We start from the raw sequence: 72,089 nt of genomic DNA on the forward strand, positions 1-72,089 counted from the left end.
TCCTAAATTGACCATAAAATAAGGTTCGACCAACTAACATTAAAGATGCACATGTTTTATTTTATTTTAGAATTATCAAATATATTCAATCGTGTTAATTTAAAGATTCATGTAATTTATGTACTATTGATGTAATTTCAACGATTTTACAAATCATTGTGAAACACTTGGAAATTTCTCAAGTAGCCTAGTTAAGCCCATGGGTGTAGGCATGTTAGATGAATCTCAACCTTTAAACGTCAGGGTTATGTCTTCAAACTTTAGGCTTAAGTGTGCACAATGCAAGATTTTGTGATGTGAGTGTAGAGGGAGACAAATTTTTTCTAACAAGTCCAAAGACCCACTATGGGTGAGCATATGCTTATCCTAGAGTCTCAACACTAGAGGAGCATTTCCCCCTTATATTGCAGTCTCATTTTGTGTCTTAGGGATTTTGTGCACCACATTGTGTGATACTTATATTGGAGTCTCAACCAAGAGGATCACATGCTTGCTTCTTTGATTTTTGTTGACACCTAATCCTCTAAGATTGGACAAATATCTTGTAAATATGTAAATAGAATACGTAGAATATGGAAAGACCCTAGAATATGAATCCTGAGGGTTGCCATTCTAAGTGTATTTAGTGACAACTATCTTAATGAAGAATTCAATTTGGAGTTACCATATACCTGGCCTGACAAGGTATAAGAGTGCAGGTCCACAGGTCTCAACTTGGCATTTCTCTGCCCTTGTAACTCCTCTGCCTGTCTAAAGACTATCGCTCTATCATCCACTCTTTGTTTTCCCTTTGTAACTCCTCTGCATTCTGTCTCTTTTGTTTTTGTACGCTCATCTGCTACATTGTTGTAGTTATTGTAACATATATTGCCATTGCACCGTCGTTTGTGTGACTGGATTGCCCTTGTAACTCCACTAGTATTTTCTATGACCATTAATGCATAAGTCCATGACCTATAACACAAAGTATATCCTCCATGACCTCTGCACATACTGTTATCTCTGTGTCCTTTGGAATTCTTTCACTCTCTAAGTATATAAGTGCATTTTTAAAGGGAGAACTTGCTAAGCTAACATCTTTGACCTAGTGAATTTTATACAATGTATTACGGTTGTTGCATATCACAATCTCCAACAAAGATTTGAAGAGTCAGTGCATTCATTTTGCTTTGTGGGTGGTAAGATTATGGGCTTGTGAGCCTGCTTAGCAATTTCATGTCCAAAAAGGCTTTACATAATCAACATAGTTACCGATCAAACTAGAAAATTACCGATTACCCGTTTTTTGAGGTAGCAAAAAAATCACTTGATTTTGAAAAGTGGTTATTCAGAATACACCTTTTTTTTAGCATATTTTTAACACTTTAAGTATCAAGTATGAACATTTTTTTTAAATGTTAGTGATTTTCATGCTGATTTTGAAAAGTGTTGATGCAACATCAACCCATTTTTTTAGAGGGTTTATTTTTGACACTAAAATTTCTTATGTATCGAGTATGAAAATTTTCTTTAAAATGTTCATGATTTTCATGCTGATTTTGAAAAGAGCTGATGCAACATCAACCTTTTTTGTTTAGTGGGCTCATTTTTTACACTTTAAATTTTCTAATGTATTAAGTGTGGATATTTTTTTTTAAATGTTGATGATTTTCATGTTGGCAATAAAAAATAATAAATAAATAAATAACATGATAAAAAAATCAAATATAAAGAAGAAAAAAAGAAGCATAAAAAGGTCAAAAAAAAAAAAACTTGTAAAAACTAAAATTTAAACGAAAAGAAAAAGAAAAAGAAAAAAAGATATAAAAAATAAATAAGTAAATAAAAAAAGTATTTTAAAAAGCATATAATTTAAGAATTTTTTTAAAAATTAGATTAACAAAAAAACATAATTTTTTATTTTATTTTATTTTTTTATTTTTTAAGTTGAAACACACACACAATTAAAAATAAAAAAATAAAGAAATTGTGCCCCAAGAATCGACTTGCTGCCCAAGGTTGCAAGGCCTCGGGCCTGGGTGGGGCAACACTGCACAATGTCGCCCCGCCTAGGCTCGAGGCCTCATGGCCCTTGGTGGCAGGCTGATTCCCATAATCGACCTGGACGCCTAGGGCCATGGGCGACCATGTTGATTTCGAGAATAGACCTAAGCTGCCCAGGACACAAATTTTAATTTTTAATTTTTTTTTTTTTTTTTTAATCTTGTCCTAACGATGAACCACACTTGATGGTTTGAAACTCCGATGATGTGATTTTTACCTAAAATTTTCTTGCTTTGTCATAATATGGATCATAGAAGCCTAAATTCAATAATTATTTTATAATTTTTTTTTGAATTTTTTAAATATTTTATTATTATTATTATTTTTTAAATAATTTTTTTAAGTGTGGTTTGTTTTTTGTTTTTTTGTTTTTTTAACTTAAAAAAATTGTTTTTGTTGTTGTTAATTTTTAATTTTTTTTTCATAAATTGTGTGCTCTTTGATATATATATATATATTTTAAGTTTTTACAAATTAATAATAATAATATATATATTTAATTTAATTAATTAATTAATTAATTATTATTATTATTATTTTTTTTTCATTTCAGGGTTTGTGTCAATGCTTGACTAGCAACCCGGTCCCATTATGTGATAGTTGATTTTAAAGTTTTCGTTATAATGAATTGAGTCTTCCCCCACAATGTATCAATTTCATGGTTGGTCTTTAATGTTTCATTATAATGGGTCGAGTTCACTTACACTGCGTGTCAATTTGATGGTTGATTTTTAAATTTTTGTTTCAATGTCTCAAGTTGTCTTAGGCTAAGATTTTAAAATCGCTATACATTTAGCATTTAAAAAAGAAATTACTCTTGGCATAATGACTTTCATTCACGTGTTTGTTTTTAAAGTTTTTCTTGTCATAATTTTTTTCCATAATGTTATGCTTAAAATATTTTGAAACTTTAAGGTTTTTTTGTAGCGATAATTTTTGGTTTTAATTCCATGATTGAAAATTTGCCAAGATTTTAATGTTTTTCTAAGTCATGATATTTTATTTTTAATGCTATGGTTGAAAAAAATTATAATTATTTTTTCTTTAGCACCATAACTGAAAATTGTTGGAATTTTATGGTGTTTTAAAGACGTGATATTTTATATTTAATGTCATGCATACAAATCGTTGGAATTTTAACAAAGACATGATATTTTATCTTTTATGCCATGCTTGAAAATCATTGGAACTTTAAAGTTTTTTGGAGTCATGATATTTTATCTTTAACGTCATTATTAAAAAATGTTGAAAATTTACCCCGAAAAAAATGTTATTCCACCATCACCACTTTTCGTTTTCAGCCTGTTTTTTCATTTTGTTTGGAGTTTTCTGGCTAGAGTTCTCGTTTGATTGGTAACTTTGTTACTCAACATAGTTTAAGAAAATAATATAACGTTAAAAATATAAGTAATCTCATATATATATATATATATATATATATATATATCTATATATATATTTGTGAATGGAAGAACACATTGTTTTATATTCGAATACCGTGGGAAATAATGGAAAAGGAGAAGCCTCAACAAAGTATTGAATCTTCATCTTTAGAGGCCACAATAGACAAAAATATTTCCCATTGGTCATAGTTATTTTGAGGATACATATTTTCTGATGGTAATTATTATTATGGTGTTAGCCCATTTATATCTGCATTGAATACTCTTGGTGTATCCTCCCTCCAATTCAGTTGATTTATTTTATATGTGAGTTGGTTTACTTCAAAGTGGTTGTTTGAGATTGAAAGCCTACATCATTTTTGGGGTTATTTTGATTAATATTTTATGAGAATTGAAGACAAAATTGTATGATGGGTCTCTCTTGTTTATAAAGATATTTTTTTCTATCTTATTGTTGCAAGTATTTTGACTATTCAGGGCCCATCTCAAAATTTTATTTAATAATGCATTCTCTCATCTCAATAGTTGGGGTAGTTGTCACTCGCAAAGAGAACTACCATGAGTGGTTCAGAAAGATAAAGCATACCCTCATTTTCAATGAACTATGGAAAAGTGCATGTGAAGGAGAAGGTGAAAATCTGCCTGTAAATCCCACATCAGACAAATAGCTCACATATGGGAGAACAAGAACAACAAAAACTATGCATTGATAACTATGCCTTGATTGTTGCATTAGTAAATGAAGAGGTGAGTCGTCATGTTGCACCATTTACCAATTATTTTAATGCTTTAAAGAAGTTGAAAGACTTATATGACTCTCACTTAGAGTTTGAGGTAGTCTAGCTAATGATCAAAGTCTTCAATCTAGGATTGAAAGATGATGATCCCCTTGCCCTGACTTGCGAAATCATAGCTATTATGCATGATGTAGAAGCCACCAGAGTTAAAATGGATGTTCCTCTCACAACTTTCATAAAGGCACTATATGCCACATATTCTCACTATCTTGAATCATTACAAGCTAGTGCCCAACTTAAGGATATTACTTTTGACATTCTTGTGGAGAAGTTTGCAAAAATAGAGAAAGCTTTTAGGAATATGAAGACATATGCCTATTCTTATGAAGAATTTGTATGCCTTGCACAAAAAGAGAAGAACCAAACACAAGATTGTTCTAGAGGAAGAGATGGCAGAAGAGGACATGGAAAGAAGAATAATAGAGGAAGTGGAGCGGGGGAACATTACCAAGGAGGAAGACATGATCTTCATTGTATACATTGCAATACAAATGGACATGATGCATCCACATGCAAGCTCTCTTGGGATAGAATGAAGCAAGAAAGAAATGAAGAGAAAGGTAAAACACTAGATCCAGGGATAATTACTCTTGGTATAATGACTATTTCATTCAGGTGTTCGTTTTTAAAGTTTTTTAGTCATAATTTTTTTTTTCCATAATGTCATGCTTGAAATATTTTGAAAACTTAAGGTTTTTTTGTACTGATAATCTTTGGTTTTAATTCCATGGTTGAAAAATTGTCAAGATTTTAATGTTTTTCTAAGTCATGATATTTAATATTTAATGTTATGGTTGAAAACAATTATAAATATTTTTTCTTTAGCACCATCACTTAAAATTGTTGGAATTTTATGGTTTTTTAAAGACGTAATATTTTATATTTAATGTCATGCCTAAAAATTGTTGGAATTTTAAGGCTTCTCAAAGACGTGATATTTTATCTTTAGTGCCATGCTTGAAAATAGTTGGAACTTTAAAGTTTTTCAGAGTCATTGATCCGTAAACTGCCGTAGATATTCCACTGGATAGTTCGTCACAACAGATATGATAATATTATATTAAAAATCTAAGATTCTACACTATTACAGTTTTATTTAATTTCTAGATGTGTAAAATTAGTTGTAATTAGTGCATGCATGTAAAAGTAAATCAAGCAGAAAAGTAGAGAATGAAAAAATAAGCTCACACACACATAATACACAAGATATGTTCTCTGGGAAACCCTTTTGGGGAGAAAACCCAACTGGAAAGTGAGGCCGCTTCACTCTCTTTCTCTATTTGGAAATATGGCTGCAGATACAAAGAAGTAATGTCTGTGGCCCATGGGCTGCTACAGTGCATAGATCCTCTCTGTGTGCTCTACCTCCTATCTCTCTTGACTATCTTTTCTCAACTGTGGAACAAAATTCTCTCGAAAGAATGGAATGCCTCTTCCCCTTATTTCCTAGTTATAACACAACCTGATAGCCTACTAGTGGTTAATTTTGACTACATCAACTCTTAACTAGTGTTACAAAATAGTCTCTTCTAGAGTCTTTTACATCATAAGCATGTGGCTAGTCCATTTTCCATGAATAATGGGGGCTGACATAGCATGCTCCCGAACTATAGGTGTGAAAACAAGAAGGTCGACTTCTGAGTGGCATAATTTTTGTATACGGACTCCGATTGACGCATTTCTTGCGCCATTAGAAAGCTCTCTGTGTGTAAAATAACATGAAAAATTTTTACCCCCAAAAAACATCATTTTATGCCTCAAAATGATCCCATAAGGTTTCAGACCCCGTTTTTCCAAACAAGGTCCCACAAGTAAAAACGGTCCCATGAGTTGATTCCTCCACGTTTCCCACTCCAAATGCATCGAGATGGATGACAAACAATATAATGATCCAATTCATATCAGTCATGATATTTTATCTTTAACGTCATTATTAAAAGACGTTGAAAATTTACCTCGAAAAAAACGTTATTCATGCATCAACACTTTTCTTTTCAGGGTGCCTTTTGCACAAAAAAAATTGGTTTTTACTGTCATTTTTAAAAAATGTTGAAATTTTAGCCCAAAAAAAAGTTATTCCAACATCAACACTTTTCGTTTTCAGCATGTTTTTTGCGTTTTTTTGGAGTTTTTTGGCTAGAGTTCTCGTTTTGAGGTAATAGTTCTTGTTTGATCAGTAACTTTGTTAATCAACATAGTTTGAGAAAATAATATAACATTGAAAATATAAGTAATCTGAATATTATTATTCTTTTTATTTTTATTTTTATTTTTTGTGAATGGAAGAACACATTGTTTTATATTTGAATACCGTGGGCAATAATGGAGAAGGAGAAGCCTCAACAAAGTATTGAATATTCATCTTTAGAGGCCACAAGAGACAAAAATATTTCCCATTGGTCATAACTATTTTAAGGATATATATTTTTTGATGGTAATTATTATTATGGTGTTGGTCCATTTATATTTGCGTTGAATACCCTTGGTGTATTCTCCCTCTAGTTTAGTTGATTTATTTTATATGTGAGTTGGTTTACATTAAAGTGGTTGTTTGAGATTGAAAGCCTACATCATTTTTGGGGGTTATTTTGATTAATATTTTATGAGAATTGAAGACAAAATTGTATGATGGGTCTCTGTTGTTTATAAAGATATTTTTTTCTATATTATTGTTTCAAGTATTTTGACTATTCAAGGCTCATCTCATAATTTTATTTAATAATGAATTCTCTCATCTCAATAGTTGGGGTAGTTCTCACCGAAAAAGAGAACTATCATGAGTGGTCCAGAAAGATAAAGCATACCCTCATTTTCAATGAACTATGGAACGATGTATGTGAAGGAGAAGGTGGCAATTTGCCTGCAAATCCCACATCAGACAAAGAGCTCACCATATGGGAGAACAAGAACAACAAAAACTATGCCTTGATTGTTGCATTAGTAAATGAAGAGGCGAGTTGTCACATTGCACCAATTACCAATGCTTTTAATGCTTTTAAGAAGCTGAAAGACTTATATGACTCTCACTTAGAGTTTGAGGTAGTCTAGCTAATGATCAAACTCTTCAATCTAGAATTGAAAGATGATGATCCCCTTTCCCTCGCTTGTGAAATCATAGCTATTATGCATGATGTAGAAGCCACCAAAGTTAAAATGGATGTTATTCTCACAAATTTTGTCAAGGCACTATATGCCACATATTCTCACTATCTTGAATCATTACAAGCTAGTGCCCAACTTAAAGATATTACTTTTGACACTCTTATGGAGAAGTTTGCAAAAATAGAGAAAGATTTTGGGAAAATGAAGACATATGCTTGTGCTTTTGAAGAATCTGTATGCCTTGCACAAAAAGAGAAGAATCAGACATAAGATTCTTCTAGAGGAAGAGATGGCAGAAGAGGACATGGAAATAAGATAATAGAAGAAAGAGGGTGGGGGAACATTACCAAGGAGGAAGAGATGATCTTCATTGTATATGTTGCAATAGAAATGGACATGATGCATCCACATGCAATCTCTCTTGGGACAAAATGAAGCAAGCAAGAAATGAATAGAAAGGTAAACCACTAGATCCAGGGATAAGTACTCTTGGTATAATGACTATTTCATTTAGGGGTTCATTTTTAAAGTTTTTTTAGTCATAAAATCTTTCCATAATGTCATGTTTGAAATATTTTGAAAACTTAAGGTTTTTTTGTACTAATAATCTTTGGTTTTAATTCCATGGTTGAAAAATTGTCAAGATTTTAATGTTTTTCTAAGTTATAATATTTTATCTTTAGTGCTATGGTCGAAAAGAATTGTAAGTATTTTTTCTTTGGCATCATGACTAAAAATTGTTGGAATTTTATGGTTTTTAAAAGACGTGATATTTTATATTTAATGTCATACCTAAAACTTTTTGGAATTTGAAGGTTTTTCAAAGACGTGATATGTTAAATTTAAAGCTATGCTTGAAAATCGTTGGAACTTTAAAGTTTTTCGGAGTCATGGTATTTTATTTTTAACGTCATTTTTAAAAAATGTTGAAAATTTACCCCAAAAAAAATGTAATTCCAACATCAACGATTTTCGTTTTCAGCTTGTTTTTCATGTTTTTTTTAGAGTTTTTTGGCTAGAGTTCTCGTTTTGAGGTAATAGTTCTTATTTGATCGGCAATTTTTTTAATCAACATAGTTTAGGAAAATAATATAACGTTGAAAATATAAGTAATATGAATGTTTTTTTTTATTTATTTTTATTTGTGAATGGAAGAACACATTGTTTTATATTCGAATACTGTTGGAAATAATAGAGAAAGAGAAGCCTCAACAAAGTATTGAATCTTCATCTTTAGAGGTCACAAGAGACAAAAATATTTCCCATTGGTCATAGCTATTTTGAGGATATATGTTTTATGATGGTAATTATTACTATGGTGTTGGTCCATTTATATCTGCGTTGAATACTCTTGGTGTATCCTCCCTCCAGTCTAGTTGATTTATTTTATATGTGAGTTGGTTTACATCAAAGTGGTTGTTTGAGATCGAAAGCCTATATCATTTTGGGGGGTTATTTTGATTAATATTTTATGAGAATTAAAGACAAAATTGTATGATGGGTCTCTGTTGTTTATAAAGATATTTTTTTCTATCTTATTGCTGCAAGAATTTTGACTATTTAGGGCCCATCTTAGAATTTTAGTTAATAATGCATTCTATAATCTCAATAGTTGGGGTAGTTCTCACCGGCAAAGAGAACTACCATGAGTGGTCTAGAAAGATAAAGCATACCATAATTTTCAATGAACTATGGAAAGGTGTATGTGAAGGAGAAGGTGACAATCTGGCTGCAAATCCCACATCAGACAAAGATCTCACCATATGGGAGAACAAGAACAACTAAAACTATGCCTTGATTGTTGCATTAGTAAATGAAGAGGTGAGTCGTCACATTGCACCAATTACTAATGCTTTTAATGCTTTAAAGAAGCTGAAAGACTTATATGACTCTCACTTAGAGCTTCATGTAGTCTAGCTAATGATGAAACTCATCAATCTAGAATTGAAATATAATGATCCCCTTTCCCTGGATTGTGAAATCATAGCTATTATGCATGATGTAGAAGCCATTAGAGTTAAAATGGATGTTCCTCTCACAACTTTCTTCAAGGCACTATATGCCACATATTCTCACTATCTTGAATCATTACAAGCTAGTGCCCAACTTAAAGATATTACTTTTGACATTTGTGTGGAGAAGTTTGCAAAAATAGAGAAATATTTTGGGAAAATGAAGACATATGCTTATTCTTCTAAAGAATCTGTATGCCTTGCACAAAAAGAGAAGAATAAGACACAAGATTCTTCTAGAGGAAGAGATGGCAGAAGAGGACATGGAAAGAAGAATAATAAAGGAAGGGGGGTGGGGAAACATTACCAAGGAGGAAGACATGATCTTCATTGTATACATTGCAATAGAAATGGACATGATGCATCCAAACACAAGCTCTCTTGGGACAAAATGAAGCAAGAAAGAAATGAAGAGAAAGGTAAAACACCAGATCCAGGGAAAGGTAAAGCACCTGAATATGCTCATTATATTGTGACACATTTCAATATTTGAGTTACTGAAGACTTGTTTAATACTTCATTTGCTTCATGGAAAGATACATGGTTGCTTGATACAAGTGCAACCTACCACATTACCTTTCAGAAAAATTTCTTTGAAGAATTCAATGACAATGTAGATGGAGTAGTCTACTTTGCAAACAAGTCAAGGCTCAAGCCATCCAGACTTGGCACCATCAAGCTCAAACTACCTGGACTCCCTAACTTTCTTCCGCATGATGTTCTCTACCTCCTATAGTTGTGGATAAAATTGTTGTCCTTGATTCACATCCGCTAGCAAGGACACTCCATTCATATGTTTGATGAAAAAGTTGAAGTGAGATAAGCATATGAAAACTCACTTTTCATGACAGGAATAGAAGAAGAAAGACTCTTGAAGCTGCAAGGAACATCTGCTCGTGCACATAACTATGCATACAATTCTTAGTATAATGAAGGTACATTACCATCTAGTCTTTTATGGCATGCAATATTTGACATCTAAACTATGACAATCTTTGTTTATTAAAGAGAAATGGTGTTACTGGTTTTCCAACCATTCTTAGGAAATTGAAGCAATGTGATTCTTGTATCTTAGATAAACATAACAAACAACTATTTCATGATTATGTTTCTAGAGCATGTAGAAAGATTGAACTGATTCACTCTTACTTGTGTGGCCCTATGCCTATTTCTTCTACAAATGGAAATAAATATATGATGACTTTGATTCATGACTATACTAGAATTTGTTGGGTATATTTGCTGAAGAATAAATTTGAAGCTTTTGAAACTTTCGAAAACTTTCATACAAGGATTGAAAATGATACACAATCTCATATTAGCCCTATTCGTACTGATAATGGAAAATAATATATTTCAAATGAATTTGAAAACTATCTTTGCCAGCATGGGATTCAAAATCAAACAACAATGCCTTATAATCCTAAAAAAAATGGTGTAGCTAAAAGAATGAACAAGACAATTTTAAATATGGTTCATTCAATGATGCTTTTCAAAAATGTTGAGCTGGTGTTCCGCGTTGATGATGTTCTATGTGCAATATATATTAAAAATAGATGTCCATCTCATTCTCTTAGAAACAAGACTTCTTATGAAATGTGGTATTTCCATATTCCTTCGATAATACATCTCAAAATTTTTGGTTCCACCTGTTATGCCATGATTCTTAAGGACCAAAGAAATAAACTTGGTCCAAGGAGTCAAAAGTGTATCTTCTTGGGGTACTCGAATACCTCCAAAGCATATCGTCTCTATGATAAAGTAAATAAGAAGTTTATATTGTATAAAGATGTGATTTTTCTTGAATCTTCCAAGACTGACAATGTTGTTGAGCGACAACTTGATCACTTACACAGATTCAAGAATGCAAAATATTCTTAGGAATTTGATAATAAGATTCCACATCTTGACGGGGGGATCCCTATCCTGGATCAATTTTTCAAATATCCTTCTGAAGCACTCTTTCCACCTCATGAAGCTCCAACCACTTATTTAGATCAAGAAGACACTTTGAGTGATGTGATTGAGAGAATTGGAAGGATAAATATTGATTCAGCTCCATCCCAGTCATGACAGAACATCTTGGACCATCTCAGAAATGTCCTCCAAAATGGCTCACTAAGAAACTTGAAAGAGTTAATCTTGAGGAGGTTGGAAAGACAAGAACGTGAAGTTCCAAAAAAAATGGAGGTGATGTAGATGATTCTAATTCAACTGCTGATATGGATGTTTCTTATAATGATTGTGAATTAAATTTGTCTACTAATTTCAAACCAAATTCCTTTAAATGAGTTGCTTCTCATGATGAATGGAAAGAAGCAATGCATAAAGAGTATGATGCTCTTATAAAGAATGGAACCTAGAAGCTAATGAACCCTCCATTTCCAACCAAACTGATTAGATGCAAGTGGGTCTGCAAGAACACGTATAAATTAGATGGCTCACTTGATAAGCACAAAGCAAGGCTCATGGAAAAATGATTTGCACAAAAAGAAGTGGTTAATTATGAGGAGACTTTTTGCCCCGAAAAAAAGTGGGCTACCATATGGACTATCTTTGCTTTGGAAACTCATAATGGATGGAAAGTCCATTACATGGATATAAAAACTGCTTTCTTGAATGGAGATATGAAAGAAAATATTTTTATATCTCAACAAGAAGGTTTTGTTGTGAAGGGACAAGAGCATAAAGTATGAAAAGTTCTCAAATCCTTGAATGGCCTCAAACAAGCACCGCGACGCTGGTATGAAAAATTGATCGAGCATCTTCTAAAACTAAATTTCAAACACTTTGATCTTTATGATGTAACTATATTTGTCAAGAAAGTTAGCAAAACTGTTGTCTATCTTGTGGTGTATGAAGATGATCTAATGATAATAGGAAACAACGAAAATTATGTTGCATCTATAAAGAAAGAATTTAGGAAAGTATTTGAGATAATAAATCTGGGATATGTTCCCTACTATTTGGGTATTGAAGTAACTCAACATAAAAAATTTATATTCCTCTATCAAAAGAAGTACATTGGAGATTCGTTGAACAAATTTAGCATGGATGAATGCAATCCTTTGTCCACTCCAATGGAACAAAACTTAAAGCTCACATCCAAATAAGGAAATGAATTTAAGGATGGAACTAAGTACAAACAAATCATAGGAAGTCTTAACTACCTCGCTACTACTAGACTAGTCATTTCATTTGTTGTTGGAATCCTCTCTAGGTTTATGCAAAAGCCTTGTGAGGGTAATTGGTTTGCTACAAAATGAGTTCTATGATACTTGAAGGGAACTCAAGACTTTGGACTCAAATATACGCAGGTGGATGACTTCATCTTGATTAGATACTTTGATTCAGACTTTGATGGAGATAAGGAAAATGGAGTATCTATTTCAGGTTATATTATAAGTCTTGGATTAGGAGTTGTCTCTTGGAGGTCACACAAATAATTAGTTCCAACGTATTCCACAACATAGGAAAGATATGTGGCAACTACAAAAGCAACCAAGGAGATTGTGTGGCTCAAGAAAATTCTTGAATATTTGCAGGAGAAACAAGTGCACTCTACTCCTATTTTAATTGAAAATACTTTTGCAATAAAATTGGACAAGAACCCAAAGTTCCATGATCGATCCAAGCATATCAATACAAAGTATCATTTGATTCAACATCATGTTGAGGCCAAGACTATTCACCTATGCCATTGTTCCACAAATGCGCAGATTGCAAACATCATCACCGAAGTGCTTGGAAGAGAAAAAATTGAAAGATTAAAACTGATGCTTGGACTCACAAGCACCCCTTCAGATTAAGGGGGGTAATGTTGACACCTAATCCTCTGAGATTGGACAAATGTATCATAAATATGTAAATAGAATATGTAGAATATGGAAAAACCCTAGAATATGAATCCCAAGGTTCACCATTCTAAATGTATTTAACAACAACTATCTTGATGAAGAATTCAATTTTGGAGTTACCATATACTTGGCTTGACAAATTTTTGCAATCTTATTTGGAATTGCTTATAAGATGTTACACACATGCACGTGCGCGTGCGCGCGCGCACACACACACACATGTATATACATGCACACACACACACACATACATATATGAGTAAATTTTGAATTTACCCATCAAATTGATGGTTCTAAATATTAATTGAATGTCATCAATGGCGTACAAATTTTAAAATGGTCAGTATTTAACACTTAAATAAGCAAAATACAAGTAAATACCCATCAAATTTAACCCCTGGTCCTAAAGATTCTTTGGGGCTTTGAGTTCATTTATGCATTCAAAAATAAACTTTAAATAACAAAAAATCACAATCCGACTGAAAATTGTATCACCAAAAATAAAAAAAATAAAAAATAAAAATTAGACTACACCATTTTTATTATGTATATACTTTTCTTATATATCTAAAAATTAATTTAACCATTTATGTAAATTTTAAAATAAGATTCCAATGGAACATCTCATATACTTTTTAAAAAGAATGTTTTAAGTAGAAATCTAGCACAAAGTGGCTGCATTTTTTTCCATTAAACTTAAAAATGACCAATTAATAAATAGAATTTCAACTGCTCAAGAAATTTTAATCTAAATCAAGAGAGACAATTCTACTCTAATGTTCTCTGAATATTAATTCACAATTTAGAACAACAATCTCAAACACACAATAAGAATAAAACACATGTACAATATTTTTCTAGGTGAAAGCAACTGCTAAAAGCCCCTTAAGTTTGTTTTCATTAATCATATGAATAGAGAATGTATTACAATTACTAGCTTGCTCTGAGCTTAACCTGCAAGTGAATAACTTATCTCTCTGCTCAATGAGAAGCTTTGACTAGACTTAGTCAATTTTTGCCTCTTCTCTAGCCCCTATTTCCTTGCACAAATCTTGAGGAATTAGGCCCCTATTATTTAGGAATTTTCCTCCAATTGATTGCACAATTCCCAAGGTTGATCATCTGACTGCATGCAACACCTGTACACTCAAACTAGTTTACAATTGCTTGTTACGCTGCCTTCGAATATCCACCACAATTGGGGAACTCAAATTCTATGCATGCACTAGCTATTTTTGGTTGATTGATCAGTTAACTAGATGATCATGGGGTTAGACTTCTGTCCCACTGCACAATTCACCTTCCACTAGTTCTATCAACAATTATAACTAGTTCAACTGAATACAACTACAAATAACTAACCTTGATTGCTACAAATTAGCAATCACACATGCTTAACTGAACTCCAAGCCCCTTAACTTGAATTTACTGAGCTAACTGAGTGACAAGAGCCATGTCACACAAGTTAACTACCTCCAAGTTGTCTAATGATGTGGAAATTTGAATTTTCTCAATTTGACTAAGGTAAAATCAAATTGAGACTTTCTTGCTACACTTCTAAACTCTCCCTCTTAACAAGAAAGGGATTATCAACGACCCCTATCCTGCATGATCTGTAATTAGTGCCTTAGCTACGAATTCATATTTCAATTCAAATCATCTCTCAATTCTCCACTAAAACATAATGGAAAATTGGATTACAATAGTCATTCTCATCATTTCTTAAAGACATACAAACAAAAAATATGAAAACTATAATAAGCAATCAAGATATAGACATGCCACAGACAATTTGATAACGGAGTTCACCAGAACCTCCCTGGCTACCTCTTCGGGTTCATGAATCCCATGAACCTACTTTATTGATTCTTGAAGGAAAAAGGGAAAAATAAGTAGACCTACCATCTACTTCTCCTTTACAAAATCCATGAATCAATAGGCCTTGAAGAATCTCTCCACAATCTCTCTTCTCCTCTTCTTGATTCCCAAGAAGGGTTTTTAAAGGCTCTCCATCTAAACAAGCTAAATAATTTTATGGAGACAATATCTCTCAATATCCCCTTTGATTAGGACCTTGGCATATCTCAAGGGAATTGGTTGGAACAAATCTCTCAGCCATCCTTAAGGATGTCAAATTCCTCCACAAGACTCTCCTTGAGACTAGGGATTGCAAGCCCACATGGATTTGCTCTAATAATTCCTTTTCAATTAATAAAAAAAATACATTATTATGAGAATATTATCTCATATGTTAATCATTTTACATGGCCATTTTTCCCAAATACCAACAAGAATATTTTCCAAACCTATGAAGACATGTGAACTTCATTCCCTTTGCATTAGAAAAAATCCATGTGAGTTCTTTGTTGGCTGGAGTGTTTTGGCTGTGTCTGAGGCCGACCAGAACATGTCGACATTCAAGGATCCTCCTGGATCATACCTCCCCATGGAGAAAACTTTTGGTCTCCAAAAGTATCAAATCATCAATCAACTATATGCAATGTCTTTGAAACATCTCCTTTTTCTCCTTCACCTTTGTTCTTTGGAGCTTGAATGATGAAGCCATTAATTGCATATGTAGCTGACATTATCAAGTTTACAATGAAGCAATTTACTTGCCAAGGGTTTATAAAATACTCTTTGGACAAGTTACATGGAATTGCCAAGATGGTTTAGGCAAATTGCTTCTTTCAAATCGATTACGTAATGATGATTACAAAACCCATTACAAAAACTTAGGCATAATGCCTCTCTCTCTCTCAGCACCTCAGAGTGGCTACAAATCCCCTTGATGGCCATTTAAAACAATTTATGTTTTATTGTTTCTTGCCATCATATTATCATGTACAAATGATGGGGTTAGTGCCCTAAGTACCATAAAGCACTAAAAACTTTAATTAAGGTTCTTACTGCAGACTCTCATAATTCAACAGATCTACTTGACTTAGGTTTGGAATCATGTAGGAGATGGATGAAGATACCACTACGCGTTTCACCTTTGCTGCAGTTGATGCCTTCAACACGTTCAAAGCGCCTTCAACTGCTGGATCGATGAGTGTTGCCTTCGGATCATCAACTTTATCAATGATATTTGGACATGCCAAGTGAAACACTCCCTTGCAACCATTAATGGCCACTGCCAAACTCTCATGATATCTTCTGGAAATATGACACTCATTTCTTTTGAGGTCTATGTAAGATCTGTTCATCGTAATGTGACTCTTGTTGCAAAAAGAGAAAGAGTTCCTCACTTATTTCAACATTTCCCGCACGATGGCCAAATTATTGCACTGCAAGTTCATGCACACATTCTTGTTATACAATATGGAGCCTACTTGTAAGATGCGTTGGCCTTCGCTCATTTTATGTCTACTTTGAGGAGCGTGCTCTTTGCGGACTGCCTTCTAAGAGGAGCATTTCCAACAATGCTTCTAGCTTGCAACTCTACCAAGGAACCTGTAGTTGGGAAAATAAATACATCTCGAATATCTTCATGAGGTAAGATTGATATTTCCGTGCAATCGATGAAGGACATGCCTACATATCTGCCTAGTGGGACAAGGAAAACTAAGCACGATCATTGACCTTCACACCATTAGGTTTTGCACCTGTAATATTTTCTTCCCGCTTTGGATTATAGACTTGTGGATTGATATGGAAATCTCGATCATCCCAGATCCGACATTTTCCACCATCAGATGATGATAAAATATGGTGCTCATAACCTGGTCGAGAACAGAAAGTAATGGCAGTTACAACTCTAGTATGACCTCGCAACAAAGATATCGGAAGTCCTTCTGGAAAACACTAAACTCGGATGATGCAATCATTTGAAGCTGATGCCACTAAGGCATTGTTTGCACTCATTGCCAAATCTGTAATGTCACCCTCATGTCCATGACAACTAGACCAACAAAATCTAGTTTTCGTGGACCATATTTTGACAAGGTGATCATCAGAACCAGTGATTCCATACTAAGTACAACTATCATATTGGAAAGCAGGATTTGACGACTGGGAGGCACAATATGCTTGTGAAATCCCTCTGCGTGGATAACCTCCCAGCTCGACGTTTTGATCCAGCCAACTCGACGTGCTTTGAAATATTAAAAAATGTAACGAAACCGCCGCCTTCCATTTTTCTTGTCGATGCTATGATCTCTCTTTATAAACACTTAGTTAGGCATCAATATGAACAAAGCAAAGGAAATCACCATCTTCACATTTTATGGAAATTTTCCCGGCATAATACCCCTAGCTATGGTAATAGGATTGCAAACAAATAAAAGCGTATCAGATTCAACATCTCGCAAGAATTTTAGCATCCAACCACAGTTTCTCTGTCACATTCATCACCACCAAGAGAAACGTTTGTCCTTCCGAAACTACACACGTCTAGGGGATCACCTCTTTAGGTTTCGACATTCACGTGGTTGAGCTCGAAATTCGATCCGAAACAAGAAATGAATCCTAAGATCCAATTTTTCGTTGTCCGATGAAAAACCAACAACACCGAGAAATAAATCTATTGTTAACAGGATTGATATCAGATTTCCTGCAACATATCCAAAGTGCACATGAATAGACACAAGAAGATCAGATCTGATAAAACGTATCCAAAAGCCTTGCAATTATGGAAACCCTTAGCTCCAATGCAGCACAAACTAGAACAACACGTCCACCTCAGGTCCACGATTGACAATGGCTCTAAAAAATGAGCCCCTTATGTGATGCGTCAACATAAATACACAAAAAAATCCCTGTTCTTTGTTAATTCGACATTGCTGAATAATGACATATCACAAATTTGACATCCCAATTTGTTTTTAGATAAAAACCATAGCGAAATTAAGCAGTCAGGACATGATTTGAGTCTGCAGTATTCACCATCGACATCACGTCAACGACGCTCCTGGATGCAGGGGTAGGCCGACACTTAACAACGACTTGAAACTACTAAAAAACTCAACACCCGTTGAATTAAGTTGCCTAGAAAGGCTTCACAAACGTAGAAATCGACTAATTTGAGTCTGTGATCCTCGACGCTATGAAATTTTTGGGCAGTATGTATTCTAGTAATGTTTTTCAATGGCTGCCTGTTCAGCCCCTCCTTGACCATGGGCTCTAAATGCGATACAAAATTGACATAGGCAAGCTTTACTCTCGTGCTTGCAGCTTCATCCAGGACCCATCGAGATTTCACTGTAAAAGAACCCGACACAACAGTGGCAGCAAAATCAAACAATAAAAATGTGAAGCCATAGAACATCAATATTTTCATCACCATTGAACTTCGAGGTCGAACCAACTAATCGCGCCTCAAAGGTTTGTTACGTCGAAAATTTTTCACTGAATCTCCATACGTTAGTTTAACTTTCCAACCATTTTAACAAAGCCTCTTTCTGCAACTGCATTTCTTCAGCAAAACTTCATAGGCAGGATTCGATCCTCAGTTACCCTCAGATCTGTCGGCAAATTAACCATGCTACTCAGATCCAACCTCGATCTTCCATATCGACCAAACAGAATTCCTATGCAGGAGGATAGACACCCATTTCGACAATTCTTGCCACAGATCTTTTGTTGGTGCATCTCCAGGGGAATAAGCCTGATCTGCATTCGCAAAACCCACTTATCGAATTGAGCGATACCTCTCTTGCATCGAAGGGCGAGCCATATAACATCTTTTGAGCACAATAGATTGCAGATCTAGGAAGATCATTGATTGGAGCCACCCAAAATACGATCTTGATGTGATTTCGGCCACCCAAAATAGAATCTTGAATGGATCAGATCACCACAATATATGTTATATGATCATTGCTTCAAACGATTTGAAGGAGGATATATCAGCAGCCTCCATGCAACACGCAGTTCTAGAAGTACACAACACGTAGTTCATCGCTTCCATGCAGCACGCAGTTCACGACGATACATCAAGCCACCCTTGATCACCAGATGAAATTTGTGATACCGACATTCTTCCACGCAACGTGTAGACCACGAAGATAGACTAGGCACCACATGTAGATCTTTTTTTGATTGAAGCAATTCCACAATTCCACAGAAACACTACTAGCTACCATGCAATCTCTGCCAACGATCCAACAAGACCACGTAGATCCACCAATCTCGGTCCACCTCACCACTTCAAACCTTTTCCTATGGTTGTGCTTTAACAATCCACATAAACAACCTCTGATCTTGAGGCTCTGATACCACTTGATCTGGAATTAGTGCCTTAGGTACTAATTCAAATTTCAATTCAATTCATCTCCAAATTATCCACTAAAACATAATGGAAAATTGGCTTACAATATTCATTCTCATCATTGCTTAAAGACATACAAACAAAACATATGCAAACTATAATAAGTAATCAAGATAGAGACATGACACAGACAATTCGATAACGAAGTTCACTAGAACCTCCCTGGCTACCTCTTCGAGTTCATGAATCCCATGAACCTTCTTTATTGATCCTTGAAGGAAAAAGGGAAAAATAATTAGACCTACAATCTACTTCTCCTTTAAAAAATCCCTAAATCAATAAGCCTTGAAGAAGCTCTCCACAAGCTCTCTTCTCCTCTTCTTGATTCCCAAGAAGGGTTTTTAAAGGCTCTCCATCTAAACAACCTAAATATTTTTATGGAGACAATATCTCTCAAGATCCCTTTTGATTAGGACCTTAGCATATCTCAAGGGAATTGGTTGTAAAAAATCTCTCAACCATCCTTAAGGATCTCAACTTCCTCCACAGGACTCTCCTTGAGACTAGGGATTGCAAGCCCACATGGCTTTGCTCCAATAATTCCTTTTTAATTAATAAAAAAATACATTATTATGAGAATCTTATCTCATATGTTAATCATTTTACATGGCCATTTTTCCCAAATACCAACAAGAATATTTTCCAAGCCTATGAAGACATATGAACTTCATTCCCTTTGCATTAGAAAAACTCCATGCGAGTTCTTTGTTGGCTGGACTGTGTTGGCTGTATCTGAGGCCGACCGGAACATGTCGACATTCGAGGATCCTCTTGGATCACTTCACCTTTGGAATTATAACTTCCCTCTTAATAAAGCCTTTGTCAAGATGTCAACATCTTGTTACTCTATTAGAGTGTATTGTAGCAACATTATCCACCTTTTCACACAATCCCATAAATGATGATATCATATATCTATATGCTTGGATCGATCATGAAATACTAGATTCTCAGAGAGCTTAATGAAACTTTGATTATCACAATAGATCACAATTGGATCCATCATCTAACCAAACAATCCCACAAGTATATTTCTCATCTACATCGCCTCACATGCTGCTCGACTTCAACCATGTACTCTGCTTCTATTGAGATGAGTGCCCCCGATCTTTACTTCTTGCTATACTAGGAAACTGCTACATACCCAATACTGAAAATTCCACCCGATGTACTCTTTTAGTTGGATGCACTCCTTGCCCAATCTGCATCCGTGAAGCCACACAACTTCACTCCATTTTTCCGTCCATAACATAATACATACTGGATAATGCCTTTGAGGTACCACAAAATATGCTTCGCTGCCTTTTAATACAATTTGGCCAGCTTAATGATAGCTTGGCTCAATTAGTTGACTACATAGCATATATTTGGCCGTGTGTTCACAAGATACATTAGTGATCCCACTAGATGTCGATAAATGGTAGAATCCACCTCTTCACCTGAGGTGGTATCCTCCTTCCTCCAGTTGGTCGCTAGCGGTGTCTTCATGGGTTTAAAACTCTCTAAGAAAAATATTTGTAGTATCTCGTTGGCATACTTTCCTTGAGACACACACAATTACCCATTGCCTTCCATACTTCCAACCCGAAGAAGTAGTGCATGAGACCCATATCCTTCATTTCAAATTCCCTTGCAAGGTACTCCTTGTAAGATCTGATTAGCTGCTCATCACCTGTTAATATTAAATCATCAAAATATAAAACAATGATGAGAAATTTACCTTCTACCAAGATATGATAGAGGTTCGCGTCCGCTTCACTTTTGGTGAATCCCAAACCTGTGAGATAACTGTCAATGCTGGTGTACCAAGCACGAGGTGCTTGTTTGAGACCATACAACACTCACTTGAGTATGCACACATGAGACTCTCGATCAAATGTCTCAAAACCTTTTGGTTTCTCGATGTACACCTCCTCCTCAATAACACCATTGAGAAATGTTGTTTTTACATCCACTTGGTGGATCTTCCACCCCATCTGTGTAGCTAGTGTAAGAATTGATCTAATGGATTAATAACTTGCTACAGGAGCAAAGGTTTCCTCATAGTCAATTCCCTCAACTTGAGAGAATTCTTTGGCCACAAATCTGGCCTTATTTATTCTTCCATCTACTGCATGCTTAACCTTGAAGATCCATCTCGAACCCACAACTGATTTTTTTGATGGTCTTGGGACCACTTCCCAAACACAGTTCTTTACAATGGATTCATATTCTTCCACCATTGAATCAACCCATACAAGTTTCTCTAATGCTTCCTCGAAAGAGGATGGCTCAATCTTTACAAGATCAGTCATTAGAGCCATGTTTCCAGTGTACCTCTTAGGTGACCTCCTTTTCCTGCGCAAATTTTAAGGAGCTCCCACATTCTCCCTCGCATCCTGCACAAGTCTATAAACTTCCCCGGTTCTTTTCCTACCTTCTCCGGATGGTTATTCTTGAGCGGATGTCTCCACTTTTCCTCCTCTACTCCTCAATTTTTAGCTGCTCCACAACTTCTCGAGGCTCCTGCTTTGGAGCTAAAAGCTCCTCTTTTGGTGGGATCCGAATCTCCCTCTCAAGATAGCACCGCATCGCTTTCTCCTCGTCAAAATTTACATCCCTTTGCATAAATGTCATTTTTAGGGAAGGTAAGTACACATGGTAATTATGTGGAGTTTCAGTGTAACCCACAAAAACTCCCAACTCTACTGTTGGCTCAAGCTTCTTGCTCAAATCTTTGGGGACATGGCAGTAAACAGAGGCTCCAAAAATCCTGAAGTGAGATAGATATGAATTTCTCCACGAGAAAGCCTCCACTGGTGTAATCATACCAAGAATCCGATGAGGACTCTGGTTCTACAAGTATACTTTTGTGTTACATGCCTCTGCCCAAAATTCAGTGGAAGGCCTTGGTCATGTAGCATAGCTCTCACAACTCCAACAATGCTATGATTCTTTATCTCAGCTACCCCATTCTGTTGTGGGTGGTGGGGTGCTGTCAGCTCTCTTCAAATTCCTTCTTTTGCACATAATTCCTTGAAGTCATTTGAAACATACTCAACTCCATTGTCGCTCCTGAGAACCTTCACCTTCTTGTCGGTCTCTTTCTCAACTAGTGCCTTGAATTCTACAAACTTGGAGAATGTCTCATCCTTCTTCCATATTAAGAATATCCATCACTTCCTTGAGAAATCATCAATATAAATAAAAAAATATTTGTGTCTAGCGGTGGAGGATATCAAGAAGGGTCCACAAACATCAGAGCAGGCTCTTTCCAAAACTACATGTGCTTTTCTGTCTCGATCATCGAATGTGGATTTTACATACTTCCCTGAGGTACAACCTTTGCAGACATCCCATTGCTCAAGTAATCCTTTAGAGAAGACAATGGTTATTTGATGCATAATCTTTAAGGTGCCATGATGAAAATGACCCAATCTCCTGTCCCAAAGTTCACTGACATCGCGACTCTACACGTTCTTTTCCTTACTTCTTAATGCAACACAATCTTCCACATCAAGTTTATACAGGATCTTCACACAAACGCCGATATGCTTCACCTGTCCAATGTCTATGTGTCTCGGGAATGTTTTCCCTTTGCTTAAAATCACATCATAACCACGGTCTTCCAGAACTTCTACAAAGATGAGATTCTTCTTTAGTCCTAGCACAAACATGACATCTTTAGGCAAAGAAGGGATCCCGAATCCCTTTGAAATGTTGAGAGCAGATCATTGTTTAGAGGGAGCATCAAGCTTTGTTCCATGGAAAGGGAGGATCACAATTGTGTTGGAAGATAATGGGGTGGGAGAGTACATCAAGCAGGGGATAGCACACATACAAGAAGAGATCAAGAGAGGAACCATAGAAGGGAGATAACTTATGACAAAGGACAAGGTGAATTGTGCCCTGGCAAGCAAGAGTAGCAAGGCCAAGGGCAAGAAGGGCCAAGGAAAGGTCGAGTCCAATCAGAAGGGCAAGAAAAATGATTTAAGCAAGATCAAGTGCTTTCACTGCCATGAGTTTGGACACTATGCTTCTACGTGTCCTGGTAAGAAGAAGGGGGCCAGGAAGGATCATCTTGTTGCATCAGCGGAGGTAGATGACTTTTCGGCCCAGTTCGAGAAAGAATTCTCATTGATTGCTTGCATATCAAGCTCAGCAGATAGAAGTATATGGTATATCGATTTAGAAGCATCCTTCCCCATGATCGAGAACAAGAAGAGTTTCAACCACCTGAAGGAGAAGGACATGCAATTTCAAACCAAGCTAGAGGAGTTGGTACTATTCCTTCTTGTACCAATCTTGGTAGCATTGTACCTTACGTCGTCCCCCAACTCAATATGCATTTAGAGATATTTCTCCTCCAGGTCACTGAATAACTCTCTACACCCTGTCATGTGGAACAAGGCACTAGAGTCCAAGTACCACACGCTCCCCATCACTGTGTTGGCCATGCATGCGATAAGGGTGAAGTCAAGCTCGAATTATGAAGCCAAAGCTTCACCTGCTTCTCCTCCTGAGTTCTTCTTGCTAGAATTTTTGTGTGGAAACTTTGTAGAATAGTGCCTGAATTCATGAAAATTGAAGCATTTGAAGTTTTTCTTCTTGCTCCCTTGGCTAGATTCTGTTTTGGTTTGAGATTTATTCCCTTTTCCCTTCTTTTCCTTTCCAACCAATGTGAAATTTTCTTCATCCTTTGCCTTGGATGAAGTTCCATCCTGGTTATTTATCCTGAACTTTTCTTGAACCAAATCGGACCACAACCTTTCCCACTTTAGTAAATTTCCCTTCCATTCATCGAGTCCTGGTAGTTATGCCAACCTTTGGGAATGCCTAGAAGAGCTAGGCTCACCAGGTCATATTCTGAAACGTTCACATCAACCCCTCCAAGCTCATCCTAAACTTGTGTAAATCTGGTGAGATACTGCAGAATAATGTCATTCTTCTACATCTTGATATTTCAAAGTTTGTCTTTGAGGGCCAGTTTCCTATGGTCACTGATATTCTTGAACAACTCTTTTAGTGCCTTCCGCATTGTGAAAGGAGTTTCTTTCCCATGGAGATTTTAGACAATGTGGTATCGCACTCCCTCCAAGATTATTCTCCTTGCCTTATCTACATCTTTCTTCCATTGAACTAGGTTACGGGCATCAACTGATCCTGGTTTTGCAATGTCTATCTTGACATATTCTAGAAATACAGTGTCATCAAGCACTGCCTCCATGTGATCCTTCCATGCAATGAAATTAATCTACCTTCCAAGGCATACTCTAATATAAGCCCGTTGAAGGTCATTTTCCCAACTCTTAAGAGATCCTACTACACTGAAGCTACAAATTCGAACCTCTTGAGGAAAGACTTTGAAATTCCCGTTCTAATATGAATCCAACTCTGGTACCATGTAGAAATATTGTGTATAATTGCAACTTCTCAAGAAATTTTAATCTAAATCAAGAGACACAATTCTACTCTACTGCTCTGTAGAAATTAATTCAAAATTTAGAACAAAAATCTCAGACATGCAATAAGAAATAACACACATGCACAATATTTTTCTAGGGGAAATAAACTGCTAAAAACCCCTTAAGCATGCTTGCATTAATTAGATGAATAGAGAATGTATTACAATTGCTAGCTTGCTCTAATCTCAACTTGTTTGTGAATAACCTCTCTCTCTTCTCAATGAGAAGCTTTGACCCAAACTTAGTCAAATTTTACCTCTGCTTGAGCCCTTATTTCCTTGTGCAAATCCCGAGGAATTAGATCCATATTATTTAGGAATTTTCCTCCAACTGATTTCACAATTCTCAAGGTTGATCATCTGACTACATGCAACACATGTACACTCAAACTAGTTTACAATTGATTATTACACTGCCTTGGAATCTCCATCACATCCGGGGAACTCGAATTCTCTGCATGCACTCTCTATTTTTGTTTGATTGATTAGTTAACTAGATGATCAATGAGTTAGACTGCTACCCCACTACACAACTAACCTTCCACTAGTTCTATCAACAATTAGAACTAGTTTAAATGAATACAACTGGAAATAACTGATCTTGATTTCTACAAATTAGCAATCATACATCCTTAATTGAACTCCTAGCCCTCTAACTTGAATTTAATGAACTAACAGAGTGACAAGAGCCATGCCACACAAGTTAATTGCCTCCAAGTCGTCTGTTGATGTGGAAATTCAAATTTTCTCAATTTGACTAAGGCAAAATCAAATTGAAACTTTCTTGCTACACTTCTCAACATCTATATCTTCAAAACAATTTCCTGAGCCCCCTTATCTAGTCAAACTAAATTTTTTTCCAGAGGGACTCCAAATTGGAGAACAAAAAACAAAGTTTTGTAGGTATACACCTTACAAAATTGACCCACTAAGAAACAAAATTTACATGCCATACTATAATTGAATGATAATACAATCCATAATAATTGTGTAATGCCAATACATTTATCTCTAATGAATAAGAGAAGGCATGATTCAAGCTTTGATTTTTAAATCTCCCAATCTTAATTTACATCCTTCATTAGCACACAAGTCCACATCTTTATTGAGATCACAAAGAACATGCAAATATGTTATTAAAGATAATTATTCCTCTACTTCCCTAATTCTTTTCACAATGAATTCTAACGTTTTGTCCCTCAGAGAGGATCCCTTCACCAAATGCTGAATAAGAAGTAGGGAGTCTCCCAAAACAGTGAGAGAAATTACCTATTTTTCTTTGGCTAACTAAACCACCCTGTAGAGGGCATAAGCTTTAGCTTAGTTGTTTGTCATGCATCCTAAGCCTAATGAATACTTTGTAACTTTAACTTCCTCAAGGCCATAGAGCACCCCTACCCCTTTTTCCACCCCTAACAATAATACATTAATAAATATCTAATAGAAATATTTGTTAATACGTTTACTTATATTACAACCATCGCATTTTTATTGTTTTTTCAAAAATATAAAGTAATGTAAGCATTAAAAGATATGAATAATATTTATCAATATGCTTACTTATATTGCCTATCATCATTTTTTACTTTGATTGAAAATATAAAATAATATAAGCATTCACACATATATATGAACAATTAGTATCTAGTTTCCAAAACTATTTTAGAATATGATTGGCTTGGTTGATTAATTATATACTTGTAATATATGCAATTTTTTTTAAAAGTGAGAAATTTATTTATAAATATTTATAATTTTATAGAAAGAAAAATTCTAAATTCTAAATTTTAAATTTCTTTTTTCCTAGGAAAAAACCGTAATTTCATTTATAGATTAAACAAAATTCCATTTTGTATATACACAACCAAGCATGTATTCATGAAAGATTTTCCCAGTTCCTTTCAATGGCTACCAAAGAAACTAAACTGTCTAGCAAGATGGATCATATATACATTCATTCAACCACATGGGTCTACAATTAGTCTAGTAAAAGAGAGGTAAAAAAACCATATATAATCAATCAAAAGTATCATAATTTTCAGCATATGAGGCTTCTATCACAATGCCATAAATAAAATGACACCATCTTATGAGATAAAAAGTAAAACAATAAAAAAATAGGGAATATATTCAATTAAAATGTTCATCCATGTATGGATGATGGAAGAAATAGAAATGTTCATTTTTCAAATCTTCCTCAATGGACCATAACCCCGATCAAACTAAAGCCTTTCTTAGAAAGTATATCTACTTCCCTCTTATGCTCCTTGTAAATGTGAATGCAAGAGAAAGATACATAATTAAGCTTGATCCTTTGCAAATCCTCCAAAATGTGAGAAAGGTGTAAAATGTGAGATTGTTGAATCACATTAACCTAATTAATAACCAACAAACGATCACTAAAAGCTTGTAGTTGATCACATTCTTTTCTTTAGTAAAAGCCAAAAAAGAACGACAAGATAACAATTCATCTAGGATGTTTTCTCCCCTCCCAATACCCATGCTGACTTTGTAAAAATGTTGTTTAGATAAATATAATATGAAGCCACCACCGCTCGTGAGATATTCCCCCTACTAAACCCCATCAAAGTAACCCCCCAAGCACGATTTGTTAGGTTCCTCTAGGATCACAAATCTATTCCGGGGTGTTATGCACCTAGATAATAATAGTGCAAAAACATAGAAAAAGATAGATCAATGATTTAGTAATAAGCCAATTTGAGGGGGCAACCTACTTTTCCATCACATAAATGAACAATTCTTGGATAATTCAAATGACAAGACCTCCTTGGTATATATAAGATTCTAAAGGATCAAAATATAAGTAGGGCCTACATGATAATAATAATGTAAGGGCACAAAAATAAAATTAATGGGCATCTATAGGGCACAATAATAACAATATAGGGGTTAAACTAGTATTATAGGGACCTAACATGCCCATCTCCTTCAAAAAAGCATTGTCCTCAAAACTTGAGTAGTTATGGATACTTCATTTTTAAATGCTCATCCTCCCATGTGGAATCTTTAGCAGGTAAGTTCTTTCACTTAATGAGATACTTTGAAATTGATCGATTTCTTAGTTGTCATATTCTTGTTTTCGTGATTGCTTCAGGCTCAAATATGATTTTTCCTTACTCATCAAGTTCTGGAAATATAGTTTGAACTGGGAGCTTGTCACCTTTAGCCTTCTTTAAGCATGAAACATGGAAAACTAGGTGTACTCGTGAAGATGCATGTAACTCCAATTTGTATGCCATAGTACCAATCTTTTTCAACCCCTTATAAGCTCCATAGTACTTGGGTGATAATTTATTATCCTTCTTAGCTTTCTTGAGGGACATTTGTTTGTATGGTTGTAGCCGTAAAATACCTAATTGCCTGCGTCAAAACTTCTTTCACTGCGATGTTAATATGCTTGTTGTTCATGCGATTCTGCACCAAAGTCAAGTTATCTTTTGAGAGTTGTTCGAATTGTTGTTGATGCTTGATGTGATCTTCCATTGCTTGAACCTTAGAATTGTGTCTTAGAGACGATGTGATGGATGGTGGATGATATCCATAAAGCACCATAAATGGGGTCATTTTTTGCTGGAGTATGGAAGGAAGTGTTATACCACCATTTTGCCAGAGGTAACCACTTGAACCATTGTGTTTGTTTATCATATACATAGAAATGAAGATATACGTGTGTTAACTATATTAGTTCGCCCATTAGATTGAGGATGATAAAATGAGTTATGAGCCAATTGAGTACTAAAACAAGAAAATAACTCTGTCTAAAAAATTTCCAATGAAAATGGGAACTCTATCACTTACAATAATCTTTGGGATCCATGTAGATTTTGAACTATTTCCACAAATGCAATAGCGACTTTACTAGATTTGAAAGGATGAGATAGTGCACAAAAGTGTGCACACTTGGTAAGCATATCAACTACCACCATGATGCAACTCTTTCCTTCGGACTTGGGTAGACCTGTAATAAAATCCATTGAGACCTTCTCCCAACATTGACTTGGAATGGATAATGGTTGTAAAAGGCTCAGGTTCTTAATTTTCTCGACTTTAATTTGTTGGCAAACCAAACATTCTGCCACAAACTTATGAATATCAGATTTAAGGCCATCCCAAAAAAATACTTCTCGACCTTGTGGAAAGTTTTTAAAAATCCCGAGTGCCCTTGAGAGGTATGCAATTCCAAAATAACCTTTTGTTTGATTTGGGAGTTCTTACATAGATATAACTGATCTTTGTACCACAGTGAATCATTTTTCCAGATAAATATATTAGATGCACTGAGATCTTGCCACAACTTTTGAATGAGTGTCTACACCTCTTCGTCATTCTTCCATTTATCCCTTGCTTTAGTTATACAATTATTTTGGATAATAGAAATGACATGGAGCAATGCCTCCACATCCTCATCCTTTCTTGAGAGTGCATCTGCAACAAATTTTTTCTCCCTTTTGTGTAGATGATTTCAAAGTCATAACCCAACATCTTTGTGACCCATTTTTTGTTGCTCCTCTAAAGATAATCTTTGTTCCAAGAAGTATTTAAGGCCACCATTGCTTCAGGGAGTGTAGTACTGCCAACATTTCCTTCTCATAAATAGGTTTGTGTAAATTCTTTGTATATTTTTCTTGTAGTTCCAAAATTCTTATGTAATTTTCTAAAACAAAAGACTTGAATCTACTCTACTCATCAGTGGAAACAATTAATCGATTGAGAAATCACAACATAAACATGAGATAAGATTCAATCACATATGCTCAGAGATTTATCTAAGGGGAAAACAACTGCTCAAAACCCCTTCCTATCTATATTGCATTAGTCAGAAAATAGAGAAGAAATACAATGCTTGTTCAAGCCTGAACAATCTCTGCACAAGTATAATCTATCTCACTGCCTCACAAGCTGAATCTGGCCAATACTTAGCCAATTTTTTTGCCTTCCAAGATCCTATCTCCTTGCGATGTTTTTCAAGGAATTAACCCCCTATTAATTAGGGAATTCCTCATCCAGAATTACGTAATCCCTGTAGGCCCTTCTCTGACTACGTGCACCACCTGTACAACTTGGATAATTATACAACTGATAGTACACTGCCCTTGAACTCCAATCTCAACTGGGTAACTCAAATTTCATGCATGCATGAGTTAATTATGGCTGATTTATCAGTTAATTGGTTGAACACATGAAGTTTCACCCCACTGCTAGACCTCCTTCTAGTTCCCCCAAAAGTTGGAACTAGTTTAACTGACATTAACTCAGTTTAACTAGATTAAACTATTACAACTCAAATTAAAATCAACTTAGGCTCCTAAAATTTAGGAACCACTCTACGTGGCTCAAGTTAGGCCTGCACCTTGAATTAACTGAGCCAAATAAGTGAAATTAACTTAGTTAACTCATTCTTGTTGTATTGTAATGTGGAATTACAATTTTCTCCTAGTTTAATTCAAGGGGAATTAAATCAGGGTTTTCTTGTTTCCATTTTCAACACTCCCTCTCAACAAGAAAGGGATTCACATCTACCTTGATTCAACACCTTTGGAATGTACTGCATGCAACACTTCGCTCTACTGCTCCTGCTACTGCAACATCTGCAATTGCGAATAAAAAATAAATAAAAATAATCACTGAATCAATCTGCAACTGCTTACTGGGAAAACTGTGCTGCTTATGACTATGCTACTGAGCCTCCTGCTTTGCTATCAACTCTGCTCTTCACTCCTCGGTATCTGACTAACATTGATCCTTGTGCTACTGAATACTATGGGCCCCCGTAGCAAGGTAATGATCCATGAGACAAAAGACACCTCAATGGACCCTGCCCAAATTTCTGCAACTCTTGGGATTGTTGCTTCACATTGCCCCACCTCACACTTGGAGGTATGGCTGCATGTTATCCCTCTGCCCACTTAGATCGAACTCTCCTCCTACTGTAGGTCTCTAACTAGTCCTCTTCATCATCATCCTCCTGGTCATCCCAACTGCCAACTGGTTAAGGCTTCCTCTTGAGAGCTAAATCATGCTCCCTCTCAACCACAACATCTCTAATCCCTACCTTGCTCCTTAAGATTGTGCATGCATATTCCTCTAATGTGTAGAGGATCTTGATCTCGACACCAAATTTCTTGATTTGACATGAAGCAAGATGCTTTAGGTAGGCCTTCCCATCTCTAAAGACTACCTCATACCCTTTGTCTTCAATCCTCAATTTCTTCATTAGTTCAAGTTTCTTGGCTTCATTACTATTTCTGAATAGCTCATTGAGAGTCTTCCACATAGCAAAGGGAGTCTCTTTTCCATGTAGTTTCAAGACTATGTGGTCTCTCACACCCTCTAGGAAGATCCTCTTGGCTCTAGCTACACACTTCTTCCAATCTACTAGATTCTGAGCATTAGTTTCTGCCGGTTTCTAGATGTCATTATCAATGAATTCCTCCAACCCATTATCTTCCAGCACTGCCTCCATTTGGTCCTTCCAAGCAACATAATTCAAACTTCCCTCAAGGGCATACTCGAATCTTAGTTTATAAAAATCCATCTAGTTAGCTCTAAAGAAATGATCTTGAAAGTTCGATCCTTGTGCAATAACAAGTTCATAATCTCTTCTCTATAGTGATTCCAACTTTGATACCATGTAGAAATTAATATGTAGATTTGAATTGCTTCTGTAATTTGCTAAAACAAAATACTTGAATCTACTTTACTCATCAGCGGAAACAATTAATCGATCAAGGAATCACAACATAAACATGAGACAAGATTCAATCACATATGCTCAAAGATTTATCTAAGGGGAAATCAATTGCTTGAAACCCCTTCCTATTTGTGTTGCATTAGTCAGAAAATAGAGAAGAAATACAATACCTGTTCAAGCCTAAACGATATCTACACAAGTATAATCTATCTCACTGCCTTATAAGATGGCTCTAGCCAATACTTAACCAATTCTGCTGCCTGCCAAGCTCCTATTTCCTTGCGTTGTTTCTCAAGGAATGATCCCCCTATTAATTAGGGAATTACTCATCCAGAATTGTGCAATCCCTATAGGCCCTTCTCTGAATGCATGCACCACTTGTACAACTTGGATAATTATACAACTAATAGTACACTTCCCTTGAACTCAAATCTCAACTGGGTAACTCAAATTTCATGTACAAATGAGTTAATTATGGCTGATTTATCAGTTAACTGGTTGAAAACATGAAGCTGCACCCCACTGCTAGACCTCCTACTAGTTCCTCCAACAGTTGGAACTAATTTAACTGACATTAACTTAGTTTAATTGAATTAAACTATTACAACTCAAATATAACTCAACCTAGGCTCCTAAAATTTAGGAACCACTCTACATGACTCAAGTTAGGCCCTCAAATCGAATTAACTATTCCAACTAAGTGAAATTAACTTAACTTATTGTTGTTGTCTTGTGATGTGGAATTGCAATTTTCTCCTAATTTAATTTAAGGGAAAATTAAATCAATATTTTCTTGTTGCCATTTTCAACATTCTTTCCCTTGATTGGATGAATTTCAAAAGCAATGGGTCTTCCTGCTTGTATTAAAACAATGCCAATACCATTTCCAGAGGCACCACATTCCACAATAAAGGTTTTTGTGAAGTCTGGTGTAGCTAAGACTAGAGCTTGACACATTTCCTCTTTAAGATGTTCAAAGACCTTGGTTTCTTACAGAATCTAAGAAAATTCACATTTCTTCAATAATGTTGTTAGATGTGTTGGTATTTTCCCATAATTCTTAACAAACTTGTGATAATACCTTGTCAAACCTAGAAATCCTCGAAGATGCCTTATAGTTATGGGTATTTTCCATTCATTGATGGCTTTAACTTTGTTAGGGTCTACCTTAACGCCCTTATGAGATACAATATGACCCAAATATTACACCTCATAAACCCCAATGAAACATTTGGAGGGTTATGCATACAATTGTTTCTCCTCCAATAGTTTGGGCACCTTGTCAACATGTTGAACATTATCTATCCAGGACTTATTGTAGATTAATATATCATCAAAAAATACTAACACAAATTTTCTAAGGAACGGGTTGAAAATGGAATTCATCAAACCTTGAAATGTGGAAGGTGCATTAGTAAGGTCAAAAGGCATCACCAAAAATTCATAGTCACCTTCATGAGTTCTATATGTTTTTTTTCATAATGTCTTTTGTCTTCATTATATTTTGATGATATCTTGAATGAAGATCTAGCTTGGCGAAGTAAATTTCTCCATGTAATTAATCCAACAATTCATCAATGACATGAATGGGAAATTTATCTTTAATAGTGAGCTTATTGATATTTCTATAATCTAGATACATATGCCATGATCCATCCTTCTTGTGCACTAATACTACTAGAGAAGAAAAAGAACTTTGGCTAAGTTGAATTATACCTGCCTCTAGCATTTTTGCAACCAGACGTTCAATTTCACTCTTCTGACATAGGGATATACGTAAGGTCTGATGTTTGGAGGAACACTTCTTGGAATTGAGTGAATAATACGATCATGATTGTGAATAGGTTGGAGACCTTTGGGAGTCTCAAATACCTTTGAATGATTGTCAAGGAATCTTTTGAGATCTAGAGAAATGGATGATTTAGATGTTTGAACATCTAGTGAGCATAATTGCGTGATTATTTTCCCAAGTTTCCTTGCGATACCCCTTAATTCAATTTACTTTCCTTTCTAGAAAAATTTCAATAAAAGTTCTTGAAAATTAAAAGATATTATCCACAAAGATTGTAACCATTGGACTCCTAATACAACATCAACACCACCAATTAGAATGACAAGCATTATACTATTTGGTACATATTCCCCCATGATTAGATTGATATTATGGCACTTTCCTTAGTAATTTATAGTTCCTCCATTTGCAACCATCACATGACACTCTGGTGCTAGATATAGAAAGCAATTCAAATCATTGGTTATCTCACAATGAATCAAATTATGTGTACTACCCAAATCAATTAGCACTATTGCCTTTTCCTTCTTGATACATCCTTCTATCTTTAGAGTTTGTAGAGTGGTAATTCCTGCCATTGCATTACAAGATATGGTTGGATCTATTTCTTCTTTTTAAACCACTTGGGTTGGTTCTTAGTGTATATATTTTTCTTTTGATGTTTCTTGTTCCTTTTATTCCTCCTATTCACAATTAATGTAAATAATTTCTTCTTAGCACACTTATGATTTTTAGTGTATTTACTATCACAACTATAAAAAATCTCTTTTGCTCTTTTTTCCTACGATTGTTGTGGTGTCAACCTTGTAGGTTGTGTGAGGCTAGATGCAACAACACTACCATCTTTATAGTTATGAGTATTATACCTAATTGTTTCCATAATATTTCTTTCAACATTTATTGCCACCCTGAACACATTCTCCAATGACTTAGGTTACCAAAGGCGAACCTCATGTTGGATGTTATCCCTTAAAGTCCATATGAATACAATTGTCATATGCTCCTCTAGAATAACAATTAATACCTTGATGTTAATTCATTTGAAGTTCTCAATGTGCTCCGCAACTGAACCCTTTTGTTTGAGATTTATCAATTGACTAAAGAAGGTATTGCCCTTTGTATCCTCATAATGTGTTGTCAATTCCTCTATAAAAATTATCCATGTGACCACTGATTTATGAGAACAAAGCCCGTGATACTACACAAATTGATTGGGTTCTAAATATAAAGATTCAATGTGTACCTTTTATGTGTGTTGCACATTGTGTAGATCAAAAAAATGCTCCATTTATAGTATCTATGTTACCAAATCCTTTCCATCAAAGTTCCTCATATTGATGTTTGGAATGTGGTTGGTCCTGAAGCTAAAGTTGGAGTCTCTAAAATCATGATTCACATTCCTTTTCTCATCATGAGTTTCATGAAATACCTTGTCACTAATATGAAGCATTTCTTGTAGCAACTTTGTCAAACCTTCGTGCAAACCTTCCATGTCCCCTTTTAAACCATTCTTCAAACCTTCCATATCGCCTTTTATTTATGTGTTTAAACTATCCATATTAACATTTGTCATTACTTCCAATTCATTTTTGCTTTCTCTTTGTGAGAAAAAAAGTTGCACTTGGTCCCGTAATTTTGATATATCCTGTTGCATTTCTTCCTCTTTTTCATATGTCATAATAGAACTTTCTTGGGGCTTAATGGGTGTATCATTTTTTTGTTTTCTAGTCATTTTGGAACCAAATAATGTTATATATGCTTCAATACACCCTTTCATGAATCACTTCAAACTGAATTTTCAAACAAAAAATATGCGATTTTAAAAATACAAACATTTTTTTGTTTTTAAGAGCTTGATTTTGAGCTTATTGATCTAGCCAACCTTGAAACTATTGTATCTTTGTGATTTTAGCTTCCCAAGGTCTAAATTTAATTAATTAATTAATTAATTAATTTATTTTTTTCTCTGAGGTATCTCTTTGTGTCTTCTTTCCAACCCCCCAAGTTAGACCAAGATTAAGTTCTTCAAGATAAAGTTATGCCATATCTCCCACGATGACCTGATTATGGACTGGTTCAATATACTAGAACTCGTACGGTATGCCACTATCACTGTTTTAATGTTTGACCCTGAAAATCATATTGAAAAAACTAAAGTTTGTGCACTTTCAGTGATTTTTTGTGAAATTCAAATCCGTTGCTCGAAGACAAAGTATGTTGATTTTCCCCGGGACACTTGTTTGAGATTGAATTATAGAGCATATAAAAACCTTAACTTCCTTGGACCATATCTCCAAAAATATAGTGAACCGAGGTTTGAAATTTTAACCAGATGTTCATCAAAATTTTGTCTCCACGTGGTAAAAGAATCGTGGTCTTAAGATTCACAAAACAAAATAGCAAAAATCCCATGATGACTAGTTTGAAGTAGCAAAACCCTAGGATCAAGAGTTTTGATACCGAATGTTATGTACCCATATCAAAATAACATAGAAACATGAAAAATACAGATCAATGAGTAGATAATAAGCCACTTCGAAGGGACAATCTCCTTTTACATGACATAAATGAACAATTTTAGGATAATTCAAATGACAATACCTCCTTGGTATATAAAACAAAAATATACAACAAAAATAAACTTTATAAGAACCAATAGTATTCAATATGATGATGTCAACAATGAAGAATGATTCACCATTTTTGGAGTAAAAATGTAAAATGATAAAAAATAAAAAAAATGAAAAACAACTACTTTTTCAACTCATATTTTCAACTTATCTCCCTATAAATTTACTCAAATTTTGAGCGGGAGCACTCATTGGATGCATAGTTAATTTTACATCTAAAGAGTACACATGCTGCATACTTTTGATGGACCCTACTGTTATCACTTAGAATTTTCTCCAGGTTAAAGAAAGAAATTTCCGAGGTAACCGCAAACCAATCTTTTAGGCTTAGGTTCTAGCCAACCTAAGTCCAGAGAGGTCTCTCTCTTTATAATTTAACTTTTTTTTTTATCAGATTTTAGGCTAGTTCTTAGTGCTCATGATGATTTGTTTTGATTGGGTGGTGGAATTAAGAAAACAGATGGACAGAAAAAGCATTTAGGCCATTGGGCTATGGAGTCAATCAAAGAGTGGCTTAACTGGATCAGATCAATTACCAAAGTAAGAGTTCACAGGGCAGGCTAGCACAACAAAAAACAAATCTGTAGGTTCGAATGGATGAGATAGTCCGAACCAGGGCAAAGGGCAATGGAGAAACCTTAACCAGGATTAAGATGAAGAAAGGAAGGATGATCAGTAGCAAAGGGAAATGAAGAATCCTTTACTATGGACCAAAGGGGGGGTAAACTATGGAAGTAAGGGAGCAATCAAGAATTCCCAGACCAAGATAGTTTAGTAGAAAACATATAGAAAACAAACAATTAAAATAGAGAGCATTTAAACTAATTCTGATGATATCATTCCTTGTTTACTTTTAGATTTCCTAAGAGGCACTTATGAATATTCATAACATGAAGAGAAGACAATATTTGAACATGAAGGGTTTAATACTTATTTGTTCCAGCTGTGCACAAGAATCCAGTGAAATGTCCTTAGCTTTATTTCATTTCCATCAAAACCAGTCCAGTCTTGAGTACAATAGCTCCTTGGCTCAAAATAAAATGTTTACAGAAATGTATTTTAATCCACACCAAATACTTCAAATGAAGAAGTATTTATACAAATTCTAAACTGAAATATCTTGAAAAAATATCAAGATTGGTTTTACAAATATCTCAAACTGTTTTACACTAATAGAACTTAAATAAAGGACATTAAAAACTAATGAATCTACTTGGCACTATTTTTATGGATTTATGGTGACAAAGAAGAGAAAGTCGAATTTGATAGCAACTCTTAATTGATGATGAGGCATCCCAGTCACTAACTGCATCCTTTCTTTGTGCATTCTGCCCTAGAAATTCTGCAAAATTAGGGTCCAATGATACGCTTATATATCTCAATCGTAAAAAGTGAAAGAGGTTATTGTAGATAAGTATGTTATTGAGATAAACCTCTCTCAGTTTCCCAAAATTTAGCTCCAGCTATTCACAATATTCTCTGCAAAAAGATGTCAAAAACAGGACTTTGCACAAACTGAAAAATAGGCTGTGAAGACATGCACTTATCTCACTTTTGGTAATACCTATGTAAAAAGTGAGATAGGTTTTTTTAGATTGGCCTGTTAGGAACACAAACCTCCTCTAGTTTCTCAAAATACTTCTTGGATTGGCCACAATAGTTTCTGCAAAGCTATGACTTAAACAAGAAATTTATGAAGAATGTACCATTTCTGCTTTGATTTCATCTTTTAACCTCAAATTTCTTTTAACTGTTTTTCACTTTTACTTTGGATAAACTTCATTGTTTCTGGTGAAAGTGTTTTCATCTCTGTTTAATCCTTACTGCATCCAAGTTTACTTTTACTGTTTTGTTTTTTCATCTGTCTTCACTTTGACATGAGTTTGTATGCTATGTTTTGTAACTATCTTCCCTGCTGTTTATTTTCATGCTAACTGATTTACTTGACTTGGTCTTCAATATGATACTCTTTAACCCTGATACACTTTGACTGTTATTTACTATGTCCTTTTACCTTCACTGTATATTTTAGGTTTTTACTGTCTTGTAACTGTATTCTCTGTCTAGTTGCTCTGCTTTGACTGTCAATGCTCTGTGTAGTTGTATTCTTCTTTGTTTCCTTGTATAATTGTGTTCATCCTTTGAGCACAAGTTCTGAATGAGTTTTTGTGTTGATTCATGGAATAAACCAGTTCTGTGACTAGTATCAGAACTGTTTATCCAAGATCTGATCTTAGTTTGATAACCTGAAAAAATTCAATATTTTTAAAGAAAACACAGGTCTTCATGAAGGGTGCTTGATGGCTCTCTGGCATAGGGATGACTGGGAAAGGGGTTGCAATAGAGTTTTGGAGGGAAAACCGATGGCGAAATCGTGTTGCAAAGGTTTAGGGAGGCGCTGGAGGGTTTCATAGGTTTTCACAGTTGAACGGGCGAAAACCATGAAAACACAGGTTTTCACGTTATAAGGTTTAACGCGCAGAATTTCGAAATATGGCGCGAAAGTCAATTAAATGAACGAACGGGTGGTTTATCGAAATCGTTGGGAAGCAGTATTGAAGGGCCATCCCACTGCTTATGAGGCGTGGGCGGTTTTGAGGGAAGGCCGCTCGATTCCACTCATCGGGCGCCACGTAGCAGGGGGGTGGAAAGTGAAACCACTCATATCGAGCGGGTAAAGGTTGGCTTTCGGAGGCCGCCCAATATGAGCATCGACCGTTGGATCTGAAGGGGTCAGATCGCACAGTGATCGCGGCGATGATTTGATGTGAGGTTTAATGGAGGGGCCTGACGGGGTTTTAATGCGCGGAGGGGCTAATTAACTGCGGATTAGGTAGGTTTAATGACATCAGGAGGTATTTCAATGGCAGGGATAGATTATTAATTAATCACTGATTGATTAAATAATTTCTTCATTCGGTGGTGGGTCATGGTTATTAATTAGTCACTGATTGACTTAATTAATCCCATTAATCGATTTATTAATAAGTTTATGTTTCAAACTTTGGGGCGGGATATTAACATATGAGTTTTTAATAAAACATACGGGAAAAATGGTTTTATAGGGATTTAGATAATAAAGTTAATAAATTAATATGAAATGGGCGGAAAGGATTTTTACCATAAGTTTAATGTATAACACATGATTGGCGCACTTTATTTATATACACAAAATACTTTGGGTAAGATGGTTTTTAGGAGTTGTTTGAGTGGAAAGGGGTTTATATGGGGGAATTCACTTTTTTTTAGAAAAATGGTGTTTTTTCTTAGGAAAAGGGATTTGTTTGAGAAAATGAGTGATTTGAAGGGGGTGACTGTTTATGAGGGGATTTTTAGTACTTAAAGTGTATAAGTCATTAGGCCGAGGGTCCGGTCCCTCCAGAAGTCAGAGAAATGCTCTGAGCCCCTTTAACTTAAGCTTTTAGGTACTTTAAGACTTTCCTTGGAAATTAGTTAAGTGAAAAATGTAATGAAATGAGGGAGGTTAATCAATTGACTTTGTGAATTTTGTTGCATGCTTGATTTTCACCCATACTTGGAACTTTGATGATGAAAGTGAATCTTATGCTCTTATCTGACAATCGTCATAATTCTACAACCATTCTTCTACTTACCCACCTACTCATCCTACCATTTTTACTTCTCTTTATTAGGGTGCACTTAAACTGGAAAACCCTTATCAAAACCTTTTCTTTTCTTTTACAATAGTAATCTATCTAAGTCTATCTTTATTACATCCAAGGGCTTAGATTAAACAGTTGAGCTCCTTTTATTCACTCTACCTAATCTAATTATCTGCCAAGGTTAAACAGTTTGGTCAGATTTTCATTCTCTATCTATAAACATGAAATAACCAAGATTAAACTGTTTGATTACCATGGATTGTGGCATGAATAACAAGTTGCACACAATCATTATTATACATAAAAAGTAAATAGTAGTGGCATTTGGACTTGCACACTTTCATGGTCTTTTCTTTCTTTGGGGTTCATATTTTTCATCTTTTTTGACCTTTTTATTCTTTTTGTCCTTTGATTTTTCTTTTAGGCCATACCCTCTTTACATTTTTTAATTTTTATAATATGAAAAACATTTGCAGAAAGCAAAGGTATGTACATATTATATGTTTAACCTCAATCATTCAAACGAAAAATGTGAAATAAATGAAAAACGTGATTTCAATCATGTTTTTTCATGTATTTCATTTTTTCTATGTAGTAGGGTCCATAAAAAACATGCAACACAGGTACTGCTTGGCTGCTAAATTAAATTCTACATCCAACGAGTGCTCTCGCTCAAAATTTGAGTAAAATCATAAGGAGATAAGTTGAAAATACAACTTGAAAAAACAGTTTTTATTTTCTCTATCCAAAGCTTCATGTGGTAAACTAATCTTATTTTATTATTTCCATTATTATTTTATAATTTTCCTTAGGAAGCCCATTTTAGACCTCAAAATTTTTGTAATGGGACCTAGATAACAATAATAATATAAGGGCACAACAATAACATCAATGAGCTTCTATGGGGCACAATAATAACAATATAGGGGCTACGCTAGTATTATAGAGACCTAACATGGGGTGAAGCAAAGGGTTGAGGAAAATGTGAAAGAATATCCATAACTTTAGTGGCCACCCAATCTAGAAAGGAAGACTTGTTTTGAAACATTTATTTATTGCTTGCTAGCCGTACACCCAAATGGATGAGTAGTGGCAAGGCCATAAATAGTTTTGCATTTCAGTTTATACCCAAAACTACCACTTCTCCTGAAAACAGAGTCCTTGCCATACACTCTAATACCCCTAATCCTAATAATAATAATAAAAAAATAATAAATAAATAATATAATATAATATTAAAATATAAATAAATAAATAATAAACAATAAAAAATATAATAATAGTAAATAAATAATAAACAATAAAGAAAATATAATAATAATAAATAAGTAGTGAATAATAAAGATAAGATAATAATAGTAAATAAATAATAAATAATGAAAAGAATATAATAATAATAATTAAATAAATAAGAAATAATAAACTGGAGTTCTAAATAAATATATATACAAGTAAACTATAAAAATAGTAAGAATAAGTAAAGTTAACAAAAAGTAAAAAAGAATAAAATAAGAAATAGTTAAATTAAGAGAAATATGTAGCTAATTAAATATATATAAAAGTAAACTATAAAAATAGTAAGAATAAGTAAAGTTAACAAAAAGTAAAAAATAATAAAATAAGAAAGAGTTAAATTAAGAGAAATCTGTAGCTAATTCTATGGTTGGATGAAGAATCATCCCCAAAACTTTATTGCGGTTAGCGAGATTCAAATAACATTCATCTTTGAAATCACAAGTAAGGAATATCATTGCTATAGATAAATTGTCTCTGCTCACGTGTTTTAGGGAAATTCTATGCTAATTAGTTGAATAGCCATGTGTTAATTATTAATAGCATAAATTTGATGTAATTATTTGTATATTTTAAATCGAGGTTGTTACATATGGTATCAGAGTGAGTTTCAACTCTATGTGACCTCTAAATAAATATTTGAGAAAAATACTTAATTAACTTCATCAATAATTTACTTATAATGGCAATGAAAAATTTAATAAAAAATAGATTTGAAAAATATATATAATTTCTATTTTTTTTCAAATAATTATATAAATTATTAAATAAACATCATTATTTTTTCCATAATTATTATACAAATTATTAAATACACATCGTTATTTTCGTTATTTTTATAACAGTAGATAAAATTTCTTTAATTATATCATTAAATATAAACTTGGTTAATTCTTGTTTGCATGCATAACCTTAAATATGCCATTAGAATTTTTATTTGGAATAATTCTAATAAAAGTAAACTTTTTACCATTCAGTGCACCATGAGAATCAAACTCTAGATCAGCCGACAACGAATACCACACCTCACTGCTAAGCTGCTAGTTTAGTTCTATTCTATTTTAGGTGACGGGATGGCTTATTCAGAAATAAGACTGTATCTCTATGGTCTCCTTGTCCTCCATCTTCAAAACTCCATCTTCAAAATAAAAATACCCAAAATGTCATGTTTAATTTTAATTGAGAGATAATAAAAGGTGAAAAATATTAATAATATATATATATATATATATATATATATTTATTTACTTATTATAACCTTAAAAGTTATGGTTAGTCACTCCAACGAAAAAGGGACTTAAGCTATAAGCTAAATGTTGCAATATTATAATTGCAACACTATAATGATTAGAGAATGTATGGGTTCCAAATAGATTAGGTTTAAAATATCTAATAATCTCATTTACAAGTTATCTATTTATATTTAATGATATGAATGGAAATAAATACTTTTATATAAGTGAATAATTTAAAGGTATTTTTTGATATATAAAATATATGTTAAAAGAATTAGGAGAGTTATTAAGTATATGGTATATTTGAGATAGTATTAATTAAAAGTAAGGGGTTTTAAATTATATAAGTGAATAATTTAAAGGTTTTTTTGATACATAAAATATATGTTAAAAGAATTATGAGAGTTATGAAGTATATGGTATATTTGGGAAAGTATTAATTAAAAGTAAAGGGTTTTAAATTGTTTTTAGTTCGAGAGAAATTTATAATGGTAATTAAATAAAATTGTTTTTTTATTAAAATAAGATTAAAAAAAAGTGGGTAAGAGAAATTGAGTATTTTGTGGGAAGAAGTTGGTTAAGGGTATTTCTTTAGAGATGAATCAGCAAAATTTAATACAAGAGATGGTATGAATGATAATATTGTGGTGAAATTTTATATAGTTCATATCTAGATAATTTTTTAAGGGTGAACTTTTGGATTGTTAAAAGGAGGTAATACCAAGGTAAAACCATGTCTAGTGAGTGAAGATAAAAATGATAAACATAGGATTGAATAATATATTAATTGGTCAACCTTGCTTTGAGGATGTCATATCTTGAAGAGGGGAAGAATGGTAAGAGATATACAACCAATTGATCAATTTGAAACAAATAGTGCCACCAACTAGTGGTCATTTGTAAGCTCTAAGGAGGAAAAGTTTCTAAGTTGATTTCCAAGGTTAGCGATATATAGTGAGAAGTTATTTTATGAAAGGAAGGGAGAATGATGAACTAGAAATTTTTTATTGATGATAACCAACATGGAAGGATGAAATGGGCATAAAAGAATAATATAGTGAATGGAAGTCACAAATGAGTATAGGAAATCAACAAGAAGTAATACCCTATCCTAGCATAGGATGGAAGAGTTTGGATTTGGAGAAGAATCATGGTTAAGTAACTTAGCACTCTTGAGGTATTTGTGAACAAATAATATTGTGGAAAATGATCAAGAAATCACAGAAGTATTTAAATAATAAAGATCACTATAAGATCTAAATAAGGACAATGTCTTACAAGGAGTACCAGTGGCATCCAAGTGGGATGGATATGCCTTAGAGAATGATGGATTGTTATGAAATAGGGGTAAGACGTATGTGCCAACTGATGACGAACTTTAGAAATTTATAATGAAGGAAGCCAACCAAGCCCCATATGTTGCACATTCAGGAATCATGAGTTTGAGCAAGTCAAGGTTCAATGGAACCAATATAACCCAAGGTCATCTACCTAGGAGGATGCAGATGCTATTTTCATGACTTTCCTTATCTATTTGATTAAATTGTGTGGTGAACTATATAAGATCACATAACTTAGGTTAGATAGATACTTTTCTGGAGCATTTAAATTATGTCTTATTGTTTAAATTTTTTATTTCAATTATGGTTTCAGTTAATCATTATGTCAACATAGGATTGTTGAAGTATAATGTTGGGATGAGGTTTCATGATATGATGGTATGAGGATAATGATGCACACGTGGTTCTAATTTATATAGTTGTTACGATAATGATGTTGTATGCTTATGATGAATATGATATGCATAGGGATTCTGATGTTATGTTGAGGTATATTGCCACGTGGTTCATATATTATGTGATGATATATCTTTGATGTTGAATGTTGATGTTATAGCTTAAGAGGATATTATGATGTGAAGCATGTGGTAATTGTATGTAGATTTATGACATGCATAATTTTGTGATAACAATGATGTTAACTTCTCATGATGACATGCAAGACTTGGCATGTGGATTATTTTCTATGATACAATGATGTTATAGCTAATGCATGTTGAGATGTGATGATTGACAGTAAATCCACAAAAGGGACGAGAGGGCCAGTTTATTTGATGATCTCATGGGAGCCCATACCTGCGAGGGAGAATATGTAACACCATATGGGTTGGGGACAAACTCAATCAACAATACACATGGCAGTGGTTCCTTTGTCTTTTATAGCTCTTGACATATATCTCTTGAGGGGCTATGGGACCTCTTAAGGATGCCAAGTGCCTGATATTGTAGGCCAAGTTCTTGATATTGGATTGGGATGCCGAAGTCTGGTGGGGGAGTAAGGAATTTGATGCCTAGGGATGCGCACCTTAGTGAGTGTGGAGGGAGTGGGACAACCTTATGAGATGCCCAGAGTCATTGAGTATTGGGACTGGATGCCTGCCTTGGGGCAAATGAGGTCTAAGCCTTGGCGCGAGCCTTGGGGTTAGCCATAGGCTATGGTATAGATTGCTGAGGCTTATGCCTTGTTCTAAAAATGGGAAAAAGGACAAAGATTCCTTGGGATTTCTCCGGTGTTGTGGAAACTTTCGATGGCTGCTCGTTATACTAGTTCAACAGAGGGTGTGGGGTAAATGTGAAGTAATAAATAACTAAATAAAATAAAATGTTAAATAATTCAACATAACTTGAGGACGAAGTTCCTTAAAAATGGGGAGTATGTAATACCCCTAATAATAATAATAAATAAATAAATAAATAAAGTAATATTAAAATATAAATAAATAAATAATAAACAATAAAGAAAATATAATAATAACAAATAAATAGTAAACAATAAAGAGAAGATAATAATATTAAATAATAAAGATAAAATAATAGTAGTAAATAAATAATAAATAATGAGGATAATATAATAATAATAATAATTAAATAAAATAGTAAATAATAAACTGGAGTTCTAAATAAATATTTATAAAAGTAAACTATAAAAATAGAATAAGTAAAGTTAACGAAAAATAAAAATGAATAAAATAAGAAAGAGTTAAATTAAGAGTAATATTAAATTAAGTAAAACTTAAAATAAAGAAATAAAAGTGGCAAGCTAACACATGGGATGTGTGCATGTGGATCACCTTTCCATGTTTGGAACTATTTGGTCTATTTAATGGATGATGAGGAGGATGAGATTTATCCATTCTCTTGGGAGAAAAGTGTTGTGAGACAAAGGATTCTTTGGCAATAGTACATTGATTGAGGGCTTGAGGGTGGCTAATTGTAGAAACACTATGTACAGTTGAGCCTAAGCTTGGGTGGAGAATTGTCCCAAAAACTTTGCTGCGGTTAACGGGGTTGAAATAACGTTCATCTTCAAAATCACAAGTAAGGAATATCATCGCTACAGGGAAATTGTTTCTGCTCACATGTTTTTAGGAAATTTTATGCTAATTAGTTGAATAGTTGTGTTTTGATTATTAATCGCATAAATTGATGTAATTATTTGTATATTCTAAATTAGGGTTGTTACATACACAACCTTGGCCAAAAACATAGTTGCACATATTCCATACCTAAAAAAAGGGCATTCAACAAAAAGATTCTCTATGGATTCACCATTCAACTTATATAAGGAGCACTAGCTACGGCCAATCTTATGATGCCTTTACAATAAATCCCAGGTACAAACTTTTTTACCTAGGAGACACCACATGAAAATGTGAGATTTTGTCGGGTACTTTACCCTCCATACTCCACTCCACCACCACTCCCCCTCAGCCTCAGTTGCAACCACATTCAAGTGAAGATACCTAGCTTGGACGTATATATTCTCATCATAGGGTGAGCCCAAACCAACTCATCATAATTCTGGGAAAGTTTGATATGGGCAACGACAAGGGATTCTAGGTAACCATTCCAAATCTCGCGAAATTCCTGATCAATCTACAAGGCTTCAACAGATAAGCAACCTTGATGCCTAATAAAAGTCTGAGCTGAGTTATCAATATGGGAAAGTCTCGAAATACCTCTGTCTCTTAGCTAATTAATAAATTACTGAGGTAGTATGTGGTTTTTGCCACTACCTGGCCAAGGGTCCCGACCTATGCTCAACTTTAAACCATTTCCAACCTTCCAAGCAAGACCCAAAGAAATAAGGTAAAAAGAATTAAGAACAACATGCCAAATGACTTAAATATTGACACATGGTTTTTTCCTCACCCTTATTCAATCTTCTGGAGAGAAGGGGTGAATGTACTTTTGATATGCCACTAGGGTCCACAAGCTGTGAGTGGACAAAAGTCTCCATCAACATTTTGCTGCTATGGCTTTTGAGAACATAAAAATACTTTTTATACCCCAACCATCAAGTATTTTAGGCAAATCAATACATTCCCACTTAACACAAGGGATAAAAAAGTGTCCCTATGTGTTAGTCCACAGAAATTTGAAACAAATTTGGCAAGCTTTTTCTAAGACTCCTCAAAGGATCCAAGCCAATGACATCCAGAACACATGAATGGCTTCCATAACCAATTTGACAAGAACTAGCCTCCTTTCTCTTGAAAGCAACCTTAAGCTCCAACCTTTTAATATTTTATCTGTATTTGCGATTAACCATGATCAATATTACTTCTTGTAGGAATTAGGTTTCAAATGAAAACTAAGGTATTTTAAACATGCATCCATCTCTAATAGGTGAAAAGGGAAAGCATTCCTGAGATTCTACAATTCATGAACTGTCAGGATTTGAGAAGAAATAGAGGATTTTCTTGATCCAGGTGGATATTGGTGGCCACCCGCATATTCCACTTCGACCCCAACATTGTTTCTTCTTATTTTCCTATTTTCCAACACTGTTTCCTATTTCGACAATTTTCTATTTTGACAGTTTTTCAGGTCTTGAACATCCAAAGCCATTTTGAGGCCCTAAATGATGTTTTTTGGGGAAAAATGAAAACATTAATCAAGGACCATGTTTGTAATCAAAAGTTGTTTTCCTCGGATAGACCTTTCTAATGGGCTAAGTCAGAGAACGATGTAAAGCTGCCCCCTGGCAACTCTATGTACCATTTAGCCGCATTACCAGTCAAGGTGCGCTGAAAGAGTCTCAACCTAATCGAATCCTCGATGAGGGAGTTGGATGAGCACCACAAATGGAATGTGGTTACATGATCGCCCGGATCTTCACCACTCTTCCCTTCGAATTTTGGAATGTCCGAAGGGAGTTTGGTTGGGACCGGAGGCCAGGCCGGATTATACCTGATTGGGTCGTTTGTTAACTTTGTGAGATCTGGCAAGTTTAACGTTGCCAGAAACGGAAGCCTAGGAGGACCTAGGGGATTCCACCCAGACTGGGCAGAACTCCCAAAGTTCTGAAAAGATTGTCCTGGGATTTGAGAGGCACCAGGCTTCTCGAAGTGATCAGTAGAACCGGCTGAACCAAAAGGCAAGCCTTGTGGTCCAGCAAAATTCGGAGTTTGACCAACTCCTGCCGTATAACCTCCATAGCCCGCAAAGTTTCCTCCTAAAGAATGGTAAGGAGTTGATAACCCCTGATATGGGTTCCAAGCCGAAGTAAGGGGAGGAATACTTTGAAACGAACTAACCGTGGTGTACGGCCTATTCCCTTGTTGGCCGATAAATGGATTCCCAGTTCCTGCACTACTAACCCCAGGGTTATTCCAACCTTGGAAAGGATTGCTGCTTTGTCCTATAGAAGAAAAAGGCATGGACCCTACCGTCGGGTTGGAATGTGGTATATGACCACTTCCGAAAGGAAAACCCTGGAATGAGGCCGATCCACCCATCATGGACGTAGCCGCACTAAACGGAACCGATGGAATACCCTGTGATTGGGTGCCAAAAGAGAAGAGTCCAGTACTAAAAGCATTGGTTTGGGCATTTCCACTCGTGGACGGAATGGAGGTAGACCCAAGTAGAGATGTTCTCACAAAAGATACAAATAAGGAAGTGGAGGGGATGGAAATGGTTCCTCCCCCTTGCACCGATATAGGGGTTTGCATAGTCGCAGCACTCGTAGAAGCCATGCTTCCAGTAGTGGTCATGAATGGTAAGCGCGTAGTGTAACCTGGACTTGCTGGTCTATGTGACGGAGTCCCAACGTATTGCAATACGTCTGGATGACTAAATGGTAGAGGAGAATTTGGAACCACTAATGATTCAGAAAGTTCTTCTACCTCTACGTTATTCTCCGCTTGAAAGCGAACTCGAGAAAGGACTGGAGTGTCCCTCTCTTGCTCAGAAGTACCAGGCCTTGCTTGGCCGCTAATGTCCCTGAGAGGAGGATCAATCCCCGATGCGTCAACCGGCGTGGGACGAACCCCACCGGTAGTACTGCCTCTGCGCCTTCTAGGAGAAGGCTCTAAACTTGGTGGCGAGAGACCACGAAGTCTTCGAGACCGTCTTGGAGATCGGTCAGCCACTTTGAATTTTTTGTTATGATCTAACTAAAGACTCAAAAAATTAAAAGCTAAGCCGACTAGGAGCACAGAGCACACACTATAAAGTCCCTAAAGATACAGCCAGTCAAACAACTTCCAAGTATTTCCGCTCCGGGTGATTAGGACCGGACACCAAAATACGAGAAAGTGAATCAAGGGACCTTCCGAAGATAGTCTGGGATGATGAGGGCCCAGTCCTATCAGCGAAGGTATCAGAGGAAGTTACGCTGACCTCCTAACAACAGCCTGCGCCGGTGCAAGCCCCCAAGCTTCGCAAGGGTGCCCTCCAATAGTACTGTCGAGAGTGATACAACGTCGACCTCAGGTGCCACGAGATTCCCCTCCGCAGCCACCTATGCAGATCCCTAGGAGAGGCAACTATGGATACCAACTCGTCGCAGAAGCCAGGTGGAACAGTCGTGAGGTAAGTTCGGACAAGTAGGAGAGGGGGTATCTCTCTTCCCTGTCTTCACAAACCCTCGTGCTTAACTCCCAGATCCGGAGCTTTCCTGGTCTTCCTAACGCTATTGGATTTACTCTCGTTAATCAGACTCTTATGTTTGACGTTTTATGTGGCCTTGGAGAGTTAACTCTCCACTCGCCTAATCCAAGGCCCTAAAATCCTAAACTTGTTGGTGTAACTGACTAAAACAAAAAAGTTCTAGTGGATTTTAATTTAGCGCTTGATTTTATTAGGCTGTTCTTTAAGTCACAAGGTAATGGAGATGAAACTTGTGGTGTTTTTATGGACGCAAAAGAAATTAATAAAACTTAGCTACATGCACATGCACTTTTGTTTTCGATGAAGAGCAATTTCTATGAGGTTCAGAGGTACTTCTAATATAAACAAATTTTCTTTTTCTTTTCAGACTCCACACTCACAAAAACTAACAAAACTAAATATGCCTAAAAAGAGATGCAAATCTATCCTAATGCAAGAACTATATGTGGATGCAAGATTTAAAGACTACTTCTAAAAACAAAGAAGGAAAGTTGCTGCTTTACCAAATTTTGTCTTGCCACTAAAATGCTTAGATAGAAGATGATGTGTTACCAATCATTTCGTCCAAACAATAAAAACAAGTTTTAAGATAAAAACAAAGCACTTTCACTTCGCAAAAAAAAGGAAATCAAATGAAAAGCAAGTTTAAGAAAGCGAAACTCAAAACTTTCAAAAGATTTTCTTTCAATCAAACCAAAAAGTCTTTTTCAAAGGAAAGCTCTCAAAAATACTAACACCAATGATTGATAAATAGGCAACTAAACACTTTTGTGAATTGACACCTTTCAAATGATGAAAACTCAACAAAAATAAACGTGTTTGAAATCGCTTTTGACAATCAGAAGCAGCAATGAAAGTCCAAAAGATCAAAAGACAAGTTTCAAGAAAATGGTAACAAACAACTTTCCCGAAACGAAGGAGCAAATGGTCACAAAAATGGTTTCGTTAAGCAAACAAAAGGGTCATCAAAACAAAAATGAACACAAAGCTTGAAATCCAATCTTCCTACTCTGCCAAAACAGAGCAGTCAAGATTCTTAACCAGAAATCTTGTGTGTCAAAAATCAATGACGCTTGCAATCAACGAAAACAAGACTAATACTCCTTATAACTAGAGAGAGTTCAGAACAAGATGCCCCCTATTAAACAGAGGACTGTTACTGGAAAATGACTGCTTGAAACTGACCCAAACCACCAGACAAACATTCAGCAAAAAGAAAATTTATAAATCTTGAAAATTATATGGTATACGCGCCTGCAGTGATGTGCAGAGTGCGTGTACACGCGACTGTAACTGAGGAAACCTGCGTATACGCGGGTTCACTTAGTACAACTTGCGTATATACGCTTCTGTAATCCAGCAAAACAACGTATATGAAGACTTTCAAGAAAAATAAAAAACACAGACTGAAAAAACTGGAAAAGCTTAGAGTTCAAGAACAGATCAGACAGTCAGAGCCAACAAACAGAGGGGCTGAGCCTTGATTGGCTTGAAGACTACCCAAACTAGGAACAACAAGAGTGTTGTCCCCAGTGGAGTCGCCAATTCTGGTTGAAGGGAAAGTACCCCTAGGGTCCTTTGGGCTAAGACTCTACCAGACTGAAAATTGCTTATTCAAAGAAACACACACACAGCCATTATCTTTACTTTAAGCAAATTCTAATGTTAAGGGTACGTACCTAAGGTCCTACGTTCGAGAAGGCCTTTAGGGTCCAAACCCTTCTTGGAGTTCCCTTCTTCTTCCTTTGACCTGTAAAACAACAAATCAAAGAATACAACAGTACATGGACCAATACTTATATATAAACCATCTTCATGCTATAAAGTTAGTTATAAAAATCTTTAAGTAACTACTTGCATAAGAATTCAAGACACGAATCTTATAAGCATAAAGAAAGATTGTTTCGGGAACCAAGACGTGTTTCTTTTATATAAAGGCAAATAAAGTACAAATAATGGAAAGATATCACCTGAAACACCTTCAGCAGGCTCCAAGCAAAGCTTCCTCCCGGATTCGTTCCAGCCTCAAGCCTCCAACAAGAGCTCCTTCCAAGTCTTACTCAATGATGACATAAAGGATGAATGATCACCAATACACATGGAAACAAGGGTTTCCTATGCAAAATGGGGGAAGTGCAGAAAGCACCAAGGACTTCAGACCTGGTCTATGGGGAAAATCTCAGCATAATAATCTTGCTCTTCTTTTCTCTCTCCCTTAGGCCTTCCCTTTGATGTCTTTTTATACCATCTCCAAAGTAGTTTTTTAGTTAGGAGTTGGTTGGGAACAGTTGGGCCACGGGCACTAACAGGTGATCAGCAGGTAAAACCCGCGATCTCCGCCCGAAAATGAGGAATTATATATTTTTTTAAGTGTTTTAATACATACACGCGGGTTGGGTATATACAGACCCGCGTGTACACGCGTTTAACTCAGGGCAATGTCGCGTATAGGGAATAAAACACTGTTTTTTAAATTTTTGGACCAGGTCTGGAAGGAGGGGTTGCCCTAGGCCATGAGTGCAGCATCACAAACCATAAGAGTGAGATTTGGAGCTATAACACAAATAGAGATCGTATGTCAAATTTATGACCTGAGGAAGTTGACGTTGCAACTAACCCCATTGGGGCCCATAAGCTTATGACACTTCATCTCATAGGGTTAGGTTTTTGAATGTTTAGGGTTTCTCATCATTTCTTCATGTTAAAAATGCCTTATAGTCTCATTGTAACTTGGCTTAAAAGGCATGTAGCTGTCACATCTCTTCTTAGAGATAAGCTACCATCACTTGAGCTAGTTTATTTCCTTTCTTCATGTAAACAATTTTCAACATTTTATATTTATTAATTGAATTTTTGTTTCATTGTATCTTTGTGTTTATGTTTAAATTTGTCTTTTATTTGATTCCTTCATAAATATGGATCAATGGTATCTGAGCGATCTACTCTTTCTCTATTTCATGTGCATGTCCCCAATGAGGTCGGGGTATAAGGAGTTGGGACTTGAACTGGTTGAGCCTTTTCCATACCGACCTTGCCGACCTCCTACGGAGGAAGAAAACAAAGACAGGGGAACAAGAGATCCTTTCAAGTTGTTGTTCAAAGAAGTCCTCGAGCGACAAAGGAACAAGATGATGGATAATTTTTCCCAAATCCTTCGACAGATACCAGTGGGTGAAGCATCTTCATCAAACAATCACTTTGGAGGTGTCACCCCCTTCAAGGTACAAGTTAAATTTGAAATTCTCATATTTGAAGGATAGATAGATGCAGATTCTCTAGATAGATGGTTAAATTTGTGGAAGGATATTTTTCAATCCATAATTTTTTCGATAATGAAAATATTAATTTTTCACTTGTCAAGGTTGCCCCCCCATGCCAAGGATTGGTCAGAAATTTACTGTGAGAAAATGGACGAGGAGGAATCCTCACTATTTTTAGACGCACCCTATTAGAACTGTTTTTGAGATGCCATTTGGGAACAATATTACCCTATTGGGAGCTATGAAGACAAGTGCATAAAATGGACCACACCGTGGCAGGAAAGGAACGAAGAAGTGCTAGAGTTCACAAATATTTTTCATACCCTACACACGAAGCTAGGTATTAAGGACTCTAAACAACATATAGTACTCAAGTATTGCGGCTGTCTACACAAATACATCCAGGCAGAAATGGAGTTCCTAGATATCTCCTCGCTTGGCGCAACATATTGACATGTTGTCAAGATCGAGCATAAATTTAAACATAAAAAGTAGGACATTGGATTTGCGAATCTGAGTTAGGGAAAAGGAACCTACGAACCATATAAAAAATGATAGAGCTAAGGTGGAATGAACTAAGACAACCCATCGAAGCCACAAGCAAATAATAGAAATGGGAAGACGAAGAAAGACACAAGAAAGTGTTGTGATTTCTAGAAGATCCCCACTTACAACACAAATGAGTGTTGCACAAAGCAGTCATTGGTGGCCGAGCTAAAAGCTTTAGAGTTAGATGCATGTTTTGACTTTGAGCTAGAACCCAACAAAGGGAAATAGATCATTGATGCAGAACTTAGTGCAAACATTGCCACCACCAAGGTCAAGAAGATTGAGACCAAAGATCCAGAGGAGGGTGAGCATCTCTTTCACTCACAAATGTGGATGAACTGTTCTCCACTGTAGTTCATTATTGATAGCAGGAGGAAAAAGAACCTGATTTGGATAGAGTTTGTTAAGTGGTTGGGCCTACCAACAACACCACATTTGAAACCACACAACATCAGGTGGCTCCACCATGGGCGAGATCTCCACGTCAACTAATAGTTCCACCTTCCTTAGAACATCAAGCCTTTCATGAACGAGGTACTATGTGATGTTGCTCCTATTAAATTTTGTGATGTTTTATTAGGCCAACCATATTTGTGGAAGCATCATGCTGTGTATGAGTCCATACCTCATACTATTATTATTACTTTGGGCATAAAACTATATAGGATACTAGAGGTAGCCCTGCCTACCGCCATTTCTTTGATCTCTGCTAAGCAATGCAATAAGATCATCTCCTAGACTGAGGATATATTTTCTTCTTCTTGATTTTCTCTCAAAGTAAGGGGAAGATCATGGCCACATACATAGGCCCTAGAAAGGGTTCCTCCACATGGTAGAATCAAGTTGATAAGGTCATGGAAGAGTACCAGGACATATCATCCTCACCCAAAAGGGTACCTCTACATTGTTAGCTCAAGCATTCGATCAATTTGACTCTCGGAGCACCTCTATGTAATGGGACAATCTATCATCGAGCTCTTATGGAAAATGAGTAAATCAAGTGCCAAGTCCAGGAGTTGCTGTAAAAAGGGAACATACGACCAAGTTCCTCACCTTGTGGGAGCCCAATTGTACTAGTACAAAAGAAGGATGGAACTTGGAGACCTTGCATTGATTTTCGGGCACTGAATAAAATCACTATCAGGAACATATACCCGATTCCATAGATTGATGACTTTCTTGACCAACTCAACGGGGATAAGTACTTCATAAATATTTATTTGAATTCTAGCTATCACCAAGTTCCAATAGAACCCATAGATGTATGGAATACTGCCTTCAAGTCCAACGAGGTTCTCTTTGAGTGGTTGGTCATGCCCTTTGGGTTAACAAATGCCCTTGCTACTTTTATGAGGCTGATGGAGGACATTTTGTGACCTTTCACCAAATCGTTCATGCTTGTATATTTGGATGACATCTTCATCTTCAACAAGAGTTGGGCAGAGCACTTGCAACATTTTTGACATGTCCTTCAAGCCCTGTGAAAACCTAAGCTCTGTGCCAACTTGGAGAAATTCTCCTTTGGCATGGACTGGGTCCAATATATAGGCTACATAATTGATGAGAAAGGAATGCATGTGGATCCAAATAATATCTAATTCATTTAGGACTTGCCAACCCCGACAACTTTAATAGAGCTTCGCAGCTTCTTGGGCCTTGCCAATTTCTATCAAAGAGTCATGTTGGGATTCTCTCATATCACTTGCCCTTTGAGTCAAGTTACCAAGGGAAGAGAAAAAGAAAAGTTTTTTTGGTATGAATAACAACAAAATACATTCATTGAGTTGAAACACGACCTATGCTTTGTGCCGTTCCTCACATTGCCATACCTGCAACAACCATTCAATATTTACATAGATGCCTTTGACTATGCTATTGGTGCAGTTCTCACGCAACAAGGGCATCCAATGGCATATCACAGTGAGACAGTCTCTGATACTATTGGGAAATACCCCACCTATGATAAGGAGATGTATTTGATCGTGAAAACTTGCCGACAGTGTAAGCATTATCTTTTGGGGAAGGAGACAATCATCCCCACAGATCACTTCCCTCTTCAGTTCATGAAGACATAAGGAAAGTTTCAGAATGATCGCCATCAGAAATGGTCCACATATATGCAACGATTCCATTTGAAAAATAAATACAAGAAGGGAAACACCAATAACATTGTAGATTACCTTAGTCGATCCTCGATTGTGGCATTGGCCGCTGCTTCCAACTCTCGTGGGAACGAGACTTTTGGATGGCCGCAATTATACAACAATGATCTAGAATTCACCACCACATACCAAATACTGATGGATGGAAAGAGAGTTTTAGAATTCCCCTTATAGGACACACTATTATGGTACCTAGGACACCTCTGTGTACCTTCAAGTGAGCATGCCAAGCTGATTTGGGAGGTGCACTATAGTCAGGTCGCAAGAGAATTTTGTGTGGAGAAGATGGTGGTAGTACTGCAAAAAGTATTTTTATTGGTCAAAAATCCAACGTGATGTTGGAAAATATATTAGATCCTACACCGCCTGTGCCATCACGAAGCCAACCATTAAGAAGCAAGTCCTGTACACTCCTCTGCCTCTCCTAGCCATCCTTGGGAATCCATCTCCATGGTAACTATATGTTTGGTCTTCCTTCTACCAAGCATGATAATGACTGTGTATTTGTGGTCATTGATAGATTATCTAAGATGGCCATATTGGTTGCATGTAAGAAGAGTATCATAGTAGAAGCCACTACCAAACTCGTCTTCAAACGCGTGTGGGTACATTTTGGGATATTGTAGAACATTATATTAGATTGAGATAACAGACTCTTAAGCGCATTCTTGTCAAGCCTCCGGTCATTGTTGGACACCAATATTACCAAGTTTAATACATTCCACCCCTAGACTGTTGGTTAGACAAAGGTTGTCAACAGGATGATAGTGCACATACTACGCATGTACAATTGTAAGCATCCACAAACATGGGATGAGAGTATTCTTTATGTGAACCACAACTATAATAGATATATCCATAGATCAACTAGCAACAACCCCTTCTAAGTGGGCCTGAGATTTCAAGCATTGTGTCCCATTGATGTTGCAATGCCTTTTGCAACTACACGGGCATAATTTTCACATGTTCAGTCTGAAGTTGATAAATCCACCAAGTTTATTGAATGGATTCAACACATCCGTTAGAAGGTTCATGATATCCTAGATAAAGCCAATGTGAAGTACAAACAATATCATGATCAACATTTGGTGCTACATAAGTTTCAAGTGGGTGACAAGGTTTGATTGCGTTTGTAGAAGGAACACCTTGCCATAGCTCATCAGAAGCTTTGACCACTCCAATATGGGCCTTACACCATCACCAAGGCTGTGGGTGACAACAATTTTGAGCTAAGTACCCCCCCATTCCTTGGCCTGCACCCAATATTCAATGTGGATAACTTTTGACCATGCTTTCCACCATTGTTGGACACATCTGACATTGCTTAGCAGCTGACCCCAACATAGCTCAACCCATATTGCATTGAAAATTCCATAATTGATTGGATCATGGACACACAGATTAAGAAAACTTTCCAATAGAAGATATAATTGTATTGGGTTTTCAAATCTAGCCAGCTCATGCACCAAGGCAAGTGGCTCACCAGGGACCAAGTTCAACATAAGTTTCCCCATCTCATGGAGATACTCAACACAATAGGAACCATTACTTTCTAAGGGGGGATGACTGATCCAGGTGGTTATTGGTGGCCACCCACCTATTCCACTTGGACCCTCAACACTATTTCTTCTCACTTTCTTATTTTCCAACACAATTTCCTATTTCAACAGTTTTCTATTTTTGGCAGTTTTTCATGTCCTGAACTTTTGGAGTTTTTTTGAGTCCCTAAAAAACATTTTTTGGGGAAACGAGAAATGTAATTCAAATACTATGTTTGTAGTCAAAAGTTTTTTACCTTGGATAAACCTTTCTAATGGGCTATTGTGCATACGAAACAAATATCTATGCCCAAGTTACGACCTTAGGAAGTTGACATTCCAACTAACCCCATCAGGGCCCACAAGCTTTTGGCGCTTCATTTCCTGGGGTTAGGTTTTTGGATGTTTATGGTTTCTCATTGTTTCTCCATGTAAAAATGCCTTAGATCCTCATTGTAAATCAGCTCATAAGGCATGTATCTGTCACATCTCTTCTCAGAGATAAGGTACCATCACCCGAGTTAGTTTATTGCCATCCTGCATATAAACAATTTTCAACATTTGCTATTTATTAATTGAAGTTATTTTTCATTGCATCTTTGTGTTTACATTTAAATCTATATTTCATTTCATTCCTTCATAAATACGGATCATTCCCGTCATTAAAAAACGTGTTTGTATCTTTTCCAAATAGGTTAATAATTTAAGATAATTTAGCAACATCTCTACATCAACCATTAAAAAAAAATTAAAATATCATCAACAAACAGTAAATGAGTTATTTATAGGGAATTGACAATAAAAACACCTCGGGAATCACCTCTACATTTAACATTTGTGAACGAATGATTGAGACCTTCAACTATCATCAAGAACAATAAAGGAGATAGAGGGGCATCCTTGTCTTAGACCTCTCTAAGCATGGAAAAAAGGCAAGGTTGACCCATTTATTAGAAAAATAAAAGAGGGTGAACAAATGCATCCATCACCCAACTTATAAAATCAATTCCAAACCCTATATGAGTTAGGAGTCTAATGTACATCGAAATCACACAATCATAAGCTTTTGAAAAGTTAATTTTTATTAGCTCCTTTTAATATAAGAGTTTTTACACTATGGATACCTTCTTGGGCCACTCCAATGGCTTCATGTATCTGTCTCCCTTTAAGAAAGTGAAACTATTCTCTTAAAATAGAATTTGATAGAATAAGATTTAATCTCTTGGCAATAACTTTGGAGATGACCTTGTAGATACATTTACATAGAGATATAGGATGGAAGTCCTCAAAGGAGGTAGGATTGTCCACTTTTGGGATCAAAGAAATGGAGGTAGATTTAAAATCAGTCGAGACTCTACTTCCCTTCTTGGTTAATTTAAAACTCCCAACAAGTATGTGCCAATAAGCTCATAAAACCCTTCAAAAACTATATCCCACACTTGTTGAGATAAATACTATTTTCTTTTTGAAAACTTACAAGAACAACGTTCAATTCCTCTTCATAGACCTCCTCCACCAGAGCTCTATTGTCTTCAGCACTCACAAAAATTGGGAATAATTGGGAAAACTTGATTACTTTGGCGATACTAGCTCTTTCAGGCTCCTTAAACAATTTCTAAAAATGTGCTCAACCTAAAGAAACAAGTCCTTCAAGACTTGAAACCTTCCCTACCTTCCTCATCTTGAATATTCCATATTGTATTGCATAACTTCCTTCCCTTAATGTATGCTTGGAAATTTTTATATACTCATCCCTTCCTTCTAGCTAGATGAATTTTATTTTCAACCTTGATGCAACTTCTTGTGCCTTTAAGATGGTCTTCTTGTGGCATTCTAGAAGAACCAGTGTTTCTATAGATTCCCATTGAGAAAACCCCCATTCCTATAATCAGAGACAACATTAATCTCCATTTAATTATAAATAATCTCCTCCTCCTCTCTACTATGTTTCTTCGTGGCCCAATCCACAACCATACTCTCAACTCATTTGATGTTCTCATCAAATTGCAAGGCAATCGAAGATCCATTGTTTGGAACATAAGAGATCCATCCTTCCTTGAACAAGTTTACAAACTCTTCATATTCTATTCATGTAGAATTTAGTTTAAACAAACTACCAAGCTTGGGGCCATGATTTTTCAGCTCTAGCAAAATGGGCGAGTGGTCACACTCCCCCCTGGAGCCAACCCACTATCGAAGATTATACAAACACTCCACCAACGCTTTTTCCACTAAAAATATGTCAATCCTTGTTGAAATTTGATCCTCCACAATATGATGGTTTCTCTATGTACGGTTTAGCTTTACATGGTCTACATCCAACAATTTTTTCCACAAGCTTACTGACAAAGTAATTAGAGAGGTTATCACCTCTAGCCTTGGGCCCCCAAGACTCAACAACACCCAAGGAGAAATTTAAAGCTCCTCCAATAATCAAATTCTTGGCATCCATCACCTTCAACCCAAAAAAATTGTTCTACAAATCCACACAACCTTCACAAGGACCATAGAGATTAATGCAAATGAGTGGATCCCCCAACTCGAAAGTCAAAATTTCGAGCCCCATTCTAGAACTAATACTCCAACAATTTTAAACAAGAGCTTTGGAAATATCCAAACACACAAAAGAACCCCTAGAGTCACCATAGGCATCTGAGGAAATAAAATTCCAAACTCCCAATAGAGATTCCAACATTTTTGAGACTGCCTCCCTAGATCTCAGGGTTTCCTAGAGAAAAATAATATCCGGTCCCTCGACCTTAACCAACCTCTTGAGTGCAAGTTTTTTAGAGGAACTTGCCAAACCTCTACAATTGAAGGATAAAAATTTCATTAGGAAACCAAACCCTGGGAATTCAATGCTCTAAGCACCCTAGTAATGGATAATTGTTTACTTGCATAGAGTCTATTGTCTGAATTTTTCTTTGGCTTTGGAAAAAATTGATTTCCTCCCACAAGACTTGGAACTATGAGAGAGAGAAAGATTTGACCTAAACCACTTGGCCGACCTTAAATAGAGGGGAAAATTTGTCTAGATCATAAATTATATATGATCTCTCCTACTTCTTGTTCCCTTGAGAAACCAGAGAAACCAGAGAAACCAGAGAAACCAGAGGAAATATAGGCTCTTAGGGAGGAAAGGGACATAAAAAGGGGGGGATAGGCAATTGACTTGGGTAGAAGAAACTCTAGAAAAAGGATGTGGCACAATGGACCCGAAACCCCTAGATACAAGACACTAATCATATCCCAAACTTGAAAAGGATATTGCAAGAGAAGAAACATTGGTAAGGGAAGAAAGAGAACCTAGAGGATGTGTGACCAAGGTTGATATCCCACTAGTGGCTTGAGGAAAAGCCCTTCACCAACAATCAAATCCTGAGAGAGAAGCCCTGCTTCTAGCATGCTAGAGTCAGGAATATCCTCCAAAATTTTATTCTCCACTATAGGGTTTTCCTCCCTATCCTTAAAGCTTACCCCCAAGTCATCCAACGGATCCAAGTTCATCTTCTTCTTAACCTCCCCCTATGACAAAACTTTTTTGAAGGGGAGATTGCAATGGCAAATGATATGCCCATATTTATGATAATGCTTACATCTAAAAGGCACCCCTTCATAATGAAGCACCTAGAGCCATTCATTACCTCTACCAACATTTATGGTTTTGTAAAGGCCATTGTGCAAGTCCAAGCTCACAAGAATCCTGGACATATACATATCCTTGGTTCTTTAAACAAGTAATCCACTTTCAAAAAAACCTTAATACTATTCCCAAGATGTTTGAAACTCTTTGTAGAATTTCCCACTGTAGATCAATAGATTATGCAATATACTAAAGAAAAATACAAGATCTACTTCTACAACAAAATTTGCAAAAGCTTAATCGAATATGAGCAAGATCAATAAGAACACATATAACTGAGAATGAGAAAGCATACACATGAAACGCAGAAGAATAATCCTGGGAAAAGCCTCAACCTAAAACCCCAATCTCTGTATATAATACAAGTGGAAAATATGTCTAATTACACAAAGCCTTAGCTCAGAAAACTATCCAGCTCTCAGCACAATCAGACAATGCAGCTCACAGATTGTCCAGGCAACATATATGCCTTTCCTCAACCCTCCAAGCTTCCTATTTCCTTGTGCACTTTCTCTTGGGGTCCAGTGAAGCCACATGTGTGAATTGGCCTCATCACACTCACTAAACAGGAAGAAGTAATTGCACAATCCTCAAGGAAAGAATTCCTTCTGCATGCAAGAGATATCCACCAAGGAATATTCCTGCAACTGATAGTACACTGTCCCACCATCTGATCTCAACTGGGTCTCTGACTGAACTGACATGCATGAGTTATTTATGAGAGAATATTCAATTATCTGAAGTGCAGCAGTTTCATGCAAGCATGCATTAACTAACTGAACTCACAATTAGTTCAACAAACTGTTTGAACTAATCTAACTGGACTTGACTCAGTTAACTGAGCCAACTAATTACACTCAATATTACAACTCATCCTTATCTCTTTAACTAAGGGATAAATTCCTCAATCAATGGAGAAACTGTTGCATGTCTTCACATAGACTTCATGTTTGATTTTCTCCAACTAATTAACTCATGGTGAATTAATTAATTATTTTTCAAACAGCTGCTAAGATCAAATTCGAATTTTACTTCTCAATTTTAGTTCAGGGACTAACTAAAATTGGAATCCATCTCGAAATGCTATTTATAGCAATGATATTTTTAGCACTTCCATTTTTCATTCCTTGTTGCTATGTCCAACACCGGTGCCCAAATTGTTATTTATAGCAATGCTATTTTTAGCATTTCTATTTTTAACATTTCTTGTTGCCATTTTCAACACTCTTTTCGTTCCACTAATGGGACGATAAGCTAGGTAGCTGAACCCAAATGGGAAACACATCAAGCCTTTCATGACTTTTGTTAAAAAGCGACGTCTAAATTTTGAATGATGTAGGATTCAAGATAATGAACGATATTGAATTGGCAATTTTTTTAGCCTCCTCACGAGAACCAAAATTTATCTGAATCCACCCTTTAGCCAGAATGAAAATATCAGGAGGGGTTTGTACCTTAGTGGATATCTCAACCTTGAGCCACTCCTGTAAGGCCACAATGTTGAATTTTCTTCCTCTATCCTGATTGACCAGAGACTTCTCCATCAGCGACTTAACCTACTCTATCTCCACGTCATCCCCAAGATTGAGCTTGCAAGCAATAAGGCTTTTTGCACTCCTCAAAACCCTATCCTTATTTGATTTGGGCTTAGAACCAAACAAACCTTTGGAAGGAGAGTGTGAGATTTCTTCACCATTACCTTCCTTGTCTTGGTTTTCACATTTTATAGGCGAGATTTGATATTCACCACCATCCCCATCCACCAGAAAATTATTCAAAAGATTACTAATTACTAGCTGAAAACCCTTTGTCACATGTTCTACCTCCATTACTAGACCAATGGCCAACAACTGAAAGCCTCCATCCATGGCTAAAAAGGGTAGAGTCCCCTCACCCATAGAAAAAACCAGATGGCTATCAAACCCTAGCTCTTGAAACCCATCTAGAAATAACCCTAAAGCATTAAAACTAGACCCCTTAAAAAAAGGGGGAACCCATAAGTTAACATTCCATGTCTCCACTGATTCTGAACCACCACAATTGACCTGTGGAAAGGTAAAAAAACTAAGAAGCTTGTGGTAAACCGGTAACATTTAACCCATGACTGCCAAACTCCTAGCTAGAAACTTGAAGCTCCTCTAGGGTAAGCCCTCCTGATGAAACCATACCCCTTACTAATAGCTTGTCTAAACTCCTCGTTTGAGAAGAAAATTCCTATGTGACCAGGGCTTTCTAAGTAGTCAATCATTTCTGACTCCACCATTCTACCAAGAATCCCTTCAACCCCAGTCAAAATGCCTGCAAACCCAAATTCCCATCACCAATCAACCTCCGTTACAAACCCTAGCTCCAACCTCCTTCAACAACAACCCAAATCCTTACAGGGAAAAACATTTTGCAGTGAAAAGGGTGTGATTTCAAAGGACCTCCTTAATTTTATTAAGATTAAGCATGAGATGAATAAATCACCTTATTTAACTTTGTTAGAACTAGCAAATATCCTTCTTAACTCTAAATCTACCAAGCATCAAGAGGGATCAAATATCTCAAGATGAAATCCTCTTTTTGAGTGCAAAACTTGAGGAAATGTTCACAACTCAAAAGATTTGATTCCTCTCGAAGCTTGGTAGATCTAAAGTTAAGATTAATTTATGTACATTCTTAATAATACTATTATTTATATTTATGGAAAGTTGAATATTTCTATTTTTAATTTTATTAAAATCTCGATAATACATATAGTTACATATATATCCAACATTCTTCTTTAATATGTTTTATAATTTTTATATTTTAATTTTTTAATATGATATGCATAACATTGACGATAAATATAGATATATAACTTAGAAAATAATAAATTACTATAAATAATGAATTTTGTATGCTTATTAATTAAATTTAAATATGAAGCTATGGAATATAATAGTTACGAATATGAACTTAGCTCCAAGGGTTAGCTCAGTTGGTCAAGTCCTTTTCGTTAAAGCACCTCTGTTATTGAGAGGTCATAGGTTCAATTCTGTTGACACTCTCGGGGTCAGGGTTCGTGGTTGAGCCAGAAAGAAGTGATTCATTTAAGTGGACCTGCCTGGTACAAATATTTTGTGGACGTAACAATCACCTATCTTCGGGGATTATGAACCACATAGGAAAAAATAGTTACAAACATGAACAATTATTTTAATTTATATGGTAAATAATTTATAGCTACACTTTATTTTATACATATTTCACATTTTTATTTACATGTATTTTATTTAATTAAATTTATGAAGGTTTTATATGTTTATTAATTATATGTTCTGAAATATCATGTTTTTTTTTTGTTTTTTGTTTTTCTAAAACTAGTGGATCCTTTCATTAATCAGAAAAAAATTACATATAGCGTGGATTTATGAAAGAGGATCAAAATCCAAGAGATTCTTCGCATCAAACTGGTTTGAGACTAGCAAGCTACCTACCAATAACATATATAGAAAACTAACTATGACAATCATTACTACATAGAAAACTCCTTGAAGATTCAAGAATTCAAGGTTTGAAATGGCTCTAACACTGGTATGCTTTTACCTAAGTTGACTAATTGTTCACTGTCTGAATGGATCAACGCCTTATTGCTCTCGCAACCCTTTTTTTGGCTTCCTTGTATTTCCTAGAAACCACCTTGAAATCCTTCGTGTAAACCCCAAGGAAATACTCTGAAGAACTTGAGCTCGATTGGTTTTCTTCCTCACACAAAAGATAGGCCTTGTAATAAATCATAACATGATGAATTGACATGTCCTTCATACATTTTCCATGCCATTCTTCTACAAGGATAGTCAGTCATAGATCATCCAAATCCATATCTTCTAGTAGTGTTTGTGTTTCAAATTCTTCTAATAGGGAGTGAACCATTTCCTTTAGTAATGGATTTTTCTACTACTCTTTTAGAAAATTTTGCATGAGCTTTAAGGGATTTTGTAAGGGCTCATGGGTTTTTCCTTTTATTGATTGCAGGCTTGTTTGAATATTATCTTACTTCGGAGACTCCTTTGGAGAGGAGAGAGACTTGGAGCTATTTCTAGATCTAGTGATCTGGTTAGGATTTGAGGCACCTTAAGGACTCAAGTTTGTTAGGGTCCCACCCTAACCCCCTTATTTATGTAATAGGATCGAGTCATAGTTATAGTTAAGTAAAGAGTCAATAAAGCCCATATTAATAATTGTAAGTGGTTAACCCGCATTTAATGAAGGGATCACAGTTAGTTGCAAATGGGTCATGGTATTAGATAGATGGTATTAATAAGAACCATGGTATTGCCTCATGGTATTGCATGTATGAATCCTATATAAAGGATAGAGACTCCCTTCGAGGAGCATCGTGTCTTATTTTGTAATCGAGCTCTGCTCTATTGGAGGTTGCCCCCTCAAAGAGGCAAGTGAACATTGCTTTCTGAATAATAAAATACTTGATGTTATTTGTCACTGTTCTATGTTTTGGGTATATTTCTTCACATATTTGGTATTCTGGTATCGTCTTGCAGGTTAAGAGCATAACAAGTGGTATCAGAGCGCTTTCCAGGGCTGGTGGGATCTCCAATTTTTAGCAATTTTTTTTTTGGCTAGAGACATGTTCCGGCGTCTTTAAACCACAGGATCTGCCATTGAGTGCATAAACCTACGGATTTGGGGAGGCATGCACGCATGAAATACAAGAAGTGGTCACACTTGTTGGACTCCCTTGTAACCCCTGTGGGTACCCCTTCGACTAGTAGCACATTAGACACAATCGCGCACAGACTGTTTTCCAAGTACCCTCTAGGTATATCGGAAGCCCCCTAGATCCCTTAAAACCTCACCATAGATAAACCGTCAGCTGTCTTGTTGCTACAGTACACTAAGAACAACACTCGGAGAGATTACTCGCCCATACGACAGGGTAGTTGGGTTGTACGGATAAGGGTACAGTTGATCCTCCTTGGTTAGTGCCTTGAAAAATTTGGCTGAGTACTACTGTCAAACCCTTATGTATATTGCGATCTGTAGCACTTGACACTCCTGGAGACCATAGTTCCCTTCTCTATCTTGGGATCACGCATAATCTCTGCCAGATCAGATCTCGCAAGTGGGGTTTTGCAGCAATAGCAACAATCAGTTCCACCGTTCAGATTTATCAGAACAACCATTTAGATCTATTAGATCCATTAGATCCACAACAACAATCAGTTCCACCGTTTAGATCTATCAGATCATCCATTCAGATTTCTCAGATCCATCAGATCCACCATCCATATCTGAGTAGTTGTGTGGGTTCCTATGCCTGGGCGCGATTTTCGTAGGACTTTTGGCAGCATTGACATTTCCAGGATTCAACGACTGCAGTATTTATTGGTGACTTAGCCCATAAGAATCAGGACGACGAGCTGAGCAAGGTGGTACCATTCAATTGTTAGTGCTAAAAAATTCGGGCGGTCCCAAATTTCAAGTAAATTGGCTCGATGCATGGTACAAACTAGAAATCAAGCTATGGCGAATGAGAGGATGGACAACCTTGAATCATCCTTGAAAGACATCCAAGCACAGCTGAAGGAAATAACTACAACACTCTCTAAGGGCAAGGTGGAGGCACACGAGGAGGCATATATTGGCAATGAAAACAGTGAGGGTGAGTCTAGCCAGTCTCTTCATCTTTTTGGCACCCCATAACCATCCCATCCACGACCTCCCAAGTTAGACATGTATAAATTTGATGGCTCTCACCCGGCAGCATGGATAGCACAAATGGAGCAATATTTCAATCTAAATTATATCCTGGATAATGCCACTCAGCTTAGTGTGGGTACCATGTACTTGGAAAATGAAAGATGGCAATGGTGGCAACGGCATCAACGTTGCTATGGAAGGCCCTTGACCTAGGAGACATTCAAAAAAGCTCTTATGGATCGCTTTGACCATTACTCAGCCTTTTTGGGTCGTCTCACTAAGCTCCGACAGATAGGAACAATGGATTAATATATTACAGCCTTTGAAGCCTTAGCTTTCCGCACTGGAGGTCTACAAGATAACTTCTACATGGAATGTTTTATCAGTGGTCTTAAAGAAGCCATACAAGCCCACGTCCGACTGCACCACCCTACCTCATGGCCGCAGGCTTGTAGGATAGCTCGTGAAGTAGAACGTGCGTTAGCGGTCTAGTCCACTCGCCCAAATTTCACCACCAAGGGTCGCCCCCCATAGGTTCAAAGCACTACCCAAACACTCAAGGTTCAAAAGGTGTCACCTGCAGAAATGGCAGAAAGAAGAAAGAAAGGATTATGTTACTACTGTGATGAAAAATACTCCCCTGGGCATAAATGCAAGGAGCCCAAATTCTTTCAAATTGATGCTACTAATCACAGTTCATCGGAGGAAGCCCCACCACTTGAGGACCCAGAGGGGGAAGAAGAGGACAAATAGCAGGACAATGTACCTGAAGAACCAGTTATTTCGCTGCATGCTTTGGCAGGGATTTCTTCGCCTCAAACTCTCAAAATCAGAGGGTTTATTAAGCATCGCCCAATAGTAGTCTTGATTGATAGTGGAAGTACACATAATTTTATCCATCAAAGAGCACGAAAGAAGTGCATTGTTTTGTACGAGCAGTTTCTAACTTCCAGGTCAAAATTGCTGATGGGGGAACAATGAAATGTGAAGGTCGCTGTGAAAATGTCAAACTTCAAATGGGGGATTATCAGTTAAAGACCCACATGTTTGCCATACACATGGGAGGATGCGACATTGTCTTAGGTGCTGAATGGCTTCGCACACTTGGCCCAATCACAATGGATTTCCAGGAGTTATATATGAGCTTTAAGCAGAACAAACACACACATACCCTCCGCGGACTCTAGGCGGGAGCTCCCTCTATCATCAGCTCACATCGGATGGAAAAATTGTTAAAAAAGGGCCACCATGGAGTTATAGCTCAATTTAATGCCATCCAGGCCTTCAAACCCAATTCCCTTCAGATTCATCTTGAGATGCAACAAATCTTAAATAACCATCTTCTAGTCTTTGACAAGCCTCATGAGCTTCCACCCTCGAGAGGGGAACATGATCATAGCATCACTTTGGTCCTAGGGGCCCAACCACTAAATGTGCACCCATATAGATATCCGTTCGCCCAAAAGAATGAAATAGAAAAAATAATCAAGGAACTTTTGGAAGCAGGTGTCATTCGTCCCAGCATTAGTCCTTATTCATCACCACTGGTCATGGTGCTCAAGAAAGATGGGGAATGGCATATGTGTCCAGAATTCAGGGCCCTTAAAAAGTTGATAGTCAAAGATAAATTTCCCATCCTGGTTGTCGATGATTTGTTGGATGAACTAAATGGGGCTCAATTTCTCATTAAGCTTGATATTCGCTCGGGCTACAACCAAATTTGCATGAAAGAAGTCGACATTCCAAAGACTGCTTTCTGAACTCATGAAGGCCATTATGAGTTCCTGGTCATGCCATTCGGTCTTTGTAATGCCCCATCCACTTTTCAGAGCCTTATGAACCACCTACTCAAACCATGATCCAGGTGGATGTTGGTGGCCACCCACTTATCCCATTTGGACTCCCACAACTGTCTCTTTTAGCTTTTCAGTTTCCTAAATTGTAGCATAATTTACTATTTTTAGCAGTTTTTTCTGGTCCTGAACTTCCGGAGCCGTTTTGAGGCCCTAAATGACGTTGTTTTTGGGAAATCTTGGGGAAACATGGGTCCATGGACCGATGTTTCCCTTTCAAAGGTGGTAGTGCTAGAATAGATCTTTCTAACGAGCTATTGTAGGCGTCAAATGGAGATGGTATGCCAAAGTTACGACCCTGGGAATTTGATGTACCAATTTACCCAAACGGGGCCCACAATTTGGCGTTTCATCTTCTAGGGTTAGGTTTTGGAAGGTTAATGGTTTTCCATTGTTTCTCAACAATAAATAGGCCTTTGAGCCTCATTGTAATATAGTTCAGTGGCATGTAGCTGCCACATCTCTTCTCAGAGATAAGCTACCATCGCCCTAGCTAGTTTATTTCCATTATTGTTTGTAAGCATATTTCAGTATTTTACATTAATGAAATGAAGTATTATTTCCGCTGCATATCTGTGTTTATGGTTATCTCTGTAATTTGTTGCGTTCCTGTTTAAATTCTGATCAGTGGTATCAGAGCGGTCTTCTTTGTCTCTGTTTTTCTTTGCATGTCCCCAATGAGGTCGGGATATAAGGAGTTAGGGATTGAACTAGTCGAACCTTTGCAAGACCAGCCTCAAAAATCCTAACGGACTCCCATGGCGGATGAGAAGAAAGATGAGGGGACAGGAGATCCTATCAAAATCTTGCTCGAAGAATCCCTCGAGCGACAAAGGAACGCGATGACAGATAACTTTGCGCAGATCCTTCAGCGGCTACCTAGAGGCGACGCATCAGCTTCCAACAGCTACTCTAGAAATGCCATGCCCTTTAAGGTACAAGTTAATTTTGAAATCCCCATATTCGAGGGTCAGATAGACGCAGATGCCGTAGATAAATGGTTAAATCTGCTAGAGGGTTATTTTTCTGTTCATGAATTTTCGAGTCGGGAAAAGATTTTTTTCGCTCTTCTCAAAGCAGACCCCACGTCAAGGACTGGTGGGATACCTACTGCGAGTAGAAGAAGGAAAGTACGGGCTCACTATTTTCAACCGTACCCACTTGGGATTCATTCCGGGATGCCATCAAGGAGCAGTACTACCCTGTCAAAAGCTACGAGGACAAATACATAAAATGAACCACGCTGCGGCAGGGAAGGGACCAAGATGTGCCAGAGTTCACAAACATTTTTTATATCCTTCGTACACAGTTGGGTATCAAAGATTCTGATCTGCATCTAGTACTCAAATACCGTGGCTGCCTACACAGATACATCTAGGAAGAGATGGAGTTCCTGAACATCTCCTCGCTTGGCACGACATACTGATACGCTGTCAAAATCGAGCAAAAGTTCAAATAGAAGAAGCGAGACTTTAGATTTGCAAATCCGAAGACAAAAGGACAAAGCCAAGGCGGGGTGACCCAAGACAACCCGTCGAAGCCGCAAGAAAATAACAACACCATGAAGCTGAAGAAGGACACATGAAAGTGGTGTGAGTTCCACAAGAGTCCCACTCATAACACAAGTGAGTGTCGGACCAAGCAGTCGCTGGTGGCCGAGTTGAAGGCTTCTGAATCAGATGCATGTTCCGACCTTGAGCCAAAACCTGACAAGGGGAATGGAAAAGGGAAATAGATCATTGATGTGGAGCCCAACGCTACTATTGCCACCACCAAGATCCAGAAGAATGAACCCGAAGATCCAGAGGAGGGGGAATGTCTTTTCCACTCACAGATGGGGGTGAAGTGTTCGCCACTGCAATTCATTGTCGACATTGGCAGCCAAAAGAACCTTATTTCAGTAGAGGTCGTGAAGTGGTTGTGTCTACCGACTACACCACACTCGCAGTCGTACAGTATCGGGTGGCTTCATGAAGGAAGAGATCTCAAAGTTCGCCAGTAGTGCCGCCTTCCCTATAGCATCAAGCCCTTCACAGACGAGGTATTGTGTGATGTTACACCTCTGGATGTTTGTGATGTACTATTAGGCCAACAATACTTGTGGAGGCGACATGCTGTGTATGAGTCAAGGCCTTGTGCTGTCATTATTTATTTGGGTGATTCATTATACAGGATACCAGAGGTAGCCTCACCTACTGCCACCTCTTTGATCACTGCTAAGAAAGGCAGCAAGCTCATCTCCCAGACTAGGAAATTCATCTGTCTGGTTCACTCCCAAAGCAAGGGGAAGATTGTTGCTACATCCATGACCCCCGCAAAGGGTTCCTCCACGCAGTAGCAACATCAAAGGGATACGGTCATGACAAAACATAGGAACAAATTCTCCTCACCCACAGGGGTACCACACAAGTTTCAGGTGGCCGGCAAAGTTTGGTTACATCTGCAGAGAGAATGCCTTACCAGAACCCATCAAAAACTCAGACCACTTCGACATGGTCCTTAAACCAGTATCAAGGCTACGAGCAACAATGCTTTGAAGCATAGAATTCCTCCATTCCTTCGCTTTCATCGAGTGTTCAATGTGGACTGTCATCGACCATGCTTCCCACCATTTCTGAACACATCAGAGATTGCAGAACAACTCACCAGAGACCAAGATCAGTAAAAGCTTCCTCATCTCAGGGAGGAACTCAATGCAATGGGGACCATTGATTCCTAATGGGGGAGGAATGATCTAGGTGGATGTTGTTGGCCACCCACCTATCCCATTTGGACCCCCACAACTATCTCTTTTAGCTTTTTTAGTTTCCTAAATTGTAGCACAGTTTACTATTTTTAGCAGTTTTTTGGGTCTTGAACTTCCAGAGCCGTTTTGAGGCCCTAAACGACCTTTTTTGGGAAATCTTGGGGCAATATGGGTCCATGGCCTAATGTTTCCCTTCCCAAAGTGGTAGTTCTTGGATAGATCTTTCTAACGAGCTATTGTACGCATCAAACGAAGATCATATGCCAAAGTTACAACCCAGGGAAATTGATGTACCAATTTACCCAAACGGGGCCCAAAATTTGGCATTTCATCTTCTAGGGTTAGGTTTTGGAATGTTAAGGGTTTTCCATTGTTTCTCAACAATAAATAGGCCTTCGAGCCTCATTGTAACACAGTTCAGAGGCATGTAGCTGCCACATCCCTTCTCAGAGATAAGCTACCATCGCCCTAGCTGGTTTATTTCCATTACTGTTTGTAAGCATATTTCAGTATTTTACATTAATGAAGTGAAGTATTATTTCCGCTGCATATCTGTGTTTATGGTTATCTCTGTAATTTATTGCGTTACTGTTTAAATCTGGATCAAACCATATCTCAGAAAATTTGTCCTTGTTTTCTTTGATGACATCCTCATCTACAGTCGCACTTGGGCAACACATCTTTAGCATGTAGATCTACTCTTGCAACTGCTCCGTGAGCATAAATTATTTGTCAAGATGTCCAAGTGTTCTTTTGGCATGGAAGAAGTTGAGTATTTGGGCCACATTGTGGGGCGTGAAGGTGTCAGGGTGGACCCCAAAAAGATCCAGACAATGCAGGATTGCCCTCAACCTAAGACCTTGAAGAGCCTGAGAGGGTTTTTGGGTCTCACAGGCTACTATCGCAAATTTGTTCACAATTATGGTCGCATTGCGAGACCCCTCACTCAACTCCTCAAGAAAAATTCGTTCCTCTGGAATGATGAAGCACAACAGGCCTTTACAGCTCTTAAAAATGCCATGTGTTCCACCCCTGTCTTAGCACTACCCGACTTCACCAAATCTTTTGTCATTGAATGTGATGCTTTGGGTACGGGTATTGGGGCGGTCTTAATGCAGGAAGGTCGACCCTTGGCCTTCACAAGCCAACAAATAAGTGGGAAGAATCTGGGACAATCTACCTATGAGAAAGAGATGATGGCCATCTTACAGGCAGTAGATACCTGGAGACCATGCTTATTGGGGCGACGTTGCCAAATCCGCACAAACCATCAAAGCCTTAAATATTTTTTGGAGCAACACCTATCCTCATCACAACAAAATGAATGGCTTGCCAAAATTATAGGATATAATTATGAGATAATTTACAAAAAAGGGCGCGAAAATATTGTAGCAGATGCATTATTCCGCCAATTTGAGGAGGAAAGTACCCTGCTCGCAATTTCCCTTCCAATTCCAGAATGGATTGAAGAGGCTCGCAAG

The sequence above is a fragment of the Pinus tabuliformis genome, chromosome 2_1, assembly GCF_031772625.1.
Source record: "Pinus tabuliformis cultivar Carrire ecotype Pingquan chromosome 2_1, CPIR1, whole genome shotgun sequence".
NCBI lineage: Eukaryota > Viridiplantae > Streptophyta > Pinopsida > Pinales > Pinaceae > Pinus > Pinus tabuliformis.